Source organism: Caretta caretta, chromosome 26, assembly GCF_965140235.1.
Source record: "Caretta caretta isolate rCarCar2 chromosome 26, rCarCar1.hap1, whole genome shotgun sequence".
Lineage (NCBI taxonomy): Eukaryota > Metazoa > Chordata > Testudines > Cheloniidae > Caretta > Caretta caretta.
In genome coordinates, this window is record NC_134231.1 from 15,628,652 (window position 1) to 15,691,929 (window position 63,278).

At 50.2% G+C, this 63,278-nt stretch overlaps 1 protein-coding gene across 1 annotated transcript; it reads left to right on the forward strand.

The window, feature by feature from the left end:
• The first annotated feature begins 40,441 nt into the window (after positions 1 to 40,441).
• On the forward strand, positions 40,442 to 57,754 carry H2AZ2 (H2A.Z variant histone 2). The gene is made up of 5 exons (XM_048829597.1): positions 40,442 to 40,598; positions 52,560 to 52,637; positions 53,891 to 54,004; positions 55,537 to 55,666; positions 57,423 to 57,754. Exons 1-5 carry the CDS (start codon positions 40,596 to 40,598, stop codon positions 57,482 to 57,484), a joined length of 387 nt encoding a protein of 128 aa, XP_048685554.1. The 5' UTR covers positions 40,442 to 40,595; the 3' UTR covers positions 57,485 to 57,754.
• Positions 57,755 to 63,278: the final 5,524 nt, after the last annotated feature.

Here is a 63,278-nt window from a genome sequence, read left to right on the forward strand (position 1 = left end):
GCATGGACTCCGGACGGGAAGTCCAAGAGAAGAAGGGGACGCAGAAGGGCCTGGGATAACGAGGGGCTGTCTCTCCATGCTAGGCTGCCTCTAGGGCACTGGCAGGGAGGGGAAGGAAGACGGCAAGCCCTGGAGCTTGGGGGCGGCCTGGTTCATTTGGGTGAAGTGCCTGAACTGGGCTCACTGGAGCTGAGGAGAGGCGAGCTGGGTGGGAGATGGAGCCAGGGCAACCCTGGCGTAGGGGGCAGCAGGGGCGAAGGGGCAGAGGCTGGGCAGAGGAGGGGCCAGCGTCAGAGCGGCTGGCATGCGAAGGTCAGAGACAGGCCATCCTGGGGCTGCGAGAAGCAGGAGCGACGTGCCGGGACAGAGAGTGACTTGAGCAGTGGCATTTTGGATGCATGTGTGACGGGGCCAACGAGGCTGGGTGAGGAGGGCCCAGTGGTCAGGGCTGCAGCCTGGGACTTGAGGAATCCAGGTTCAATTCCCACCTCACCCACAGACTCCCTGCATGATCCTGGGCTTGTCACCCAGGGCCTGTTCCCCTCTGTACCACAGGGATCCCTGCCCTGCCCTGCTGCCCCAGGCTGCGTGACGGTAAATCAGCCAAAGCTCCCAAGGCGCCAGATACCAGCGTGATGGGCCAGAGAAGTAGCTCGGGCCAGGAACAAGGACTCTGGCTGAGGAAGAGGCAGACTGGGTGAGGATGAAGAGAGAAGGCCAGGAGGTGAGACAGAGGCAGGAGTGGAAGATGCTGCTGCGGGTGATGTGGGAGGAGCAATGGATGGGTTGGTCTGGGGGGGTCAGAGCAAGCAGAGGTGGGGGCGTGGAGACGTCTCCTCTTCCTGCAGAACAGCTGGAACTTTTGGGGTGAAAAATGCAGCTTTGGCAAAACCAAGCCGTCCGCGATCTCGGGCTCATTTCGCTGAATTGTTTCAGGCAAAAACATCCAAAGCCTGGAAACATTTCGAGGTTTCTACTCAAAATGATGTCGTGTCGACATTTCCTTGGGAGAGAACATTTAAAATTGCCCCAAACTGAAGCAGCGAACTGAAAAATCCCTTGTTTACCCAGCTTTGCTCCTACCTGCCTCCTCCTGTACCCGGCAAAACTTTGATCCGCCCTGAACGTTCAGTTCATCGGAGGCTCATTAATCGGTATTTGCCTGGGATCACTTAAATTCCTAGGGTCTCTTTCAGCCCAAAGCAGTTTTCGCCATCTCTGCCTCCAACCCCGACCACTGAATTGCAGCCAGCTCTGGGCGGGGGCGTGGCAGCGATTCAGCAGCGCACAGTAACGCTGCTCAGCGGGTCCAGGCAGGGAGCAAGGAACAGCAGCTCCTCTTTAGGGAGGCAGAGCTAGAACTGAGCCAAAACACAACGTTTCACGCCCTGCCTCCTGTTAACAAAAATGTCATGGGACTTTTAATAAGCACAAGGGACCGGGACCCTCAGCTATCTCTTCTGAAAATGCCATCTCCACAGCACAGTGTTCCCTCAGGCACGGGGGTCAGCCCTGACTTCTAGGGGAGAGCCCCTGCCCTTCAGCACCGGGCCCCAGGCAAGCCCTGACTCCCAGGGGAGAGCCCCCGCCCTGCAGCACCGGGCCCCAGGCAAGCCCTGACTCCCAGGGGAGAGCCCCCGCCCTGCAGCACCGGGCCCCAGGCAAGCCCTGACTCCCAGGGGAGAGCCCCCACCCTGCAGCACCGGGCCCCAGGCAAGCCCTGACTCCCAGGGGAGAGCCCCCACCCTGCAGCACCGGGCCCCAGGCAAGCCCTGACTCCCAGGGGAGACCCCCTGCCCTGCAGCACTGGGCCCCAGCATTGGGGCAAGCCCTGACTTCCAGGGGAGACCCCCCGCCCTGCAGCACCGGGCCCCAGGCAAGCCCTGACTCCCAGGGGAGAGCCCCCTATTACTCACCCCACATCCTGCAGTGCCTAGGTAATCCATGGGGGTCCTCCATCCAAGGACTGACCCAACCTGACCCTGCTTACCTGCGAGCTGACTGGGCCCTAGCCCAAGCTGGTGTAACTGCACCCCAGGACCTTTCCTAGCATGGCTAATGTCATCTCTTCCCTGTATGGTAGGGGCGCAAGACCTACCCAGCCCAGCACCTTCTGAACTCAGAAGCCACCCCCGTGGGCCCAGAGATCACATTTCCGACTCCCTAGAAATGCTGCCTCTATGAGCCACGCCTGGGGAAAGGGGGCCCCCTGGCGGTGAGTCGAAGAGGTTAATATCATGGTATGTGGAAGATATTTACATAATTAAAATAATACCATATTCTTCCCAAATGGGGGCATGTACTGTACTCCACCCTGCCCCCCATTAATCCAGTACAGTTCCCCGGAAGGGTAAAATCCCAACCAGGGTTTCACTGCATGTCCCATCGATTCCTTCCACTCTTTAGTCCTAATCCAGCCCATTTATTTTGACGCAGGACCCCTCTGTGTTGCTTTCACTATCCCAGTGCCACAGGCAGCCTTCCTCCCATCACACGGCAGATCCAGAGCAATCACCACCTCCTGCATGAAATCTCCAGCAGCCTTTTAGAAAGCAAAACTAAAACTGTCCGAAATAGGAACATTGAATATAGGACCTGCCCTCCTGGATCAAACCATCTAGCCCAGTGTCCCATCGCCACTAGGGCCAGACCCAGCAGCTTCAAAGGAAGATGTAGGAACCCACCAGTAAACAAATCTAGAATAACTTGCCCGCAAGGGATGTTCCTTCCTGACCCCTGACAGTCAGGGGTTGGCTCATGCCCTGGAGCATGAGGGTGTAAAAGAAACTGTTTCACTTTAATGTTTGAAAATCTCAGACATAATGTTGTCATGTCTGCAGTGGACTCAGCCACATGGGGGAGAAGGCATTTGCTTGGAGATGGGAGAATGGTGCTTACCGCCTTCGCAAAGCACCGTGAGATGAGAAGTGTGAAGCATTAATCATTCCTCCTCATTATTACTTCACAGAAGGTTCTCCTCCAGACCCTCCTGTGGAGCACAATTAGCCCTGAAGCCAGATGAGACATGGGTAGGGACTTGGTGACTCTCCTATCCAGCGGGACAGAACTCCTCCCGGGGAAGGTCGTAGGTGGAATGACGAGTCGCTCTGGAAACCATTCGGGAAGGCCTGGTCTACACACAGATTTGGTATCGGGGTGGCATGTTTAAGGCCCACACTGGCAGCCACAGAGCTAAGGGCAGCTGGAGAGACCAGTTAGCCCCTTCTGACGCTTGGAGGGCAGATAGGTAGTTAGCCCGGATTAGACCCAGCTGGGGGTGGCTCCTATAAAGGAGGTACCGCAGGCCCCAGGGGGAGCACTGGGAGAAGGGAGCGGGAGTTCGTACTGGGGACTGGCCCTGAAGGCAGCTTCCAGAAGGGCTGGGACCTGCCAAGCGGAGATGGGCTAGAAGGTGCCCAAGGAGTCAGGCTCCCTGGGATGAGCTGTCCTGGGACGGGGGCCTGGGGACAGCAAGTGAGGAGCAGGTCAGAGCTGGGCCCCTGGGCTGGAAGCCAGAGGAGAGGGCGGCCCTGGGCTCCCTACCAGCCCCAGAAAGCGGGGTAGGAAAGCGATCCTGAGGAAGAGGAGGGCAAGGATCAAAGAGCTGGGCTGACACCCTGCTACAGGGTCAGTGCCCTTGCAGGAGTGAGATTGTGAACGACTGGAGAAGAAACTGACTGTTCCAGCACCAAGCAGCTGACTGGTGGGGGAAACTGAGGCAGGGCCAGTGCAATGCCATGTGTCTGGCAATGGGGGGATGCTGGTGATTCTGGCGCAGCCCCTTCTGTGGACACAGACATGCTGGAAGAAAGGTGCTTTCTCAGTGTAGCTTATCCCCCTTCCCACCTGGGAACAGCTGTACTGGTCTGAGCACGCTGGACACCGACACCCACCCCAGCGGGGATCGTACCAGTACAATCCCTGCCTCTGCTAGCAGACTCTACGGCCGACTGGAGAACTAGTGAGATTGTGACATCCCAGATACCAAGGGAGGGACCCTGGATTCACTACAATGGACACGTGAAAGCTCTTGCGGGGGAGGGGTTGGAGGGGGAGGGGTGCGGGCAGCTGTTCATTGTTCTTAATCCCACCCTACTTAAATTCTGGTAGAAGGTTTCTCTTTGTGGGGGCTCAGCGCCCTGCTCCCCAAGTAAGGGCTGAGAAAGCTTCCAGTGCACCTTCTGGAGTGGGCCCCAGAGAGCTCCAGGAAAAGCCGGCAGACAAGATGGTTCTGTAACCCGCTCAGCACAGGGCTCTGGTCTCATCGAGTGGCCGCTGGGCCACGGTCACAGGCCGATGACTGCAGCATCTTGGGCCCCTCAGCTCAGGCCTTCAGCTCCAGCACTCCCAAGCTCCATGCTGGTGGCAACCCAGCTCTAAGGGAAACGCAAAACCTTGAACGAAACCTCCCCCGCCTCTACCATCTGTCAGAAGGCAGCAAAGAAAGGGCACAGGTGCCAGGGCCTGGGCCTGGCAGGTCACTGTGGCAGGGGGCAGTTTCCTTCTGCATCTTCGTTTTACTGAGCCCCATTTCTTAAGCTAACAGCACCGATTTGTTTTCCAGGATGATGCTCCTTGTTCTGGAAAAACGGACCCCGGGAGCCCCACTGAGTCAAGGGGAGTCTTGCCATTGACTTCAGTGGACCCAGGATTTCAGCCAGTACCTGGGGCTGGCTCAGAGCCTGGGTGCATCCAGAGAGCAGCAGGTGCTGCAGAGAACCCACGACAGGCAGCTGGGAACAGTCTGACCCCACAGGGTAGAGCCTGAAGCAGGGACTCTGAACTTCCCAAGGGTCGGTAGCATTAACTGTGAGAATGCTGGCCTGGCTATTCCCGCACCCCAGGTCAGGTGCGAACCTCTGGGGAGCTGGTGGGTGTGGGAGCTATTCCTCTCTCTAATCTCATCAGTCCCTTGCTCGCACCCCTGCCAAGGGGGCCCAGCCGCTTGTGGGCGGTGGAAGACAGCTCCTCTTCCTTCTTCCTATCAGTCACGGCAACGGAGGAAGGAAAAGCGAACCCCCTGCCCAGCCGCTGGTCACCGGTGCTGGGGAATTCCCCAGCACTGAGCCCCAGGAGTGTGCAGAGCGCCAGTGTGAGGGATTCTGACTTTTCGCCATCTCTTTCAAGCTGGGATTCAGGTAATGCAGAGCCTGGCTGCTGCCGCTGGGGACGCAGAGGAAGCAAAGTCCACCATCCAGACAGGAGCCTTCGCCAGTGAAGCAGCAGCCTGGGAGCTGGCCCTGCGGGCGTCTGTGCAAGGAGACAGCTGCGTGAGGATGGCAGAGCAGTGACCTTAGGTTTGTGTGCTCCCCTGGCTGGGTTAGTCCTTCTCGCTGCCTTTCATCGGGACGGGACCCGTCCCCCTCCCTTAAATCCTCTGGCTTCCCTGAGCCAAGGTGAAGTTCACTCCTAAACTCCCCTGTCCGGACAAGGCCAGATCTGTCTGCTGGCCAGCCTGGCAGGACGTGGGCATGGTGCTAGGGTGAGGGGCATGGGATGGCGAGAGCGACGCGGTTCTGGACTGGTCATTGGGGGGGGGATGCAAACCCATGAACCTCCCAGCCCTGGGCTCTCTGGGCTCAGTGGCTCCTGGTGAGTCTTCCCCCTCCAGGAGATCCATTGACTCCAACCCCAAAGCAGGCGCCACCCAGGGGCTCTGTAGAGGCCAGTGTGGGCTTGACGGGCCCCAGTCCAGCCACCAGTGGGCCTGTGCCCAAGTCCCAGGGAGCTGCCAACTGGAGTGGCCTTGCTCCAGGAGAGGAGACGGCAGACGGGATGCATGAGGCTTGTGCATGGCTGTCTGTGCCGTATGACAGCGACATCCGGCTCCGGGGCTGTCCCCCCAGCACCTGGCCTCACCCTCGGCCTCCCTGGTAGGTTCTGCCGGGAAGAGCTCCGACACGTGGGGAGCAGCGATGTGCAGAGAGAGGGGGCAGAGCGGAATGGATGGCGATAGGCCTGGGGAGGGATACGTGTGGGGCTGGGTGCCCCATGGACAGGTGGGTTGAGAGGTGGTGGGGTCTGTAGGCAGGGACGGCAGGGTTGATAGATGGTGGATGGAGAGAGGCTCTCTGCAGAGAAGAAAACACAAAGTGAAGGTTTGCCGTTTAACCCGTTGGTGCCTGGTGGATCATGGGAGCCTGCCAGAAAGGGGTGGGGGCGGGGCCACTGGGAGACAGCTCCAGGCTGGGACCCATGCCTAGGGTGAGTCTTGACTCCCGCGATGTCCTGCTGCCGGGAAGGGGAGAGGGGCCTGGGCCGAGCCCAGGGGAGCCGCACACACACGGGCAGGGAGCATGGGCTGGGGGCTGGCAGGTGCAATGGCTCTATCGGGTGAACGAGACGAGAGAGGCCAGAGCAACGGAGGGACGCGGGGCGGGGAGGGATCAGTCTGTAGCTCACTGACGAGGGCCTCGGGTCACTGAGACGTTCTCTGAGTTCACGTCCCAGGTGCGGCCGTGCAAAGCAGCAGTGTTCTGTGCCAGGGCTGGTGAACTGGGTCACCTCGGCCAGGCACCCAGCTGGTTTCAAAGTGCCAGGAGAGATGTAAAACCCTGTAATAATGCGTGCTGAGTGCTGCCCTCTACTGGACGGAGTCAGAATGCACAGCTGGGTGGCATAGGCCATATACCGCTCACAGTATGGCTGGAGATTCTCCTTTAGCCCGGGGGCAAGGCCGATCTGCTTTCTGACCTTGCTGTGGTGAGCCAGCTGGGTGCAGAGTGCATCAGGGAGACAACCGTGATGCGGCCATTCGTTACATTGTTCTTCAGCATTCTCCCAGGAAGCCTGGTCCGTTTCCTCGCTTATTCCCATCCCTCTTGCTGTTGTCCAGGCCTGGTGGCTGCTTTGCTATTGCTGATGTGCACTGGCGTGTCACTTTACCTGGCAGCTAGGCCCCTGGGCTGGCACGCTGGAGCCTGGGGTCTGCTCCCGACACAAAGTGCTTGGAGATCCATGGCTGAGGAGAGCTAGGCATGACTATTACGGGGCTCACCCACTGGGATGGCTGAATGGAGTGAGATTTCAGACACTCCTGAATGAGACTTTTAAATGTCTCATTGAGACACACACAGGGAGCAAAATTCTTCCTCCAAATAGTGAAATGCTTTAAAACCTGCCTGAAAAAACCAGTGGAAAATACAAGTCTTGCTCCAGCAGCGTCAGGCTTAGCAGGGCGGTTTGGTTGGTTGGGTTTATGTCAGGTTGCTTTGGCTCATTGTACGCAAACACCCAGGTGTGTTAGATCCATAGATCCCAAGGCCAGAAGAGGCGACTAGCTCATCCCATCTGACCGCCAGAGGGTTAGAGCCCCAGAGCTCGTTTGGCTAAAGCCCCCTTCATCCAGAGACAGAGAATTCACCGCTTGTCTTGGTGGTGTGTCCCACTGGTTAATCATCCTCAGGCTTGGCTATTTGTGGCTTATTTCTGGCTTGAGTTTGTCTGGCTTTAGCTTCCAGACACTGGTGTTTGCTCTGCCTTGCCCGGCTAGTTTGAAGACCCCGTTCGTACCCGGTGAGGGTGCTGACACACTCGAATCAAAGCACCCTCCGATTTCTTTCCGCTGAGCTCGACAGCTTGCTCCTTAAGTCTCTTTCTTAGTGGCTGGCACCAGTTTGTGCGGGCTGCTCTGGCTTGTTCTTAGAGGGTCAGTTCTCGTTGCACTGCAGCAGTTTGTTATTGGAGGGTTGTTCCTTAGCGCCAGGCCGCTGGCAGAAGAAACCCCTTGGGGGCACTTGTTTTGAGATGGCACCGGAAGACTCTGCCTGTGGCTATAAGGCAGACGCGGCCGGCTGAATGCTGAGCCCGGCAATCTTCCAGCACCGCGTCAGCAAGCTGCGAAATGGCATTTGCTCCTGGCAGCTGTACTGCCCAGGCCCTTTTCTCCCGTGCTGGGACGCCAGTCGACAGGCCCCAGCGACTCCCAAGGACGAGGTGTCTCCCCAGCTCACTCCCTCAGCGTGCACGGCTGAGCCCCAGGGCTCGCGCCGTCCCATGTCAGCGGACGGGGAGCCTTTCCAGCATGTCTGTTGCTGCAGCTGTCCCGAAGACGGCCGTGGTGTCCCCGCAGCGGACGCTGGGGATGAACTGCTCTGCCTGCTGTGTATTTCAGAGACACGGGGGGCGGGGGAGGTAATTGAAATGACCCCCGCCCAGTCACTGAGCACCCAGGTATTTAAACACGCTCCATTAGCTCACTGGGGTTCTCGCTGGCAGAGCTCAGGGCTGCCCAGAAAAAGAGGGAAGGGGGCACAAAAAGGACAGTTTGCCCCAGGCTCCCCGTTTGAGAAGGCCCCAAACTGGGGGGAAGGGCCCTGGCACGGAGGGTCGCAGCATTGCTCGGCTGCGGCCCTGCTGCCCCGCTGCCGTGGGAGCGCTGAGCGGCGCTGCGACCCCAAGCACCAGGTGGCCATGCCAGAGCATGGAGCTGGGCCCAGTCCCACGGGACAGGAGCCACCGCTGTGTGGGGGGGGGGGCCACAGGCCCACTCTGGAGCCCTCCCCACCCCCGCAGGCCTCTCTCGGTGATCACTTGTCGGAAGGGGGAAGCTCAGTTTCAGATTCTGCCCCAGGTCCCAAAACTTCGGTGCACACTGGTGCGCTGGCCTGTTAATGGAAGCTGGGGGCTCGGGCTGGCCGGGGCCAGAAGGCATGGACACCGGGGGTCGTGTGATGGGAGCATTCGTCTGGAACCCAGGCCGGCCGGGGCACAGAACGGCAGCCTGAGGGCGCTCCAGGAAGGGGGGAGCAGTGCTGTGAAGTCCCCAGATGCAGTGGGTGAAATGGAAGGTAAACCGAGGCAGCCCCTGGGCCTGAAGCAGCTGGGCGAGTTCCTGCTGCTTGTTTGGGGTGGGGAGGCTGTTCAGTGGGCGGGTGAAGTATTCCTGGAGGGAAAAGCACATTTTGCACCGAAACTAGTTTGGTGTGGAGAACTCCCCTCTCCTGTGGCAGTGAGTCCCACAGTCTAGGCCCTGCTCCTGGGGAAGGTCTGTCTCCCACTTGCGTGGGGTCCTCCTGCTGGCTGAGTTGTGGCTCTGGCGGCAGGTGGGGGGGATCCCCTGTGTGGAGAGAGGAGGGCTCTGAGTGGCAGCACCAAGATTTTGAGCTGGGCCTGTCCACGGGGGAGCAGCGCAGAGCGGGACATGGGCGATGCGGCCGGTGTGCTGAGCAGAGGGGATGCTGCGTTCTGTGCCCCCTGGACCCCTCTCAGGCCAGGAGCCTCCATTCCCCACGGACTGCTGCAGAAATGGTGCCTGCAGGCCACAGAACAGGGCCCGTGTTCGGGGCAGCCTGGATGCAAACGAGTGTTCGCTGGCAGCGGGGAGCTCTGCTGAGACTGACAGGACCCCGGTGGGGTGGGCTGACTTGCCCGCCTCCGTAGGGGTGCACTGGGAGTGGGGGATGTTGGAGGCAAGGTCTTACCGGCCTGGCCTCGGTCCTGCCTGGTTCGGCCCCCGCAGCTGCTCTCCAACCAGGTGCTGACCACAGCCCGGTGGGCCGGCCACGTTCAGTGCGAGCCAGCCCTCTGGCCTGCGTCTCGGCAGCTCTGCTAGTACCGGGGGCCCCAGCTGCGTGGGGCTCTGCGGGTGGAGGGACAGTTGCCCACACTGAGCCCTGGTTTTGAGGTTGAAGTGATCACACTAGGATGCAGGATGGTCTGAACTCTTGGCAATCCACATGGATTCTCATTCTCACAGCTACAGGGGGGCCGGGTTGCCTTCCAGGCCTAACGTGCCCATCACTCTGGCATCGGGGTGGGAGAGAATAATGGGAGACACATTTCATCTACAAACGACCCCGTCCTCCCACTGCCGTGCTGCCCATTCTCCTGCCTTCAGGTCCCTCCGACGTGCCTCACACTCGCCTCCAGACTCGACTAACCGCGATAACGACCCTCTGCAGACCACGCCACCTCCCCAAAGCAGGTCACACAACCCGGGTGAGCGTCCGGGCGTGGAGCTGTGCTGGAAAACGGACCTGACCTGCTTCCTCCAGGCCCTGGGACACCAGGTGTTGCTGCTGGGGCTCCCAGCAGCTCGCCGGTGCCTCTTGACGCCCCGCATAGCCCTTGCCTGGATGGTGATCAGAAGGCAGGATCGAGCCTTGAGTGGGGGCAGTGGCATCTGCCTGGAAACAGCTGCTTTCTCCTTCCAAAGGCCTCACTCCAACCCCACAGTCGGGCTCTTGTACTTGTTTTTCCTTCACGGCTCAAACAATTTTACACCCTTCAGAAACCAGAGGAGAAAATAGCCCCAAAGCTAAGCCGTTCTGACAGGTGCTGAAGACACCCCCGGGGCATGTGGTCTCCCCTCTCCTACACAGTATGGGGCTGGCACTCCACTTTGGGGGGGCCCTAGCAGCTGCCAGATCACCAGATGCTGCCCTGCAGCTGCTGGCCACTCCCCCGAAGGGGCAGGTGCGGCCCCAGCTCATGAATGCAGCCTATTGTCCACACACTGGCATGCAAGGCAGCCCAGGGAGCACGCACAGATGGAAAGAGCCAAGAGTTATGCAGACAGGCCCGGTGCCAGCTGCAGGAGAATCCAAGAGAAAGAGGGAGGGGAAGGGGGAATGTGGCTGTTATCTCCCAGCTTGCAGGCTTCCCCGGCATTGCTCCTCCTGCTCACCAGGCTGCAGGGATCCTGCCTCCCCGACCAGCACGGGTTGAACTGTGCGCAGTGCTGACTGCCAAGCTCAGCTTGTCTGGGGCACCTAAACCCAGCCTGCCTGAGCTGCTGCATGGGCACCATGCAAGGAGCTTCAGCAGGGTTTCAGCCATGTCTGTGAATGGAGCAGGATACAGCCCTTCCGTAAGGTGACCTCTACTCCCTGAATGCGACAGGACCCATCCACCGCCCTCGTGGGTGCAAGCACAGCTCCCTCTAGTGGCTAGTCCTCATGCAGCCACCTAATTTCTCATTGCTTGATCCCTAGCTCTTATTACTCCTGGGGGAATTCTGCGCCAAAAAATTAAAAATTCTGCACACAATATTTTACAATTCTGCAAATTTTATTTGTCAAATAAATGTGGAGGCTCGAGCACAGCACTAGGGAGCACAGGCCACTGGCTGTACAGAGGTGGGAGATCACTGTGCAACCCCCAGCCCCTGGGACACAGCCTGAGCGGTGAGGCTGCATCCAACCCTGCCCCAGAAACACCCCAGGGCCCTTCCCCTCTGCGTGGGCAGGCAGGCTCAGCAAGGCAGGATCCAAGTGTGGAGGGGATTAAGGTGGGGGGGATCCAGGTGAGAGGGTTCTGTATGGGGCAATCTAGGTGCGGGTGGCTCAGTGGGGGATCCGGGTGCGGGGGGGGATCTGGATGCACAGGGACGGGGGAGGGTTCTGGGTGCAACAGTAATGGGACTCTGCAGAGGGGTCCAGATGAAGGTGGTTGGGGCTCAGCGGGGTGGGGGGGTCAGGGTGTGGGAGGTGTAGAGCTTGGCAGAGGGATCTGGGTGTGGGGCTCAGTGGGGGGTCCAGATGCTGGGGGAGTGGGGCTCAGTGGAGTGGGGAATCCAGGTACAGCTGGTTTGAGCTTGGTGGGGTGGGGATCCAAGTGCGGGTGGCTCGTCAGGGTGGTCCAGGTGCAGGGAGATTGTGGCTCATCGTGGGGGGGGGTTCTGAGTGCGGGGGGGGGTGAGGCTCGGTGGGAGGGTCTGGGTATGAGGGGGTCTGGATGCACGGGTTTGGGTAGATGGGGCAGCAGCTCCCTGTACAGGAATCCCTCCCCCTGCAGCTGAGGAGTGATGGGTGCAGGAAGTGTGTGGGAGTCTGCAGAGATTCCTGCAGCTGGGGGAGAAATCTAGGGGTGGGTCTGACCCAGCCCCGGATGCCATGCAGGGGAAGAGGAAGTCCCCTCCTTGCCAGTGCAGCTGAGCCCAGTGCAGGGTAGGAGCCACCAGCCAGGTCTTCCCCAGTCCTGCCTCCTGCCACAAAGTGATGTATCTCTCTGCTGGCTTCTCTGGGCACCCAAAACATACTGCTGGGGAGGGTCGCATGACCACTCTTGTGGCTTCCCTTTGCTTCCCCATCAGAAAGTCATTTTTCTGGGGGGAAGCAAAGAAATTTGCGGGGGACATAAATTCTGTGCATGAGCAGAATTCCCCCAGGAGTATCTTATGTAGCATATTTCATCCATCCATCTCAAAGGGCTTTGCAAAGGAGGTCAGTATCATTATTCCCACTATGCAGATGGTGAAACTGAGGCACAGAGTGGGGAATTGACTTGCCCAAGGTCGCCCAGCAGAGGGAGTCGAAGCCAGGTCTCCTGAGTCCTAGTCCTGTGCCCTAGCTGCTCAGCCACAAGGGGTCTTCCTTCCCTTTGGTGGGGAGGGACTAGTCCTTCCACCCCCGCCGATGGCTGTGGGGTCCGTACACAGCCAGGGTTTGTTCCATGCTGGCTGCCCTGCTCAGCATGGAGCACTGCACGCACCGAGGTCCCCAGGGCTCAGCGAAAGGAGACAGCAGGCTCAGCTGACTTGCTTGAAAGGCTGAACTGCCTGGGGATGGTCAGCCCACAGCCTCACTCGGAGGGTCAAAGTCGGGCTTGTTGCCTAGGACCAGCAGCTGCTGGACTGGCGTTCGTGATGGTTCCTTCCACCCCTTTGTGAGAACAAGGGCTCCTCCTTTCCTGCCAATCCACAGAGCACGAGAACTCCCTGCATCGGATCCAGGGTCTAACTCCTATTGCGTGTACATTTACATCCCTCGCGGGGTTCAGGGCAAACCCCTGGTCTGCAGCCTCACAACGGGGAACCGTGCAGACGTGCTAAGCTCTGGGAAGCCTCTTCCATGACATCCCGCTGTGAGAGGCAAGGGAAGAGCTGGCTTCCCCCCTGAATTGCACAGAAGAGGCGTCACTGGTTGTGTGTCACTGCCCCCCCGCCCCGATGGCAGAGGAGGGTGACTCTCTGGAGATGGTTCTACCTCCAGCCTCCCAGCCAAGAGGCTGGTGTATGTGCATCCAGCTGCAAATGCTCTGGCTGGAAGGGCAGTGGGGAGGCTCCCTTTCTGTTCTGTTCTTACTCTGCCCCTCACTATGGTCTCTGGTGTCATTAAGCAGAGACTCCCCTTCCGAGGGGCGGGACAAAAGGAAAGGCAACCTTTGAGAGTGCGAAGTCCTCACTCACAGCCCCACTGATGGGACACTCCACACTGGGGAGAGGGGCAAGCACCTCCCAGGTGAGTCAGTGGGACGCGGCTGGGTGTTAGGAGGCCATCAAAGCAGACAGAATAGCAGCCACCACCGCCCCACGGTATCCTACCGTGTGGCCCATGCGCACCCTTATCTTTATATGGAAGGGGGGGGTGGCAGGTGGAGACAAGTCCCAGGATGCCGTGCTGCAGGTTGATCTGAGTAGCTTCCACTTTAGCTAAAAGTGGAGTGTTGTATCCGGGGACACAGGCTTGCAGGCCACCCCCTTGCTGTGTGTTAAGGATGTGGGCAGCTGCCATCAGGGCCAGTGAGATGCAGCCCTTAAGCTCCTGGCATGTTGATAAAATCTGGGCATCCTAACTTAACTGTTGCATTGTAAAGGTTGGTACAAGGAAGGAGGAGAATAATTATTCTCTTTAACCTCTGAGGATCGGACAAGAAGCAATGGGCTTAAATTGCAGCAAGGGCGGTTTAGGCCTTTAGGCCTCCAGACATTAGGAAAAACGTCCTTTCTGGGTGGTGAAGCCCTGGAATAAATTGCCCAGGGAGGTTGTGGAATCTCCATCATTGGGGACTTTTAGAGCAGGACAAACACCCGTCAGGGATGGTCTAGATAATACTTAGTCCTGGCACGAGTGCAGGGGACTGGACTAGATGACCTCAAGGTCCCTTCCAGTCCTAGGTTTCTATGATTGCTGCCTAATGTACTGGGGATATGGAGCAACAGGTGTCCATGGGAGGCACGTCCTGCCCCATGGGCACTGCAGCAGTGACGGGGTTAAGAGTGGCTGTTCTCCACTGCAGTCTGGTTTCTGTCTTGCAGGCTCTGTCAGTCTGAGATGCGTGAGGATTCCCAGAGCTGCTCTAAAGAGACGACTATCAGTCATCGCTGTGATTTCAGCACTAATGACTGGGGAAGCAGCAGTTTCTGGTCCATTAACGATTCTCCGTGAGCCCTGAGCGCAGCCGGCCTTGGCTCTTCTGGACATGCCACTGCCCGGGTAGAGTGATGGATGGGCACTGCTGTCGCCAGAGAACTTATCTCCCAGCACCCTCTGCCAGCCTGATTAGCACTAATAATAGCACAGCCGTGTGCATCAGGGCATCTCACAGAGCTTTACAAGGCAGGTGGGGAAAGTGAGGCAGAGGGTCAGTGACTTGCTCAAGGTCACTCAGTGAGTCAGTGGCAGAGTCAGACCCCAGAAATCCTGTCTGCCATATTGTGGCTCTAATCACCAGGCTGGAGGCCGTCTGGGTCAAAACTCCATTTTCAGTGTAATCATCCCAGGATATCTTGGAGCTCAGAGCTGTCACTTTCAGACGTGTGGGATACAAAACAGCTAGACATGTAGGGGCAGAATCCTCTCCCAGCTGCAGAGTAATACGTCAGAGGTGTCAAGTTGACAGCCCACAGTCTGGATCTGGCCCACAGGCCATCGACAGAATCTCAGCTTCCCTTAAATAGACGACATACATTGCTAGCCCTGGCTGCGGCAGAGAGAACTTGCCAAACCTGAACCACGCGTAAGCAAATGCAGCGATTGCGTCTGAGTCTGCAGCCAGCCTGAAACAATGGCCACAGGGATGAACCCCCTGTCCCCTGTGAATCTGTTTGTAGCACATCAGTGTCACCTTAACGAGCCTGTGGCTGATTGTTCTTAGCAGACAGGATGGGAAAAGGAGATGGAAACTCTGGGCTGCTGCAAGGCAGAAAATACAGAAGGAAGAACAGAGGAGAGTCATGGAGAAAGGTGCTTTCAAGGGGAAGGAAGAGGAACAAAGGGCAAGAGATTTTCCCACTGAATGATGTAACAACCTGGTACTGAACAAAGAGTTTTGTTACTGACTAACACGGCCATATCCTTCCTTTGATCTCTCCTATGGAGCCTCCCCTGTCTACTGAAGGCAGCATGAAGATCTCAATTTACAGCCCAGCCCATGGGCCACAATTAAACATGGAATGTAGCCCTCTCCCCTAGCCAAGTTTGACAGCCCTGCTGTCCATGGAGGGGGAATGGCTGTGGCTGGACACAGCTGAGCGGTCGGGGGTGCTGTAATCTTTGGGGGTTTCTGCACCATGTTGTCAAGACAGGCTCTTAGCTTACAGCTGTGGGTCCTGTGTAGGGAGACAGGTGAGATGCAAGTGCTCCAGCAGCCAGTATCTACCCCTCAATAACTCTCCAGGTGCCGTTCATCCCTTAGGAGCCAAGATCCAACTGAAATGAAGAAACTAAAGAGTCCAGCACCCCAGATTTCCTCCCTCTCCCCAGATCCCTGGGGCTGTGTGCATGCAACCCAGCAAGTGTTAGGCCAGGCGCTGGTGAGACTCGCCCTCTAGCGTCCAGAGCCAATATTCCTGCCAGGTCAGCTGCATCCAGTGAAGTGGAGAAAACTGCAGTAATTTCCTAGCACCTTTCATCAAGGATCTCCAAGCGTCTTGCCAAACGTCATCCTGGTTCTCTGGAGGAGGTATCATTCGCCCCCATTTTACAGAGGGACCTCAGGGATGTTAGAGGTGACGCTGCAAAGTGACAGGGTTCAGAGGAGCAGCCGTGTTCGTCTGTATCCACAAAAAGAACAGGAGGACTTGTGGCACCTTAGAGACTAACACATTTATTAGAGCATAAGTTTTCATGGGCTACAGCTCACTTCATCGGACGCATGCAGTGGAAAGTGGGAAGTCATTATCATTTCTATTGCTGTGGTGTCTAGGAATATCAATCAAGAATCTGGCACAGAGATAAGACAGCCCCTGCCTCAGTGAGCTCACCGTTCAGACTATGAGAGAGTCCACAGGTGGAGGAGAGAGAATAGTAAAGCAAGCAGGTTATACACACAGCAGATTGTGACCTGCCTAGCCCAGCAACTTTGTGCCCTTTCTGATGGTTAAAAGGCAGAGTATGTCTATGTTTTTACCATAGGGATATCAAGTCTTGTCTTCTGTTTTTTGATGGAGATCTCCTTGGAGGACCCAGAGATGTGGCTTGGGAGCTTTCTTAACCTTTCATTGAAGGGGTTCACATGTTGACACTTTACCAGAGAGAGCTCTTCTGCCAACTTTATCTTAGGTTTTACATTAACAAGAGTTTTAAATGGTGAGAATAAAATTTCTTCCCCTCTCAGTTAATCAGGTTTTACCTCCTTGGTCCTCATGATGCCAGTGTCTCACCGGTTCTCTAGTTCTCCATAGAATCTTCCAGGAGAAATGGGATAGACAAGACCTGAAACTGTGGTTGCTCCAAGTCACACAGTGACCCAGAGGCAGAGCCAGAAATAGAACTCCTGACTTCCAGACTTTTCGAGAGAGAAAGTGGGTGACGCAATATTTTTTACTGGATCAGCCTCCCAGACTTTTGTCTTGTCCCCTCGATGGCACGGCCTCCCAGCAGGGGTAAAAGGCACTGTAGAGGTGCAAAGAAATATTGCCAGATCAGAAGGAACCAGAGAAGGGAAACTGAACAGGAAGGACAGAGCTAATGAGACACTTTGATTGTTGAAATATAGACTAGATCCTTAGGCAAGCAAACCTCCCAAACTTAGCCCACACCAGATAAAGGTAGCATGTCTGTGATTATGTATAGAAAGGAAAGAGCTATTAATAAAGGAATATTAGACACAGCTGCAGGGGGCTGAGACATATAACACATGATCCACTCTGCTCTGTGTGGTCTAACAATCCCGTGGAACAATCCTTAAATGTCAGGATTTGGCAGAAAATCTGCTTCCATCTGCTAGTGTGCAGCATGCCGCGTGCTGGCTGCTGCTGTCCTCCCCAGAAGTGGCTGCATTTCAGGGGGGCTGGATGTATGTAGCACGTCATGTCTTTGGGAGCCAATATGCTAACAAAATGTCAAATATTTTATTCTGAGTCATTGCCCAGGAAACAACGGCTGTCAGACATTCAGCCTGGGGACAGCCAGGTAGGGAGAAGGGGAGAGCCGGTAACACAGGCGCCTTTTCGGAACACAAAGGGCTTTGCTAACCAGCGAAAATGGAAAGAACCATCATGACAAATGAGACAAAGTGTAAGTAGATTTAGGGAAGGTTTCATTCAAACACAATGTCCTTGATTGGGATTAAGCCAATCTAAACTGTACAAGAGGAGTCAAAACCAGTGTAACTGGACAGTCACCAGACCCAAGAGCACACCCAGGACTAGGGGTCAAATTCATCTAGTCAATGTCTGTCCTTCTCCTGTATGCTTCTGTGCTGGGGCAGATGACTATCCACCATGCCTTGTGCCCCAGGGGCTTCAACCCCACAGTCAGGCAGCCATGCAAGCCCCGGATGCCTGTTCTCTGGCTGCCAGCCTGCCTGGCTTGCAGGAGTTCCTTGAGGGGAATGTGAAGGAGCCTAGCTGTCACCGTACATCTGATTCCCACAGGGAGGTGTGAACCGGCAGTCACACAGACCCCAGAAGAAAGGGATGTGAAGGCTTGAGGCTCACTAGCTGCCAGAGAGGGCATCACTTTTGCTTCTGTCACGGAGTCCCCGGGCCATGCTCTGGAACTGCTCCCTACGAAGCCAGGCAGGACTCTGGGGGAGCCTCCTCTCTGGGAGCAGACTGTCTCCAGGGCAAGAAGCTCACACAGCTTCCATCTTCCTGGGTCTGACCTCGGAGCATTCAGCATCCCCTTCCACACCCGACACTTCCCGCAGCAAGTCTGCCCCCATGGGCTCCTGGGGAAGCCAGAGGGTCCTGCCCCCCAGCTCCGCAGTCAGATGTGACTCTCAGCCAGCCAGTAAAACAGAAGGTTTATTTGCCAACAGGAACAAGGTCTAAAACAGAGCTTGTAGGTACAGAGAACAGGAACCCTCAGTCAGGTCCGTCTTGGGGGGCAGGGAGGCCAGAGCCCCATCTGGACCTCCCTCAGTTTCCCCAGCCAGCTCCAAACTGAAACTCTCCAGCCCCTCCTCTGGCCTTTCTCCCTTTTACGGGCCAGGAGGCCACCTGGTCTCTTTGTTCTCCAACGCCTTCAGTTGGCACCTTTCGAGGGGAGGGGCCCAGGCCATCAGTGGCCAGGAGACAGGGTGTCGGCCATTCTCTGTGCAGACAGCATCACACCTGCCCTCTAGGGCTCTGCAACAATCGCACACCTTTATCCCACCACCTAGAGACTTAAGAAATGCCTAGGGGAAACTGAGGCACCCAGACAGTATTCAGAGAAAACATTAAGAACGTTCCCACTTTGTCACATCTCTCCCCCCTTTGAGACCGAACTGAGCGGGGTCACTTTAGCCGGTGACCTGGGGAAGTTCGAAGCCACCAACGTTCCCATGGATGCCCCAGCATCTCTCCTGTTCCTTGGTGGGAGTTGCACCAGAGCCTTCCAGTTTCACACCCTCCCTTAGGTCGGGTGTGCTTGATGGCACTCGCAGGCCACATGTGGGAAGGTTTATGTGGCCACAAGAGGGAAGGTTTTTGCCACCCCAAAACTCCTGGGGTTCAAACTGGGATCAGGACTTCTCTCAGCGTGCCAGTCTGGAGGGCTGTGATTCGGGCTCTCTTGGTTAAGAGCCCCCATCTTGACCTTGGCCACTGTCACGGTGCGAGACTCACCCAGCGGCGCCTCCTGCTTGTCTCTCGGGGAATTAGCTCTTCCAGCCTCCGGAGCGCCCTCTGCAGGCCGGTGTCCCGCTTGCCGCTGGCCCCTGTGTCCCTCCCAGACCCCAGTGCCCCTTTTACCCAGGGTGCTGCCCCCTGGCAGTACCCCCACAGTCTCTGAGTCTCCCCTCCCCAGGGAACCCCACCCACTATCCCCACCTCGCCTCAGTCTTTGGCTACTGCCAGTCCCCCGCACACTGGGGTGGACTGCAGTGTATAAGCCAATCATCACAGGCAACGGGGGGCTGGACCTACCCGTGGGCTGCCCCCTGCAACCCCAGTACCCTTTTTGGCCTTCCACTAGGCCTGCAGCCTGGGGGGTTTCCCGTCTGGAGCTCCCCAGCTCCCTTGGCCTTCCCCAGCCCTGCTCCACTCCAGGTACCTTCTCAAGCTCCCCAGCAGCCAGGCCCGTCTTCCTCCATAGCTAGAGGAGACTCTGTTTGCTCCTGGCCCGCTGCCCTCTGTGACGGGCCAGCTGAGCCCTGATTGGGGTGGCCCCAGCTGAGCCTGCTCCCCCCAATCAGCCTGGGAACTGCTGGCTCCCAGCCACAGCCCTCTGCTGGGCTAGTTTAAGCCCTTTAAGGCCGGAGTGGGTGACCCCCCTGCTACAGCCACCCTCTGACCAGGCGTCTCTGTCCCCCGCCGCTCGGCATCAGCCCCTTTCATTGGATGCAGCCGCGTCGGGGAAGAGGGGTCCGTGTACACAGCAAAGCGCAGCCCAACAGATCCGGCTGCAGCTTTTCAAGGGCCTGCCCCACGGCCGGGCATTTCTTCTCGATGGCCGCATAGTTCTGCTCCCAGGGCAGCAGCTTCTTGCTCCGGTACCCGATGGGGTGTCTCTCCCCCCCGTAGCATCGGCCTGCATCAGCACCACGCCCAGCCCTGTGTCTGAGGCGTCGGTGATCACTGTAAAGGCCTTGGCAAAGTCTGGGTTTACCAGATCTACCGGGCCCTGGATTAGAGCCTCCTTCAGCGCACAGAGAGCCCTCTGGCACTGCTCGGTCCCGACCACCTCGTCTGGCTTCCCCCTCTTACACAGCTCAGTGATGGGGCAGCTGGGGAGCTCAAGAGGGGTACAAACCTCCAGTAGTATCCCACCATCCCGATAATGGCCTGGACCTGTTTCTTGGTCTGGGGAACAGGCCACTCTCTGATTGTCTCCCACCTTGGCCGGCTCTGGGCTTGGGCATCCACTCTCCATCTTTTGGCCCAGGTGCGACACCTCTGACATCCCCACCTTACACTTTTCAGCTTTTACCATCAGTCCTGCCTCCTTGGGGCAGCCCAGCACCCTCTTCACCTGGGATACGTGTTCCTCCCAGGTCTGGCTAGAGACACCGATATTGTCAATGGACGCCAGGGCCAAGTTCTCCATCCCCCTCAGTAACCGATCCATCCGGCAGTGGGAGGTGGCCGACCCACCTTGAGGTCGAAAGGCAGGACCAGGAACTCAAAGAATCATAGAATCATAAAATATCAGGGTTGGAAGGGACCCCAGAAGGTCATCTAGTCCAACCCCCTGCTCGAAGCAGGACCAATTCCCAGTTAAATCATCCCAGCCAGGGCTTTGTCAAGCCTGACCTTAAAAACCTCTAAGGAAGGAGATTCTACCACCTCCCTAGGTAACACATTCCAGTGTTTCACCACCCTCTTAGTGAAAAAGTTTTTCCTAATATCCAACCTAAACCTCCCCCACTGCAACTTGAGACCATTACTCCTCGTTCTGTCATCTGCTACCACTGAGAACAGTCTAGAGCCATCCTATTTGGAACCCCCTTTCAGGTAGTTGAAAGCAGCTATCAAATCCCCCCTCATTCTTCTCTTCTGCAGACTAAACAATCCCAGCTCCCTCAGCCTCTCCTCATAAGTCATGTGTTCTAGACCCCTAATCATTTTTGTTGCCCTTCGCTGGACTCTCTCCAATTTATCCACATCCTTCTTGTAGTGTGGGGCCCAAAACTGGACACAGTACTCCAGATGAGGCCTCACCAATGTCGAATAGAGGGGGACGATCACGTCCCTCGATCTGCTCGCTATGCCCCTACTTATACATCCCAAAATGCCATTGGCCTTCTTGGCAACAAGGGCACACTGCTGACTCATATCCAGCTTCTCGTCCACTGTCACCCCTAGGTCCTTTTCCGCAGAACTGCTGCCTAGCCATTCAGCCCCTAGTCTGTAGCGGTGCATTGGATTCTTCCGTCCTAAGTGCAGGACCCTGCACTTATCCTTACTGAACCTCATCAGATTTCTTTTGGCCCAATCCTCCAATTTGTCTAGGTCCTTCTGTATCCTATCCCTCCCCTCCAGCGTATCTACCACTCCTCCCAGTTTAGTATCATCCGCAAATTTGCTGAGAGTGCAATCTACACCATCCTCCAGATCATTTATGAAGATATTGAACAAAACCGGCCCCAGGACTGACCCCTGGGGCACTCCACTTGACACCGGCTGCCAACTAGACATGGAGCCATTGATCACTACCCGTTGAGCCCGACAATCTAGCCAGCTTTCTACCCACCTTATAGTGCATTCATCCAGCCCATACTTCCTTAACTTGCTGACAAGAATACTGTGGGAGACCGTGTCAAAAGCTTTGCTAAAGTCAAGAAACAATACATCCACTGCTTTCCCTTCATCCACAGAACCAGTAATCTCATCATAAAAGGCAATTAGATTAGTCAGGCATGACCTTCCCTTGGTGAATCCATGCTGGCTGTTCCTGATCACTTTCCTCTCATGCAAGTGCTTCAGGATTGATTCTTTGAGGACCTGCTCCATGATTTTTCCAGGGACTGAAGTGAGGCTGACTGGCCTGTAGTTCCCAGGATCCTCCTTCTTCCCTTTTTTAAAGATTGGCACTACATTAGCCTTTTTCCAGTCATCCGGGACTTCCCCCGTTCGCCACGAGTTTTCAAAGATAATGGCCAATGGCTCTGCAATCACAGCCGCCAATTCCTTCAGCACTCTCGGATGCAACTCGTCCAGCCCCATGGACTTGTGCACGTCCAGCTTTTCTAAATAGTCCCTAACCACCTCTATCTCCACAGAGGGCTGGCCATCTATTCCCCATTTTGTGATGCCCTGCGCAGCAGTCTGGGAGCTGACCTTGTTAGTGAAGACAGAGGCAAAAAAAGCATTGAGTACATTAGCTTTTTCCACATCCTCTGTCACTAGGTTGCCTCCCTCATTCAGTAAGGGGCCCACACTTTCCTTGGCTTTCTTCTTGTTGGCAACATACCTGAAGAAACCCTTCTTGTTACTCTTGACATCTCTTGCTAACTGCAGCTCCAGGTGCGATTTGGCCGTCCTGATATCATTCCTACATGCCCGAGCAATATTTTTATACTCTTCCCTGGTCATATGTCCAACCTTCCACTTCTTGTAAGCTTCTTTTTTATGTTTAAGATCCGCTAGGATTTCACCATTAAGCCAAGCTGGTCGCCTGCCATATTTACTATTCTTTCGACTCATCGGGATGGTTTGTCCCTGTAACCTCAATAAGGATTCTTTAAAATACAGCCAGCTCTCCTGGACTCCTTTCCCCTTCATGTTAGTCCCCCAGGGGATCCTGGCCATCCGTTCCCTGAGGGAGTCGAAGTCAGCTTTCCTGAAGTCCAGGGTCCGTATCCTGCTGCTTACCTTTCTCCCCTGCGTCAGGATCCTGAACTCAACCAACTCATGGTCACTGCCTCCCAGATTCCCATCCACTTTTGCTTCCCCCACTAATTCTACCCGGTTTGTGAGCAGCAGGTCAAGAAAAGCGCCCCCCCTAGTTGGCTCCTCTAGCACTTGCGCCAGGAAATTGTCCCCTACGCTTTCCAAAAACTTCCTGGATGGTCTATGCACCGCTGTATTGCTCTCCCAGCAGATATCAGGAAAATTAAAGTCACCCATGAGAATCAGGGCATGCGATCTAGTAGCTTCCGTGAGATGCCGGAAGAAAGCCTCATCTACCTCATCCCCCTGGTCCGGTGGTCTATAGCAGACTCCCACCACTACATCACTCTTGTTGCACACACTTCTAAACTTAATCCAGAGACACTCAGGTTTTTCTACAGTTTCGTACCGGAGCTCTGAGCAGTCATACTGCTCCCTTACATACAGTGCTACTCCCCCACCTTTTCTGCCCTGCCTGTCCTTCCTGAACAGCTTATAACCATCCATGACCGTACTCCAGTCATGTGAGTTATCCCACCAAGTCTCTGTTATTCCAATCACGTCATAGTTCCTTGACATCACCAGGACCTCCAGTTCTCCCTGCTTGTTTCCAAGGCTTTGTGCATTCGTATATAAGCACTTGAGATAACCTGTTGATCGCCCCTCATTCCCAGTATGAGGCAGGAGCCCTCCCCTCACAGACATTCCTGCCTGTGCTTCCTCCCGGTATCCCGCTTTCCCACTTACCTCAGGGCTTTGGTCTCCTTCCCCCGGTGAACCTAGTTTAAAGCCCTCCTCACTAGGTTAGCCAGCCTGCTGGCAAAGATGCTCTTCCCTCTCTTTGTAAGATGGAGCCCGTCTCTGCCCAGCAGTCCTCCTTCATGGAACACCATCCCATGGTCAAAGAATCCAAAGCCTTCTCTCCAACACCACCTGCGTAGCCATTCGTTGACTTCGACGATTCGACGGTCCCTACCCAGGCCTTTTCCTTCCACGGGAAGGATGGACGAGAACACCACTTGCGCCTCCAACTCCTTTATCCTTCTTCCCAGAGCCACGTAGTCCGCAGTGATCCGCTCAAGGTCATTCTTGGCAGTATCATTGGTGCCCACGTGGAGAAGCAGGAAGGGGTAGCGATCCGAGGGCTTGATGAGTCTCGGCAGTCTCTCCGTCACATCGCGAATCCTAGCCCCTGGCAAGCAGCAGACCTCTCGGTTTTCCCGGTCAGGGCGGCAGATAGATGACTCAGTCCCCCAGAGGAGAGAGTCCCCGACCACCACCACCCGCCTTCTCCTCTTGGGAGTGGTGGTCGTGGAACCCCCAACCTCAGGACATTGCATCTCATGCCTTCCAACCAGCGGAGTCTCCTTCTGCTTTCTCGCCCCAGACATATCATCTGGTCCACTCTCCGCAACGATACCTGTGGAGAGAACATGAAAGCGGTTAGTTACCTGTGTCTGTGTTACTGGAACCCGGACATTCCGCTTACCTCTTCTGGAGGTCACATGTTGCCAAGCTTCTTCACTGGCCTCTTGGCTCCTCTGTGCAACCTGCTCTATATCTTTAGAGCTTTGTGCCCCTAGAAGCATATCCTGAGTTTTGTCCAGAAAATCCTCAGTTTCCCGTATGCAACGCAGGGTTGTTATCTGTTGCTCCAGACCTTGAACCTTCTCTTCCAGTATGGAGACCAGCTTGCACTTTGTACAGACAAAGTCGCTTCTGTCCTGTGGAAGAAAGACAAACATGGCACATCCAGTGCAGGTCACAACAGCTGAACCCCCCCCTTCCATATCATCTTCCTACTATGAGCTTCCTCAGAGCAGTTTGCAAGACGTAAGCCTCACTGGGCTCACTCCAGGCGAACTCCCAGGCAAACTCCTGCTGTGAGCTGCTCTGCTGTCCCCCGCCGCTCAGCTGGTTGGAGAAGCTCTGGCTATTTTTAAACAGCCAGGCTTCCCTGAAACATACAAACGGACACCCTAATGCCCCCCCCCCCCCCCCCCCCGCAGGCTAGCAGCCAATCAGACACTCACTCAGGCTCTCACACTGCCCTCCCAGCAAACACACGCTCGGATACTTCCTCAGCAAGCAAACACACACACACTCGGATACTTACCAGTCCCAGGCAAACTCCTGCTGTGAGCTGCTCTGCTGTCCCCCACTGCTCAGCTGGTTCGCGAAGCTCTGGCTATTTTTAAACAGCCAGGCTTCCCTGACACAAACAAACGGACCCAAAAGAGCCCCAAAGGGATGGTCAAGGCAGATTTCAACCTGGCATCTGGGTTCAAAGGCATCTGCCAGTCGCTTTTGGGGCGATCCGTAGTAGAGAGGTAATGAGCCCCCCCCACAGCCTGTCTAGAATCTCACCAGGCCTAGGCATGGGGTAGGCCTCGGACACGGTGATGGCATTAAGCTTCCGATAGTCCACACAGAATCGGATCGACCCGTCTTTCTTGGGGACCAGCCCCACGGGTGAGGCCCATGAGCTATTGAACGGCTGGATCACCTCTAAAGCCAGCATGTCCTTGACCTCTCTCTCCAGGTTCTGGGCTGTTTTCCCAGTGACTCTGAACGGGGGACACCTGATGGGAGGATTGGCCCCCACCTCAGGGAAGAGATCCACCAGGGGGTCTTCCCCGTTCTCCTCCCGACTGTCCCTTACCAAGTCCAGGGTCCCCTCACTCTCCTCCCATACAGCAGCTCGAAAGGGAAGAACCCTGTAGATTCCTGGGGCACTTCCCCGTACCGCAGGTGGGGCAGGTCCTTGTCCCCTTCCTGCGGATGCTGATTCATAAAAGTTCTCAGCATCATCCTCAGGTCCCCATAAACTCTCTCCACCAGCCCGTTGGAATGAGGGTGACCTGCAGAGGCCCAGGTGGGCCAGACCCTATATTTCTCCCACCAGCCCCGGAGCAGGGCTGACAGGACATTGGACCCCTGGTCTGTAAGGACCTCGCTGGGGACCCCCACTCTGCTGAAGTGAGTCTGCCACGGTGTCTGCCTCGGTGGAGGACAGAGCCACTGCCTCTGGGTAGCGGGTGGCGAAATCCATCAGCACCAGGATGTATTTCTTCCCCGACCGGGTCGCCTTGCTGAGGGGCCCCACTATGTCCAGAGCCACCTTCCGGAAAGGTTCCTCTATGATGGGCAGGGGTCTCAAGGGAGGTTCACCCTTATCCCGGGCCTTCCCCATGGGGGTTTGCAGCGCTGTGGCCAGCAAGTTCCCTCAGTTCCTCCAAGGAGGGATCCTTCTGCAGCTCGGTCTGGAATTCAGTTGAAGGGAGTGGGACCCGTTCTCTCTCGCGGGCTGGGCCTGGGGTCACAGCCCTGCTGAGCCCAGCCCCTGGTAGCTCCCTCCCTGCCATGGACTCACTTCCCAGCAGCGCCTCTGGACCAGGCAAACCTGGCTGGCAGCCGACCTGCCCTGCCTGTGGGTCCCCCCACTCAGCTGGGGTCTCAGCTCCCACCTTGTTCAGCGCTGCCCTTGCTGTCCCAGTGGGGGCAGGTAGCGAGCTCTCTGCTTTCCTCACTGCATCAGAGCCAGTGTGAGCCCCCTCTCCACTGTGCAGGGGGGCAGGGAATATCTCTCTGTCCCACCCAGCCCCAGGGGGCTGGTTACAGGCAGGCAGGTATCCTGAGCCTAGCCGATCCTCCCCCCTGCCAGCCAGGTCATCTGCATTTTCACTGACCATTTTCATCTTAGCCAATTGTTTCCCTGGATTCAAATTCAAACCCTTGGCTGTTACAGGAGCAGGGCCTGGATCCTGTCCTGAATAGACACAATCGTCCCCCAACAGGGTCTCACAGCCGATATTCTGGCGAACCCCAACGATCAGCCAGCCCCACCCCTCCTGTGTCTGCACAGGGATCTGGGCCATAGGCAGGGCGAGGGGCTTCATCCCTGGGACCTTCACCCAAGTCACACACCCCTGCAGCATCTGGTGGGGCTGCACCACCCGGGGCCTGTCAACAGTTTTCTTTGTCCCAGGGTCTTGCCGCTCCAGGAATGTCTCCCCGTTGACCGTCACCTTCCGCTCCCGCTGGGGGTCCAAGGGGCCTGAGCCCAGGAGTTGCAGACATATAGGCCGGGGCCAGGAGTGGACGCCTGTCCACCTCCTCACCCATCTGGCTGACGGAGTCTATGGCCTTGGGACCCAGCAAGGGAGCTAGACACCGAGGCTTTTCCGCAGAGTCCTCCTGGTTCAAGTCGCCAGCCTGCTCAAAGGCAGTGAGGTGGGCATCCACATCCCCCCCTCCTTAACCAGGGGCAGCAATTTAGTATCGAATTTCCCTGCAGAACTGGCTCCCCGGGGTCTATCCCCACTCACCCCGGGAAGGTCCCCTAGGCCTCTCCACCCCACCACCGCCAGTTCATGCTGCTGCTGCTTCTGCAGCTCTTTCTTGGGCTCTCACTGTCTCTCACGGTCCCCTCGCTCCTTTGGTCTCAGCTCCAATCCCGTCCATCTCCGATCCCCCGATGGGGAACCCAATCGTGAAGACCCCCATCTGGTTGGGGACAGGAGTCTTGGGAATGCCTGGCTACCACTTCAGCTGCTCCCAGATCCTCTTGTCGCCCCATCTGGGTCAGGAATCTGCTCCTTAGAATCACAGAATCATAGAATATCAGGGTTGGAAGGGACCCCGGAAGGTCATCTAGTCCAACCCCCCGCTCAAAGCAGGACCAATTCCCAGTTAAATCATCCCAGCCAGGGCTTTGTCAAGCCTGACCTTAAAAACCTCTAAGGAAGGAGATTCTACCACCACCCTAGGTAACACATTCCAGTCTTTCACCACCCTCACAGTGAAAAAGTTTTTCCTAATATCCAATCTAAACCTCCCCCACTGCAACTTGAGACCATTACTCCTCGTTCTGTCATCTGCTACCATTGAGAACAGTCTAGAGCCATCCTCTTTGGAACCCCCTTTCAGGTAGTTGAATGCAGCTATCAAATCCCCCCTCATTCTTCTCTTCTGCAGGCTAAACAATCCCAGCTCCCTCAGCCTCTCCTCATAACTCATGTGTTCCAGTCCCCTAATCATTTTTGTTGCCCTTCGCTGGACTCTCTCCAATTTATCCACATCCTTCTTGAAGTGTGGGGCCCAAAACTGGACACAGTACTCCAGATGAGGCCTCACCAATGTCGAATAGAGGGGGACGATCACGTCCCTCGATCTGCTCGCTATGCCCCTACTTATACATCCCAAAATGCCATTGGCCTTCTTGGCAACAAGGGCACACTGCTGACTCATATCCAGCTTCTCGTCCACTGTCACCCCTAGGTCCTTTTCCGCAGAACTGCTGCCTAGCCATTCGGTCCCTAGTCTGTAGCTGTGCATTGGGTTCTTCCGTCCTAAGTGCAGGACCCTGCACTTATCCTTATTGAACCTCATCAGATTTCTTTTGGCCCAATCCTCCAATTTGTCTAGGTCTTTCTGTATCCTATCCCTCCCCTCCAGCGTATCTACCACTCCTCCCAGTTTAGTATCATCCGCAAATTTGCTGAGAGTGCAATCCACACCATCCTCCAGATCATTTATGAAGATATTGAACAAAACCGGCCCCAGGACTGACCCTTGGGGTACTCCACTTGATACCGGCTGCCAACTAGATATGGAGCCATTGATCACTACCCGTTGAGCCCGACAATCTAGCCAGCTTTCTACCCACCTTGTAGTGCATTCATCCAGCCCATACTTCCTTAACTTGCTGACAAGAATACTGTGGGAGACCGTGTCAAAAGCTTTGCTAAAGTCAAGAAACAATACATCCACTGCTTTCCCTTCATCCACAGAACCAGTAATCTCATCATAAAAGGCGATTAGATTAGTCAGGCATGACCTTCCCTTGGTGAATCCATGCTGGCTGTTCCTGATCACTTTCCTCTCATGCAAGTGCTTCAGGATTGATTCTTTGAGGACCTGCTCCATGATTTTTCCAGGGACTGAAGTGAGGCTGACTGGCCTGTAGTTCCCAGGATCCTCCTTCTTCCCTTTTTTAAAGATTGGCACTACATTAGCCTTTTTCCAGTCATCCGGGACTTCCCCGGTTCGCCACGAGTTTTCAAAGATAATGGCCAATGGCTCTGCAATCACAGCCGCCAATTCCTTCAGCACTCTCGGATGCAACTCATCCGGCCCCATGGACTTGTGCACGTCCAGCTTTTCTAAATAGTCCCTAACCACCTCTATCTCCACAGAGGGCTGGCCATCTCTTCCCCATTTTGTGATGCCCAGCGTAGCAGTCTGGGAGCTGACCTTGTTAGTGAAAACAGAGGCATAAAAAGCATTGAGTACATTAGCTTTTTCCACATCCTCTGTCACTAGTTTGCCTCCCTCATTCAGTAAGGGGCCCACACATTCCTTGGCTTTCTTCTTGTTGCCAACATACCTGAAGAAACCCTTCTTGTTACTCTTGACATCTCTGGCTAGCTGCAGCTCCAGGTGCGATTTGGCCCTCCTGATTTCATTCCTACATGCCCGAGCAATATTTTTATACTCTTCCCTGGTCATATGTCCAACCTTCCACTTCTTGTAAGCTTCTTTTTTATGTTTAAGATCCGCTAAGATTTCACCATTAAGCCAAGCTGGTCGCCTGCCATATTTACTATTCTTTCGACTCATCGGGATGGTTTGTCCCTGTAACTCAACAGGGATTCCTTGAAATACAGCCAGCTCTCCTGGACTCCTTTCCCCTTCATGTTAGTCCCCCAGGGGATCCTGGCCATCCGTTCCCTGAGGGAGTCGAAGTCTGCTTTCCTGAAGTCCAGGGTCCGTATCGTGCTGCTTACCTTTCTCCCCTGCGTCAGGATCCTGAACTCAACCAACTCATGGTCACTGCCTCCCAGATTCCCATCCACTTTTGCTTCCCCCACTAATTCTACCCGGTTTGTGAGCAGCAGGTCAAGAAAAGCGCCCCCCCTAGTTGGCTCCTCTAGCACTTGCGCCAGGAAATTGTCCCCTACGCTTTCCAAAAACTTCCTGGATTGTCTATGCACCGCTGTATTGCTCTCCCAGCAGATATCAGGAAAATTAAAGTCACCCATGAGAATCAGGGCATGCGATCTAGTAGCTTCCGTGAGCTGCCGGAAGAAAGCCTCATCTACCTCATCCCCCTGGTCCGGTGGTCTATAGCAGACTCCCACCACTACATCACTCTTGTTGCACACACTTCTAAACTTAATCCAGAGACACTCAGGTTTTTCTGCAGTTTCGTACCGGAGCTCTGAGCAGTCATACTGCTCCCTTACATACAGTGCTACTCCCCCACCTTTTCTGCCCTGCCTATCCTTCCTGAACAGTTTATAACCATCCATGACAGTACTCCAGTCATGTGAGTTATCCCACCAAGTCTCTGTTATTCCGATCACGTCATAGTTCCTTGACATCACCAGGACCTCCAGTTCTCCCTGCTTGTTTCCAAGGCTTTGTGCATTTGTATATAAGCACTTGAGATAACCTGTTGATCGCCCCTCATTCCCAGTATGAGGCAGGAGCCCTCCCCTCACAGACATGCAGTGGTCATCATCCTTAGAGTGGTCATCCTCCTCCAGCTGCACGATGAACTGTGCTTTGGTGACCTTTCCAATGCTCAACCCTCTCTTTTTGCACAGGGTTACAATGTCCTTCTTCCGGGGACGGTGACAGGCCATCACTCCGCTCTTCCCAAGTTGCTGTGGACTCACAGGCCTGTGTGCTCTCAGCTCCCCACGGTTTCCAGGAAGAACCCCTAGTGTGCCAGCCCTTCTCCAGGTCACCACTTCTCTCCCAGGGTCGAACCACAGACTCCTCCGCCCCTGAGACTGCTCGCCGCATTACTCAGGGGGACCCCATTACTGCAGCAGTCCTTCTCGCTGGTCACACACACCCAGGGGTTAAGCATAGCTCCTTCGCCCCCCAGAAACCGCCCCTCTCTGAGCCTTCAGCATGCCTGGTCCTCGTTAATCCCCCTTCGTTTTACTGCTCCCCAGTTGCTTACTGCCGGGTGCTCAGTCCACGGGTGCAGTAGATCCCACCACTGCCACCAGTTGTCATGTAGTCACCGGGCCATGCTCTGGAACTAATCCATACGAAGCCAGTCGGGACTCTGGGGGAGCCTCCTCTCTATGAGCAGACCGTCTCCAGGGCAAGAAGCTTACACAGTTTTGATCTTCCTGAGTCTGACCTCGCAGCATTCAGCATCCTCTGCCCCACCGTGCACTTCCCACAGCGAGTCCACACAGGCGAGGCTCCTGGGGAAGCCAGTGGGTCCTGCCCCCAATTCCTCAGTCAGACATGACTCTCAGCCAGCCAGTAAAGCAAAAGGCTTATTAGACGACAGGAACACAGTCTAAAACAGAGCTTGTAGGTATAGGAAACAGGACCCCTCAGTCAGATCCGTCTTGGGGAGCAGGGAGGCCAGAGCCCCATCTGGACCTCCCTCAATTTCCCCAGCCAGCTCCAAACTGAAACTCTCCAGCCCCTCCTCTGGCCTTTCGCCCTTTCCCGGGCCAGGAGGCCACCTGATCTCTTTGTTCTCCAACCCCTTCAGTTGGCACCTTTGCAGGGGAGGGGCCCAGGCCATCAGTTGCCAGAAGACAGGGTGTCGGCCATTCTCTGTGCTGACACGCTGGCCCTCTAGGGCTCTGTAACAATCACATACCCTTATCCCACCACCTAGATACTTAAGAAATGCCTAGGGGAAACTGAGGCACCCACACAGTATTCAGAGAAAACATTAAGAACATTCCCACTTCATCACAGCTTCTGAGACCCATTGTCTGAGAGACCCCTTACTTTTAAGCTGATGGAAGCCTGGACATTACCGAATTGGACAGACGACACTCCATGCTGCTTCAGCATTTGACCTAAACTAGGTAGCCCCAGTTCCCTTCCTGCTGTGAACAGCCACCAGCTCATCACAGTGCACCAACTTCTTGAATCTTCTGTGAAGCATCCGGTGCTGGCCATTGTCGGAGACAGGATCCTGGACTAGCTGGACCACAGGTCTGATCCAGTCTGGCAGTGCCTACAGGGGAATACAGGCTATGCCACGGGGAAAAGGCCAGAGGGACACTAGGCTGCATAAGAAGAGGCATCACATTGGAAAGCAAGGCAGCACCAGGTGAGACTGCAGCTGAAAGAGAGCGTCCCGTTCTGGGTAACTCGTTACCAGGATGACACTGACAACTGGAGAAGGCTCAGAGAAGAGCAAAAGGAAAAAAAAAGATCATGGGAATGAGTTATAAGGAAATTCTTAAGCACTGAATGTGTCCAGTGTGGCGAAGTGATGAGTTGGATGGGGGTTCACTACAGCTACCCATATAGGCAGAGCTCTGCTTATAAACTTTGGAACCCCCCTTCAGGTAGTGGAAGGCTGCTATCAAATCCCCCCTCACTCTTCTCTTCCGCAGACTAAATAACCCCAGTTCCCTCAGCCTCTCCTCGTAAGTCATGTGTCCCAGCCCCCTAATCATTTTCATTGCCTTCTGCTGGACTCTCTCCAATTCGTCCACATCCTTTCTGTAGTGGGGGGCCCAAAACTGGACGCAATACTCCAGATGTGGCCTCGCCAGTGCCGAATAGAGGGGAATAATCACGTCCCTCGATCTGCTGCCAATGCTCCTACTAATGCAGCCCAATGTGCCATTGGCCTTCTTGGCAACAAGGGCACACTGCTGACTACTATCCAGCTTCTCATCCACTGTAATCTCCAGGTCCTTTTCTGCAGAACTGCTGCCAAGCCATTCGGTCTCCAGCCTGTAGCAGTGCATGGGATTCTTCCATCCTAAGTGCAGGACTCTGCACTTGTCCTTGTTGAACCTCATCGGATTTCTTTTGGCCCAACCCTCTAATTTGTCTAGGTCCCTCTGTATCCCATCTCTACCCTCCAGCGTATCTACCTCTCCTCCCAGTTTAGTGTCATCTGCAAACTTGCTGAGGGTGCAGTCTACACCATCCTCCAGATCATTAATGAAGATATTGAACAAAACCAGCCCCAGGACCAACCCTTGGGGCACTCCGCTTGATACCGACTGCCGACTAGACATAGAGCCATTGATCACTACCCTGGCACCTAGGAGAAAGAGCAGCAGCCTCGGGTGAATGCAGAGGGGACAAGAACAAACTGGGAGGGGGCAAGAGAGGGAACAGATTGGGACAATAAGCCTTGTGGGGGTGGGAAAAGACTGGTGCTGGGGGGAAGCAGGGACTGAGACTGGCTGGGCATGGAAACTAGGACTGGGAGCCAGGAATGGGTGAAGACTGAGATTGGAGGGACTGGGTGAGCAAGGGGTCTGGGATGAGAAAGCAGGAACCAAGTACAAGGTGTGGAAACAGGCCCAGGAACCAGGCCAGGAGGCAGGAACTTGCTCTCCGGGGTCTGGTCAGCACAGCAGGCCCAGCAACTAGGTGCTCAGACAAAGGGTGCGGTAGGAAAGGAAAGCTTTATGCTGAGCTGGCCAATCAAGAGTCTGTTGCTAGTCCAATGATCCCACTTCAGTGTCCTGGTCTGGCCTTGCTGTATGGTGGCATAGAGGTTAAGGCTCTTACATGCAGCAACCTCCTGGCCTGGGTTTGAGACTTGCCGTAACTGACACAGGGCAGGTGCAAAAGGGGTCATGGAAGGGAGGCAGGGACAGAAAGGGCTGTGCCCCCTGGAGAAACTCCCTTGCAGAACCTGGTGTAGAACCCATGAGTCTGAACGTTCCTCTGCTGTTAGCAAATCCCTGGGAAATCCCTGGGCAAGGTGTGTGCCTCGCTCCCTCGAGTCAGTGGCTCCTTCACAGAGAGGATGACACCTCACACTACAGCTGTCAGTTACTCCCTTGCTTCAAATGGCAGAGGTCTGTGCTGTGGATCTAAAGGCTCCAACCCTGCTGATGATCCGTGGGGGTCTCCGTTTGGTTTTTGTGCTGGTATTTGCAGCAACATAGGGACTTAGCCACTAAAAACTGAGTTAAAAGACCATTAAGGTTACAAACTCAAACATTCAAAAACTAGGAGATGCCAGAATTAAGGTTGCCAGTGCACCGTCATTCAGCACCCTCGTGTCCATGCATTAGGGCTGTCTTTAATCACCTGACCAGCCATTACTTTTTCCAGAGGACCCCTGCCTCGTACTCTGCACAGGATGGATTGTGTTCCAGCAAGGAATCAAGGCTGTGTAGTGAAGAGGCTGTTATCTCTAGGGCCCCTGGCTTGATTGTTGGAGGAGATGGAAAGTGTGTACCTATATGTGAGCCTGGAAAAAGTGGGAACTAAGCTCGCTGAGGGGGTGGAGCCAAAGGACCCAGGATAAGTAATTGCAGGGGACAACAAATGAAAACTCAGGGATGGCAGTGAGGGTCATAGGGTAAAAATCAGGCAACCGGAAGGGGACACTGAGGTGGGAAGTGTGTAGTAAATGAGGCGGGGGATTGCAAGAAGAGAAAGGTTTCAGAGTAACAGCCATGTTAGTCTGTATTCGCAAAAAGAAAAGGAGTACTTGTGGCACCTTAGAGACTAACCACTTTATTTGAACATAAGCTTTCATGAGCTACAGCTCACTTCATCGGATGCATACTGTGGAAACTGCAGAAGACATTATATATACACAGAGACCATGAAACAATACCTCCTCCCACCCCACTCTCCTGCTGGTAATAGCTTATCTAAAGTGATCACTCTCCTTACAATGTGTACAGAGAGTGATCACTTTAGATAAGCTATTACCAGCAGGAAAGTGGGGTGGGGGCAGGTATTTTTTCATGCTTTGTGTGTATAAAAAGATCTTCTACACTTTCCACAGTATGCGTCCGATGAAGTGAGCTGTAGCTCACGAAAGCTTATGCTCAAATAAATTGGTTAGTCTCTAAGTACTCCTTTTCTTTTTAAGAAGAGAAAGGATGGTCTCACGGTAAAAGGATGGTCTCATGCCACCCTAGAGAACAGGCTTCTATCCCTGCCTCTGCCACAGCATTCCTACATGATGCTGGGCAAGTCATATAAACCAGACTTTTCACATATGGTCCCTAATTGTATACCTAATTTCTAGGCACCTAACTTGAGACCCTGGGGTCTGATTAGCAGAAGTGCTGAGCATTCACACTGCAACTGGAGTCTCCGGGAGCTGTGCTCTGAGCATATAAAGTGTTATAAAAAGCTAAATATTCTGAAAACTCAGGCATCTAAGATTGGGCACCCTAAATCAGTGGATACTTGTGACCTCTATCACTCTCTGCCTCAATTCTCTCAGTGTAAAATGGGGATAATATCACCCGTCACCTCATGGGGCATTGTAAAAACGAATTAATTAATGTTTGTGAAGCCCTCAGATACTATAGTGACAAGCGCCATTGAAATGCCTAGGAGGAAACTAATAATTTTGCATTCAGAGTAGGGTGTGAATTGACTGCAGTAAATAAGGCCAATGCAAACATATTGAACAAAACAAAATATGATCTAGCTGCTCATTCAGTGAGCACCGTCTGTCCTGTGCACTGAATAAAGCAAGGGTCTGTGAAGGAACAAGTATTTGATCACATAATTAAAGATGATCAGAATGCATATGCAGGGGGAGGAGAGAAATTAAGGTTGCATGGGCAACCTTAGCTCTGGCACTTCCTAATTTTTGAATGTTTGACTTCACACACACGAACTAAGCACAGGTTATAATTAGACAGCACATTATTGGGGATGGGACTTCACAAACAGCAGAATGGGGAAGACATAACTTAATGAGCAATGATAACAAAGAGTGAGGGAGGCATTCGTAAATTTATCAAGCTCCATCTTAAAATTAGTTAGGTTGCTGGCCCCCATTGCTTTTATTGGGCAGCTGTATCTGAACTTCCCTCCTCTGCTGGTTAGAAACCTTCTCATTTCCAACCTGAATGTATTCTTGGGCACATGAGGGGGCACGAATTTGCCAGGAGTAAATATCATGGAAGGAGTAGAGTTCTTTAGTGTGATGCAGTCAAGAAACATAAAACTTAGGCCAAACTATCAGGAAACTTTCCTGTCATTGGCTGTGGAATAATTGCTCCATAGGGATGTGGTGGAAATCCAATTGCCTGCCAGTTCTCAAACAAAAGTGGATAAAACAGTAAAAGTATCGGACCGATGCTGCATTTGCAGGGTGACGGACTAGACCAGGGGTGGGCAAACTTTTTTCCTGAGGGCCACATCAGGGTTCCAAAACCGTATGGAGGGCTGGGTAGGGAAGGCTGTGCCTCCCCAAACAGCCTGGCTCCTGCCCCCTATCTGCCGCCTCCCACTTCCCATCCCCTGACTGCCCCCCCCTCAGAATCCCCCACCCATCCAACCCCCCCCGCTCCTTGTCCCCTGACCACCCCCACCCGGACCCCCTACCCCTAACCACCCCCCCAGGACCCCACCTCCTATCGAACCACCCCTGCTCCCTGCCCCTGACTGCCCTGACCCCTATCCGCACCACCGCCCCCTGACAGGCCCCCTGGGACTCCCACGCCTATCCAACCCCTCCGTTCCCCATCCCCTGACCACCCCCGCCAGAACCTTTGCCCCATCCAACTACCCCCTGCTCCCTGTCCCCTGACTGCCACCCCAGGACCCCTGCCCCTTATCCAACCCCCCCGCTTCCTGCCCCCTTACCATGGTGCTTAGAGCAGCATGTCTGGCAGCCACGCCGCTGCGCTGCCTGGCAGGAGCTCGCAGTCCCGCCGCCCAGAGTGCTCATGGCACAGCGAGCTGAGGCTGCAGAGGAGGGGGGACAGCAGGGGAGGGGCCGGGGTCGAGCCTCCCAGCCCGGGAGCTCAAAGGCCAGGCAGGACGGTCCCATGAACCGGATGTGGCCCGCAGGCCATAGTTTGCCCACCTCTGGACTAGATGATTTAACAGACCTTTCCCAGTCCTAACCTCCGTGATTATTTGCGATTTATCTGGATTGGATCTACCTCTCTATTCCTGACCCAGTTTATCTGTCACTTTGAAGAGTGCAGTGATGCCAAAAATACGGACACTTTTGTGACAGGCCTGAGAGTCTGAAAATGCCACTCTCCCACACAAAAAGGTCCTGTAAGAGAGGCAAAATGTCTGACTCTGGGAAGTTAGGGCATGGGGTCAGTCGTGTGGGGTTTTTGTTTGCAACTGACTAGAGCTTTTTTTTTTAAATACTATCTTTAGATACATTCTAGTGCATTTCACGGGCTGGACTGATCTGGTACCACGTGGGAATCCTGGACAACATCCACAAGCGTGGGAAAAGTACACACTTTAACCCTTACTTACTGAGGTGCCAGCTGGAAAGGTGTTCTCATATAAAAGGTTCTCATCAACAGAAGTTAAAAACAAATTCTTCCCTCCTCCAAGCCCAAGTTAAAAAGGGGGGTGGCTGTAATTCGCTCCATTCGATAGAAGTTAGGTGTGGCCTATGTGCAATTCTAAACTTTGCCCAGCCAAGGTGCTGTGTTGGCAGCTTTCCTGGCGCCTGCGGGACAGAGGTGAGGGAACCGGAACCATACCTACATGGCGTCAGCTGGAGTACACTGCAGCCAGCCACCCCCATCGTTAGTACCGAAGGCGTGGCCCACCTCGTGCTACAAGCCCCAGCATGCAGCAGTCCTTTTTGAGCAGTGTGATCTATCTCATGGAGTTTTAGCATTTACCACATACCATGTCCACCTCCATGACACCTGAGAGAATTACACGCAGTTTATCATCTTAACACTAATAATAGGTAATGCCGAAAGACCCAAGTCAGTGACCAATGGTGCATTGAGCTAGTCACTGTACAGATACTAATCCCTTGCCCCAAAGAGCTTACAAGCTAGTTGCAATAGAACATAGCAGGTGGACAAAGAAAACAAAGCGGTGGGGAGAGCTTGATGGGCAAAGAAATGGTACCACAACCTTACCTCAGCCCAGCGAAACAGTCTGGGTGGCTCAACACCTCTAGCTGTTGTCAGCTGGGCACATTGTGGGCATCATGGCAGAAGTGAATTTACTATATGGTCTTTGGTTCTCTCTTCCCCAGACAGAAGGAGAGGGTGCACAGCGCAGACAGGAATTTATTATTGTGGGGAAAGCCCTGCCTTACATTTTGTTCTGAAGGGCGTGAGATTTGCAGTCATGCTGATTTCTTGTAATAGAGAAGTTGGGCCATTTGCTGAGACAGTCCCATCACCTGTTCTCACAAGGGTCACCCTTGGCATTAACAGCTCTTGGTGTTACACACCACTCAGTCAAGCTTGCCAAGGCCCAGACAGTGCAGACTACGTGTTCCAGGGCAGATCACTTTGCAGTAGGACTTTAGCCTTTGTGGGTTGTGTATCTGAGTTAGGTGGGACTTCGTAACAGACCCCTATAAGTCAGGCAAATTGGAATATTGCACACTCAGACCTAAAGTCTCTTTCCAGAGAGCTTTGTCTACACTAGCACTTTTGTCGTAAAACTTTTGTTGGTCAGGGGTGTGAAAAAACACTGGATGAGGCTGAAGCCTCTTTATTGGTGGTTCATGAGTGGCTGGGAGACCATTCATGTAACTCAGTTGGGTGTGGCCCTGCCTGTGGGTGGTAAGTGCAGTGCCTGTCAGAGGTTGTAGCTTGACATCAGCATCACACTGTGAGGGACAGCCCAGGCTGGTGTGTTTGGAGGGCACAGTAGTCCCACAGTCCAGGTTGCATCCCAGGAACCCCCGTCACAGTGGGGTTCGGGGAAGAGGCACATAGTAGAAAGCTTTCCATTTTAAGGTGACCAGGTGTCTGGTTTTCAACTGGAACACCCGGTCGAAAAGGAACCCGGGCAGTTCCGGTCAGCACTGCCAACCGGGTCATCAAATGACCGGTTGGCGGTGTTGCAGAGCTAAGGCAGGCTAGTCCCTGCCTGTCCTAGCTCCACACTGTGCCCTGGAAGCAGCCACCAAGTCCAGCTCCTAGGCCGGGGGGCACGGGGCCCCATGTGCTGCCCCCACCCCAAACACCAGCTTCACACTCCCGTTGGCCGGGAACTGTGGCCAATGGGAGCGGTGCCTGCAGGCGAGAGCAGTGCGCAAAGCCCCATGGCCCCCCCGCCTAGGAGCTGGACCTGCTGGCCGCTTCCGGGGTGCAGCGTGGAGCCAGGCCAGGCAGGGAGCCTGCCTTAGCCCTGCTGTTCCGCTGATTGGGAGCTGCCGGAGGTAAGCCTGTGCCCCAACCCGAGCCCCAACCCCCTGCTCCAGCCCTGAGCCCCCCCAAACCCAGAGCCCCCTCGTAAACCCCAAACCCCTCATCCCCAGCCACACCCCAGAGCCTGCATCCCCAGATGAACCCCTTCCCCCCTGCACCCCAGCCTAGAGCCCCCTCCCACACCCTGAATCCACCCCTCTGCCCCACCCCCTAGCCTGAAGCTCCCTCGTGCACCCCAAACCCCTCACCATCAGCCTCACCCCAGAGCCTGCACCCCCAGCCAGAGCCCTCACCCCCTCCCGCACCCCAACCCCCTGCCCCAGCCCAGTGAAAGTGAGTGAGGGTGGGGGAGAGTGAGCCACTGAGGGAGGGGGAATGTAGTGAGCGGAGGGCAGGGCCTCGGGGAAGGGGCGGGGAAGGGGCTAAAGTGTTCAGTTTTGTGCAATTAGAAAGTTGGCAACCCTATTCCATTTATGTGTGATGGAGGGATACATATTGGGCAGACCCACCTGTGTGTGAGTTTGGGCACCCTCCATCAAGAGTGGGACATATTAGGGGAGAGGGTACATACTAGAAGATGCGCGCCCCCTTCTGGGTGAGGGTGGCACAGCTAATGAAAAGAAACTTGGTGACAGTGTGATCCAGTGAGTAGAGCAACAAACTAGGCACTAGGAGATCTGTGTTCTACTCCTGACTGGGCCATTAACCTTGGACAAGTCCTGTCTCCTCCCACCCAGTCTTATTTATTTATTGTCAGCTCCCTGGGTCAGAAACTCTCTCTTACCATGTTTGTACAGCACCTGGCACAGTGGGAGCCTGATTCCAGCTGCGGCCTCTAGATGGTGCTACCATGATGTATATAATAATAGTAAACAGAAATGTGCAAATGTCATTGTATTGCTCTGCCCCCACCCTTCCTATGGCACTTGTCTGTCCCAAGGAGAAGCGCAGTGAGGGCACGGACCAGGTGTGTATTCTTCAGACATGTACAGAGCCCAGCACTGTGAGCCCAGAGCCTGAGAGAGGCCTGAGTGCGCAGGTAATGCAAATATGTAATAATTGTGCTGGGGTGGGGAACCTACCTGTGTAGATGGAAAGGCATCTTGGGGGCTGCTTCACATATGAGGTGATAGGGGCGGGGCCTCTGCCTGGGGGTGGGGCGGGCACCTCTTAGGGGGCGGGGCCTCTGCCTGGGGGTGGGGCGGGCACCTCTTGGGGGCGGGGCCTCTGCCTGGGGGTGGGGCCGGCACCCCTTAGGGGCGGAAGGTCACATCCGTTGAGGCTGCAGGTTCCCCACCCTGTAGACGATGGGGGAGAATATTGGAGCTGCGGGTGTATGGGGGGCTGGGTGGATGCCCCACTGAAGGGGGGTGGAGGGGGGGTTCGGGGCTGCCCCCCAGGTGGCAGTGGAGGGGATGTGAGGGGGGAGATGGCAGGGTGGGAGGGGGTGGCCCAGCCCGTGGCGGGGAGTTGGGGGGTGCCCCATCCCGCGCAGCGGAGGGCGGAGATTGGGTTCGGTCCCCGCTGCCGGGAGGAGGGGTGTATGCGGGGGGTAAGTAGTGCTCTTCTACGTGGGCGGCCGGGGAGGAGACTCCGCCCGGAACTTCAGTCTCCATTTTTTCCGAGCGCAAACAAACAAGTTGGGGGAAGGGGAGAGAATGGGCGGGAAACTTTCTGTTCTTTCCATTGGCTGCGAGAGCAGTCATTCGTGTAGCCCCGCCTTCCGACGACCGTTTTGCTGCTATTATTGGCCACTGGTCACGTCACTCTCCCATTCCTCCCTCCCACGCCGAGCCTCCTCGGCCTCACTTCCCTCGCCCCTGCGTGCCGTGTGCAAAGGAAAAACAGCCGTTAAACGGGCCGCGGGGCGGGGCTAGCTAGCCGAGGAGGCAAGAAGCGATGGCGGGATTGGTCGGAGCGGGAGGTTCAAACTAGCATGGGGCGGCCTGATTGGCTTGGAGCGGCCGCGGCAGGCCAGGCTCCCTCCTCGCGCTCAGGCGGTTTATTGTCTCGCGGCTCCTGAGGCGGCTCCAGCGCGGCGGAATCGGGACCGGACCTCACACGGCAGCGGCGAAACCATGGTGAGGGATGGGGCCGGCGGCCGACCCGGACGGGCTCCTGTTGGCGGGAAGTGCCGGGTGCCTGCGCCCGGTTCCAAAGCAGCAGCGCTGAGAGAGGGCACCTGGCTCCGCGGGGTCCCTTAGGCGGGGAGCGCCCCTGCCCTCGCTCCCGTGGCGGGGTCGCGCGGGGCGGCCGAGCCGCCCCCCTCCGGCTGCTCCGGCCGCGCTCGCGCCCGGCGCCTCGGGACTCCTAGGCAGGCGAGTGGGGCCCGCGGAAGCGTCTCCAAAGCAGCCGGGCCGCCCGCGGGGAGCGGGTGCAAGTCCAGCCGGCGGGGGCGAGCGCGCACCTGGCGCTGGGGAGCCGGCCCGGGGCGGCGGGCTGGTGACCCCCCCCGGGCAGCGGCCCTGCCCTCGGCTGTCAGACCGCGCGGCCGGGCTGCGGTGCCCCCGTCGAGCCCTGCGACCGTCACCTCGTGTTTCAGCGGCTCCCGGCCGTGCAACCCCAGCGGGCAGGGGGCTGTGACCGCTTTTCCCCGCTGCGGAAGCGGTAGCTGCCCCAAGGACTCCAGGCTCGAAGGAGGTTGTAGGAAGTAATCTGAAGATTTTCAAAACTGCACGTGATACACAGGGAACTTAAGGTAGAAAAGAACCTTCGGACAAGCTTATTTTTGTATCCTCTCCCTTGAGATAGTAGCGATGCCTGCTCTCTTTGCAAATATCTCTGGCTGCAAAGCTGTATGTGATCGCTAATTAATAACTGCACGGCCCTCTCTGATCAGGCTTCCAGGAGCCAACTCAAGAGGGAGATTGCGTAAATAAAGTTTATTTGATTCTCATATACATGAATTATGCTTTTTCAAAAAGTTTGCTTTCTACCACATGTGGCTTTGAAATTGCGTTGGTTGTAAATAGTCTTAAGGTAACTTCCTTGAAACTTTTTGTGGATTGAGGGTCTTGGAAGAAACTAACCATTTTTAACTGTCTTCTGCAGTTAAACATTGTCTTCCTTTAATGGAGTAGGTAATGCTAGAAAAGTCTGAGTTATATTTTTGCCTAAGGTAGTGAAACCCATGGGTCCGGGACCATGATAGCACGAGCAGGATGTCATTGCTCAAAGTTATTAGACCACAGTATTCAAGTTTAATTTCTAGACATGAGTTAATATCTATTCTGTACTCCACTGATGATCTTCTCACTGTCAAATTACAGTTCAGTGATGGCTCTTAAAGAAAGCTGTAACCCCATTAAGTCGTACAGAATCTGGACAAATGAGCACAGGATGATGAGGGAAGACTGTTCTGTTGCGAACTTGTGACCTTGAATTTCAAACTCATGGAAACTACAACCATTTTCACATCCGTAAAATGGGGATAGTACTTACCAGCCTCATGGGAGTGTTGACATTAATGTTTATACAGGGTTGTGCACACTTATGGCAGGAATAACTTTGAACAAGATCACATTGGGAACGTGCAGAAGCTTGAGAACTGCACCTAGATTGTATAGACTTATTTAAATAAAAATGCACATCGCCATATTTGCTTCTGTCTTAAGAACTGAAAATTCATTTTTTAATTGCAGATTTCATTATTAATCAAAATAGTCTCAAGGAGCTCTCTACAGGCTGTATTTTATGGGCATTTTCCCTTTTGTGCGTATGGCCTTTCCTGACCCAAAGCAAAGGGATGTAATAGTAAGGGTTAAAGTAGGAGTGCTTTGCAAGGTTTAAGAAATTGTCCTTGCATTTAATTTTGTATGATGATCTCATCTCCTAGCTTTTGGCAAATGATTAACAAATTGTATTATTAAATGCAGTGTCAAATTAAGTGAGGCACTGCTACTATGTTGTAAACAAGCAATATTATAAACACAACATCAGGTTAAATGTAGTAGCATATTCTAGGAATATCTTCTAGTAGCATAATCATGATGGTTAGTAGAATACAGGGATTTACCAGATTTTAAATGCTGTTTTCCTTGGGGTGGCCATTGATCTGCAAAGATTCACCGGTTCCCAGAGAAGTGCTGATATTTATTTGCCTAGTCCTTATCTTGGACTTAATACGTAATATCAATAGGGTAAGAGAGCCCCATAGTGTCACAAGACACTAAAATATTTATTGCACATCAAACTTCACCCATGGCAGTGCCTAAATAACCCGAGGAAGTTTAGAATGGTGGTTAGAAAAGACTGAATATCTAGATTTATTGCTTAAGAAAATAACACTTAGTACTGAGACTCTTCCTCTTTCTTCAAAATATATAAAAGCAGAAATAAAACACGCTCAAATGACTCACTCTGAGACTTAAAGTAATTGTCACATAAGATTAGGGCTAAAGTTTGATCGTTTTGCAGGGGGGTTGTTTTTTTTCCTCTTTAAATGCTAGAATGTGGCTGTGCAGGTAAGGAGTTATGTGGAATCTACTAAGGCAACACATAATAGTTGAAAATTCTTTTAAACCAAACAACTTTCTTGAACTGAAAGGGGGGGGGGGGAACCACTGTGTTCTGTCTCTGCTGGAACATCAGCTTCACTCAGCAAACATTGTTTCCAGAGTTGTGCTGAACAGTGATCCTGCACAGGAGATGTTTAAATTAAACAATAAAACATCTTAATTACAACTCCATTAAGATTGCAAGAAAAATGTAAATTTCTAAATCCAAAAGCGAAAGTCTTTTTTTGCTCTCCTGAATAGGAAAATATCATTAGTCCTCTTTAATTCCACCATCTAAGTACTTTAAATTAGCCTAATGATAGTAATTGTCACTTATGCTTAGTACTGAGGTTACTTTCCAAGTCATTGCTCCTGGGCTGTGGGTATGGTAACGGCAAGCTTGGCTTGCAACCTGTACTAAAGGAAAACGCCAGTACAAAGAACTATTTTAATTACAAAGTGTAAATTACTAAGGTAGGCAAATCCTGCTCAAGCATTTGTTTACCTGTGGCTTATAGTGAGATTCCCTTGAGAGGTATTTTGTTGTTTCTGTAGAAATTAGATTTCAAAAAAGTAAAGTCTCACTATGATAGTGAAGAAAACTTGGTCCAATGTTATAGTCATCTTGATTCTGCAGACAACCTTGAGTGATGGAGGTGTGACTTAACTGCCTAAGATTCAAATCCTGGTGAACAACCTCAGCAACCCGGTGGTGTACTCATTCTGATAGAACAGCTCTATGGCTATTACATGTTCTCTGCACACTTAAATAGAGGTGGAACTATCAGCTATGCTCCTGAATCTTTGCTGTGGATTGGCACTCAGAAACCAAGCAGAGCAAAGACAGTTTGCTTACTCATTGGTTGGGCTCCTTAAATGCAGCTTCACTGATGAAAACAAGAGACTTTTTTAGACAAATCATTGCTCTTCTGCTCAGAAACTGCAAGACCCAAGTGGAAGTATTATATCTGAAACCTTGCTGTATTCTATTTTCGTCTTATTCCTCAAAGCTATTGTATCTCTTGAACTTCTGCAAAGTTTCAACCCTCTCTGGCCAACCCATGTCCGTTCCAAATCACGTGTGCCGTTTGAGCACCTATGGTGAGTAGGATAAATCTTGTAGGTAAAGGAGCCAACTGAAAGACTCCCTCTGGATGCTACTTAGAGAGAGAACTTATGGAACTTAGCATAGCAGTCATGCAAAGTGCAGCCAAGATAGATGGGTGGTGGAGCCTTATTTGTGCCCTAAAAAATGTCAGATGTCAGGGGATGTATTCAGAATGACCTAGTGGATTTTTTTTGAGTTGATTTCACATGCCAAATATAGTACACACTAATGAGCAGACAAGAACCTGCCATTTTGACAATTTTATGAAAACTAGAATAGAGGTTGAGCTTCTCTGCTAGAAAGCAACAGAAATTGGTTTCAAAGGATTAACTAAAAAGTCTTACAACAAACTTTGAAATTTTGATTTCTGGTCCTTTCTAATGGTAAAGCTGACTCAGTGCTATTTGATATTAAACCGAAAACAGCCACCTTCACAGGCATGTAAATGGCAAATCTATGACAGGTAAACTGTTTTGAAAATGTTATAGTTTGGATAGCTAATTTAGACAATTTATAATCAGTGGCCTTTTTCTTTAAGGGATAGAACTGACTGTTTTGGAACAAAGTCTCATTTAGTCATTCTTTGCCAGAAGAATGATTAGTGGTCAGGATTAGAGAGCACTGACGCTCTGAAAACTTTACTGATTTTTATATACATTTGTCCTCTTCTGCAATAAAATAGGTCAGGACTATACTACGCTCTTGCTGGAACAGCTAAATTGGTCAGGGGTATGAAGAGTTGTGATCTCTTACTGACATAGATGTCCTGGCAGAATTGCACCTTTGTTGGTATAACTTATTTTGCTCTTGTGTGGAGTCTGGAATAAGTTGTACAGGCAAAAGCAGCCTTTCCACTATAAGCTGAAGGAGCACTCAAGGAAGACAAGGCTGTTGCGGAGAAGCTAAATAAATTCTTTGCACCAGTCTTCACAGCAGAGGATGTCTGGGAGATTCCCACATCTGAGCCATTCTTTTTAGGTGACAGTTCTGAGGAAATGTCACAGACTGAGCTGTCAGTAGAAGAAGTTTAGGAATAAATTGATAAATTAAACAATAAGAAGTCACCAGTATTGGATGGTATTCACCCTAAGAGTTCTGAAAGACCTCAATATGAAATTGCAGGACTATTACTTGCGTTGTGTAAGCTATCACTTAAATCAGCCTCTGTACCAGGAGACTGGAGGATAGCTACTGTAATACTGATTTCTCTTTTTTAAAGAGGCTCCAAAGATGATCCTGACAATTACAGGTTGGTAAGCCTAACTTCAATACCAAGCTAATCGGTTGAAACTATAGTAAAGAACAGAATGATCAGACACATAGATGAACATGGTATGTTGGAAGAGTCAATGTGGTATTTGTCAAGGGAAATCATATCTCCCCAATCTGTTGGAATGGTTTGAGAGTGTCAGCAAGTATATGGACATGAGTGATCCAGCAGATATAGTGTACTTGGACTTTCAGAAAGCCTTTGACAAGGTCCCTCACCAAAGGCTCTTAAACAAAGTAAGCAGTCATGGGCTAAGAGGGAAGGTCCTCTCATGGATCTGGTTACAACAAAGGATAGGAATAAATGGTCTGTTTTCACAGTGGAGAGATAAATAGCAGGGTCCCTCCAAGATCTCTACTGGGACAAGTGCTGTTCAGCTTATTCATAAATTATCTGAAATAAGGGGTTGGCAAAGCTTGCAGAGGATACAAAATTACTCAAGGTAGTAAAGTCCAAAGCTGACTGTAAAGACTTACAAAGGGATCTCACAAAACTGGGTGACTAGGAAACAAACTGGCAATGAATTTTTTATGTTGATAAATGCAAAATGATGTACATTGGAAAACATCCAGACTGTACATACAAAGTGATGGGGTCTAAATGAGCTGTTAGCATTCAAGAAAGAGATCTTGGAGTCATCGTGAATAGTTCTCTGAAAACACCTGCTCAGTGTGCAGCAGTCAAAAAAGCTAACAATATTAGCAACCATTAGGAAAGGGATAGAAAAATATCATGCCACCATATGAATCCATGGTCCATTCATACCTTGAATACTGTGTGCATATCTGGGCCCCCATCTCATAAAAAGATCCATTAGCATTCAAAAAGGTACAGAGAGGTCAACAAAAATGACTAGGGGTATGGAATAGCATACATATGAGGAGAGTTAAGAGAAACTGGGACTGTTCAGCTTAGAAAAGAGATGACTAAGGTGGGGAGGGGATACAATAGAGGTCTATGAGTAATAGCCGTGTTAGTCTGTATTCGCAAAAAGAAAAGGAGTACTTGTGGCACCTTAGAGACTAACCAATTTATTTGAGCATAAGCTTTCGTGAGCTACAGCTCACTTCATCGGACGCATACTGTGGAAAGTGTAGAAGATCTTTTTATACACACAAATCATGAAAAAATGGGTGTTTATCACTACAAAAGGTTTTCTCTCCCCCCACCCCTCTCTCCTGCTGGCAATAGCTTAACTAAAGTGACCACTCTCCTTACAATGTGTATGATGATCAAGGTGGGCCATTTCCAGCACAAATTCAGGGTTTAACAAGAACGGCGGGGGGGGGGGGGGAGGAAAAAACAAGGGGAAATAGGGTACCTTGCATAATGACTTAGCCACTCCCAGTCTCTATTCAAGCCTCAGTTAATTGTATCCAATTTGCAAATGAATTCCAATTCAACAGTTTCTCGCTGGAGTCTGGATTTGAAGTTTTTTTGTTGTAATATCGCAACTTTCATGTCTGTAATCGCGTGACCAGAGAGTTTGAAGTATTCTCCGACTGGTTTATGAATGTTATAGTTCTTGACATCTGATTTGTGTCCATTTTATTCTTTTACGTAAACCAGTGATGGCCAGAAGCTGGGAGTGGATGACAGGATGGATTGCTCGATAGTGCCAGTGCTTCAGAGAGCAATTGACCACTGTCGGAAGACAGGATACCAGGCTTGATGGGCCACTGGTCTGACCCATTATGGCCATTCTTATGTTCTTAAGCAGCATAAACACTAGGAGTGCTTTGGTGTTATGGGTATGTTGCCAAAGTGCTGGTAGCATAGATCTGGCCTAACATACAATGCATGTGTGTGGCAACAGTTGCTCAAATATGAGTTTCCAAACACAGCTTCTCTTCTTAACCTTTTCAGTCTTTAAACTAGCTTAACTTGCCTAACACTGTAACATCTGGAGCAGGTACAGTATTTGTTAAACTACCAAATTACTATACACAGGTGTGAAGACTTTGCACTTGCTTAAACAGTGGTGCTTCTCACATGTTAATCACCAAAATACTATGCATGTTTAATGTAAGCCATTGTTGTGTTGATTGTGTTTTGTCTCCAAGAGATCTCTGCTTGAGCAGGATACATTTTTTTTTTTTTAAGGGGTAGAGAAAGACTGGCCCACGAGTTAGGACACTAGCTTAGGTCTCTGGAGACCATGGTTCAGTTCCCAGCTCTACCAGAGGCTTCCTGTGTGACCTCTGACAGTCATTTAGTGCCATCATTCCCAATCTGTGAAATGGAGAGACTAGTACTTTGCTACCTCATAAATACATTAAAGATTGTGAAGCTCACAGATATGATAGAGTGGGCCATATAAGTACCCAAGATATCTAGATAACGTCAGTTTAAAAAAAAAAAAAAAACAAACCTCAGATTTTGTCTGAGTTTTGTGCTCTGATCACTTTTTACCGTTTTCTTTGTATAGTCCTTTTCCCTTGTTTATGCAGGTTTTGTTTTTTGTCTTTCCTGATCCTTTGTGTGTGTAAAAATATTTAAGTATCAAAAATTAGTGGGGGGACTTCTAGTAATTTCTTAAATAGGCTAGATTTCAAGCTGGTAATGACCCTTTTATGTAGTCTGCATAGACATTAGCTATATAAACTTTAAGCTCTATCTTGGTCAGGGAGTTCTCTTTCCCTCTGTGCATGTGGAATGGAAAATGTCGCCATCCAGTTTTTTAACTCCATCTGTATTCCTTAGTCCTCTTTGACAAGTAGTCTAAACAGAACCTTCAAGGCATACGGTGAAGTGGAGGGTGCTCTGACCTGAGTGCCACTTTCAGATAGCTACTATTACACCCTACTTGTAATAGTAGCTATCTGAAAGTGGCACTCAGGTCAGAGCACCCTCCACTTCACAGTATGGCTTGAAGGTTCTGGTTAGACTACTATAATATGTTTCATAATGTCCCTGTTCTCTTTACTTCATTGTGAAGCTGTTTCCCCACTATGGTACAATGTAATATGGTATAATGCCAGTGGAAATTCTGGGCCAGCTGCAATCTTCCCAATTTTAGCAGAACTTAATATTTCTGAATGTTTTAGTTTTTGGCCAGTTAGTCCTTAGCAATTCCTAGTCAAGAAACATTCTATCCAGTCCTATCTACAGTTATTAACTGACTCCACAATTACTTCCATTGTCACTTGAGTCTATGTGTGTGGAAGACTTGACTTAGTTTTCTTTAGGAGTTTGTGGGGAAACTTGTAAATCCCCTCTTTGTTGTGCAGCTCACAGAAAAGTGGAGTTCAGATTTTTTTTATATGTAATGAAATGTAATGTGTACATATATGAAGAGATGAGATCAAAGGGAAATTACGCCAATTATGGGGCAGTGGCAGTCATTGCATGGTAAGTTTCAGGGATGTTTCTATTAAAAGCCTGGTTTAGGGGGATTCCCCAGTTTCCCTAACCCTAACTTTACTACATTAGGGTGAGGAGAGGGTAATCCTTGAAATCAGTAGTCCCAAATAGCAAATTTACTCGTACCTTTCCTATAAATCTCTCTGAAAGAACTTTCTGTTCTGTTTTTACTCATTTTTCTGACAGTAGCAATTGGGACTCAAAGATTAATAAATCAATATACAAAGTCATCTGTGATTTTTTTTCTCCCCCCTCCCCCACCTTGAGTAGATAAAGCTGATCTAGTCTAAACTGTAGCTGTGCAAGTAGTTTATTATATACAAACCCTGCCCTGCATTTTTTAAATGTTTCCACCTCCTGAAAAATAATGGAACTGTTGGGTGGCAACAGGAAATAAAAATTTATCATGCCTTTTATAAGGAAATAAAAGTAGGAGGACTAGTCTTAAAGGGACACAACTTAAAAATCATACTTCTGTTAGAAAACTTTTTACCTACAAATGTTACAAGTAGTAGTGGAAGAAAAATAGGGGGACAGGGACACGCAAGGGGAAGAGACCCTTTTTCAATCCATTTACCTGTATGGATTTGACAACACTTTGTGAAGACTGTGATGCAATGATTTTTTTAATGTAAATTGGCAAGGATAGTTGGGGTAGATATAGGGTTCAGATATTTACAGCTTGCTTAGATTTCTGGTTGGTGATGTCTCATTTAAATAAATTGATAAACTGCCCAAATATATTAAAGGGTAGTGGGAAAGAAATGTTGCACCCCGTACATCATAACTGGGTCTGGGAGAGGTGGGACTATGTCAAGACAGTAGTTTTCCCTGGCAGGTAATAAGTACTATTGTATTTTGTAATTCAGTGTTGGGAGTGAAAGAAGTGGTTGAGATTTTACAGTTATTAGGCAGTCTGCCAGGCATGTGCAAGTTGTTGAGATGACACTTTACACTTATAGACCTGTCTAGTTTTGGGAGTATTACACTAAATTTAAGGATATATGTTGTTCAACACTTTCGTTTATCTTAGCTGCTGTTGAAAGCTAAAGATGGTTAGGTAGTGGGTTTCCTTAGTGTGGAGGTAGATATTTTTCTTTAAGCGGGAACAATGTTCCTGTTTTGAAAAGTGGCTTAATGGAGGAGGAGGGAAATCGTAGGTGAATCAAAAGTTGCATGTTCATTGCTTTCCAAAAGAGCCAGGAATATCAAAACTACTCTTTCAACCCAATAATGCATATCTTCATCAGTCGATCTCAGTGCACTCTATAAAGGAGGTAAACATCATTATCTCCATTTTGAAGATGGTGAAACTCAGGCATAGAGGTGAAGTGACTTGCCCATAGTCGCCCACTAGGCCAGTGGCAGAGCAGAAATAGAACCTTGTCTCCTGTCTGGAGTCCCAGTTCAGTTCTCTATCCAGTAGGCCACACTGCATCCACATTACAAGTGAATCTAGTTCGCAACATTGGCAGAAGAAAGCATTATTTTAGTAGGGTTGGATGACTTTGCTAAAAAGGTTAACATCTGGCTACATGTGTGTGCAGGGGTGGGAGATGCACCTTCTCTCAAATGGGTATTCATCACTGAACTGGTGTGTTTCTAGTGGGATCCTGCAGGTATCAGTTCTTGGCCCTATGCTATTAACATTTTTTATTAATGGCATGGAAGAAAACATAAAATCATCCCTGATAAAGCTTGCAGATGACACAGTTTGGGAGAGTGGCAAACAATGAAGATACCAAGCAATCCAGACAGTTCTATGAGATGGGCACAAGCAAACAATGGGTGTTTTAATGTCTAAATGTAAATGTATACATCTAGGAACAAAGATGTAGGCTATACTTATAAGTGGGGGGACTCTACCATAGGAAGCAGTATCTGTGAAAAAGATGTAGGGCTTGTGGTGGATAATCTGCTTCCAGTCCAGTGCTGTGACCAGAAGGACTAATCGGGAATCTCAAGTAGGAGTAGAGAGGTCATTTCACCTCTGTATTGGTCACTAATGTGACCGCTGCTGGTATACTTTATTCAGCTTTGATGTGCACAATTCAATGAGATAAATTGGAGAGCGATCAGAGAAGAGCCAGGAGAATGATTAAAGGATTAGAAAACATGCTTCATAGTGATAGACTCGAGGATCTCAATCTATTTAGTTTAACAAAGAGAAGGTTAAGGGGTGACTTGATTAATCTGTTAAGTACCTACATGGGGAACACATACTTGATAACAGGCTCATCAGTGTAGCAGAGAAAGGTCTAACACAATCCAATGGCTGGAAGTTGAAGCTAGACAAATACAGATTGAAAATAAGGTGTAAATGTTCAACTGAGAGCAATTAATCATTGGAATAACTTATCAAGAGTTGTGATGGATTGTCCATCACAGACTATTTTTAAATCAAGATATGCTCTAGAAATTTTGAGGAAGTTCTATGGCCTGTTAATAGGAGCTCAGACTAGATGATCCTTGGAATCAACTTGGAATCTGTGAATTTTCACCACCACCACCCCAGTTCTACACCTCTGGTAATTTATCAACATAATTGCACGGTGAGCAGTTTGGTATCACAAAAACTGGAGGGGGTTGGGTTAGTCTCTAGATTTCTTGGGATTGTCAGATAAAATCACCTATTCAGCCAAATAAAATAGTTCAGGTAAGAATATCCATTAGGTGATCAGCTAATTCATGAAAATTCATTGTGAAAAATTACACCTGAAATAGAAAAGGAGTACTAGTGGCACCTTAGAGACTAACCAATTTATATGAGCTACAGCTATTATACAGCTGTACATGATACATATTATACAACTATTATGTGCAGATTTTTGAAATATGAGCTATTATACTTCATCGGATGCATTCAGTGGAAAATACAGTGAGGAGATTTATATACACACAGAACATGAAAAAATGGGTGTTACCATGCACACTGCTTACATGTTCATGTTCTGTGTGTATATAAATCTCCTCACTGTATTTTCCACTGAATGCATCCGATGAAGTATAATAGCTCATATTTCAAAAATCTGCACATAATAGTTGTATAATATGTATCATGTACAGCTGTATAATAGCTGTAGCTCATGAAAGCTTATGCTCATAAACACCCATTTTTTCATGTTCTGTGTGTATATAAATCTCCTCACTGTATTTTCCACGAAAGGCATCGGATGAAGTGAGCTGTAGCTCAAGAAAGCTTATGCTCAAATAAATTGGTTAGTCTCTAAGGTGCCACGAGTACTCCTTTTCTTTTTGCGAATACAGACTAACACAGCTGCTACTCTGAAAGCTGAAATGGAATAGAATTGAAATAGAATTGCTTAAGATTCTTGTCTGCTAACAAGCTGTTATATCAGAATAAGTACTTACTTTTGAAATAGCATGTCTGTGTTCTCAAATTTTTCTGGCTCTAGGAATAAATGTATTGAGTGGGTTTGGTTACAGCTTCTTATGTAAATATTTTTAAGCAGCAGCAGACCTGGAAAGTTAGGTGCAACTAAATAGTCACGCCTTCATGCTCATGTATTTTAATATAGAGAACTCTTGATGCTTGAGGAAAGTTTGCAGTGAAGCATATTTGGGAGTTTTTCTCTCAAGACATTGCATATCCAACTGTTGTATACAAAAGTGACTTGTTTTAAAGGGATGTTCCTCAATCTTTTTTGGGATAAATTTTCCAAGTTTGAGCAGAAGAGGTAAGACTCTTGGATTCTCAAGTGCGATGGTGAGGTGAAGCAGTGCAGATTTTTGTCCTCTGTGCACGCACTTGCTTTCTTAATTCTAATATTGCTCTTTTATTCAGGCTGGTGGCAAGGCTGGAAAGGACAGTGGAAAGGCCAAGGCAAAGGCAGTTTCTCGCTCACAAAGAGCAGGACTGCAGGTAAAGTGGTGCTAAATCATGTATTACTTTAGTGTTTACAATTTGAATACAATATTTAATCTTGTTAAGTAAAATTTTCATTTTTGTGGAGCAGGTTTGGGGGAGGGAAGGTGGAAGGAAAATGGAAATGCACTTCTAGCTTTATTGTGAAATTTTGCGTGAATACTTATAACTACAAAATCAAATGCTAAGGTTTCAGTCATGCTTTTTCCTGCTACTCTGACCCTCTAACATGAGTTAAATTTTACAATTCCCAATACTCTGAATTTTTTGGTCTTTATCACACGTTTGTAACTAAATATAATGATCAGACTTCTTTAAAAGCCTTGAATGTATTATTTGCCCCCAAGTAGTACTTGTGTCAATTTTTGTCTGTCATATTAATATTTGTTGTTACTTACCAGCCTTATAGGGTTGTTGTTGGGATTAACTTGGATACTTCCAGAGTACTTTGGAAACACAGCGCTATATAATGGGGGAGGGATAGCTCTGTGGTTTGAGCATTGGCCTGCTAAACCCAGGGTTGTGAGCTCAATCCTTGAGGGGGCCATTTAGGGATTTGGGGCAAAAATTGGGGATTGGCCCTGCTTTGAGCAGGGGGTTGGACTAGATGACCTCCTGAGGTCCCTTCCAACCCTGATATTCTATGATAAGTACAAACAGTCTGCTGTGCCTAGTCAATAAGTTCCTATGCCTGCTTAGTACCGTTTAAAGTTCACTCCCACCCATGTGACCAAAAACTTAATTGTAAAATGTAACGTTCTGTATTGGAACTTCCTTGGTTGTAGAGTGAATTCAGACAGTTCTGGCAGTAGTCAGTAAAAACTCTTCTGTTGCATGGTTTATGTAAATTATTCTGCTGATTTGACAGTGTAATCTCTTTAGTGCTACAGATCTGCTTCTTAAAAAGTTTTGGCTTCTTACAACACAAACCCTGTATGTGATTTGACACTTGACTGACTAGTATGTAAAGGCCGTGTAACTTAATCCTGACTTTAAACTAACATACTTTTCAGAGGTGTCCCTCTTGAGGAAAATTTAGAGATGTAAAACTCGCCAGTCCCATTGAAAATAAGCTCGCCATTTATTTGTATTCACTGTGGGGGTTAATCCAGTATTCTACTTCAGTAAGTTTTTACTCCATTTACATTTCTTACACCAGATTATTATAGACATTAATCAACATTAGGCAAGAATTTAGTGCTTCAGCGTAGACTTTGATCTCAAGTGCCTAACAAATGTTTCTACTTCAGTTCCCGGTGGGTCGTATCCACAGACACTTGAAGACTCGCACTACGAGTCATGGGCGAGTTGGTGCTACTGCTGCAGTGTACAGTGCTGCAATTCTTGAGTATCTCACTGCTGAGGTAGGTTTTGAAGTAACCACTGTCAAAACTACGTTGCACGTGACAGAGTAGAGGGATAGGTAGGTGGATATAATTCTGTTGATGTAATTTGTTAGGATAAATCAAGTTAAACAAATAGCAACAAACAGTTTCTCTCTCAAATTTTCTTCCAAATGTATGTGGTAGAAACTAAGCAGCATTCATTTAGATTTTAATATTGCCAATAGTTGGGGTTTTTTTCCTCCCGTTGGTTAAGCTGGGTGATATCTAATGCATTACTCTGTAAATGCAAAGAGTTGATTAAACTATTGGAAAATCTGTTTAGGCCCACGAAGTTTGGCTTCTTATTTTGTAAAAACCTAATAAACTTCATTTTAACACAAAGGATTTTTTTAACTTGATTGTGACCTGTTTGTGCAGATTTGTGATGTTGCATAGGAGCTTAAAAGTGAAACTGACTAAGTAGATCAGTCTAGTTCTCCATAAGCTATGTCAACTGCAAAAAATACACTGGATAATTGGTTAAAAGACAATTGGACCTTTAAATCTATAACTAATGGATGAAGGCCACTTATATTAAAGGCAAGCCATCCTAGGTATATCTTGTTTGTCCAGAACAGGTTTTTTTATTGTAACTAAACAGTGAGTGGGGGCCATGAACAAAGCATGTGTAGGCTATATTTGCAAGATGGGGGGCTGTATCCTGGGAAGTAATGACGCTGGAAGAAAATTGGAGGTCATGCTGGATAATCACTTGAACATGAGCTCCCAGTGTAACACTGGCCAAAAGGGCTAAAGCAGTTCAGAGACCAGGGACTCTCAAGGAGGGGTAGAGGTGGTTTTACCTCCGTACTTGGCACTGTGCTACTGCTGCTGGAATACTGTGTCCAGATCTGGCGTCCACAATTCAAGGAGTATGTTGATAAATGAGAGTTCCGATAAGACCTATGAGAATGATTAAAGGATTAGAAAACATGCTTTATAGTGACACACTTAAGGAGCTCAAACTATTTTAGTTTAACAAAGACGGTGAAGGGTTGAATTGATTACAGCCTGTAAGTACCTACGTGGGGAACAGATTTCATAATGGGCTCCTCCGTCTAGCAGACAACACAATCCAATGGCCGGAAGTTGAAGCTAGACAAATTCAGACTGGCAATAAGGCGTAAAATTTTAAGTAATCGCATTGGTCCCTTTTGGCCTTGGAATCAATGAATGGTTAGAGGAAGGAAGGTCCAGTGGCTACGGTGCTAGCTTAGGACTTGGGAGACCTGGATTCGATTCCCTGCTGTGCCACAAACTCCCTTTGTGATGTTGGTCAAATTGGTTAGTGTCTCTGTGCCTCAATTTCCCATCTGTAAAATGGGGATAGTAGCACTGCCCTACTGCACAGGGGTGTTGTAAGCATAATGAGGTACTCTCATACTGCAGTAATGGGCGTCATGTAAGTACCTAAGAGATTCATGATTTCATGTTCCAGTTGACCCCACATTTTGCTTTCTGTAAACTTTAACAGGTCTAACTCTTACTAAAATAGCCTCCTAATTTGTCAGGTGCTGGAGCTGGCAGGTAATGCCTCCAAGGATCTCAAAGTAAAGCGTATCACTCCTCGTCACTTGCAGCTTGCTATTCGTGGGGATGAAGAGTTGGATTCCCTTATTAAAGCTACCATTGCTGGTGGAGGTATGTATAGTTGGGCTTTGTAACTGATTGGGTTGATACAAAAGTGGACAGCCAACTGCAAGGAAGGTAACAGACAATAAGTTAAAGTCACTTTAATTTCTTCTGTCACACTACTTCACATAGATCAATAATGGCAGACATTCCGGCCAGATTTGTATCTGTTTCCATTTAAACATCATAGCAACTGAAATTTGGCAGTTTCCGAGAGAGAGGACTGGATGGGTCACTGAATTACTCTCTCCTTGTAGTGCATATTCTGAGGATAATCCACTCAGCACCTTCCATGAGCATTAAACTTAAAGTAGCTATAAATTGAGGGAAATCTGGGTGTTTCACTTTTATTAAAGATCCTGGGATTGCACCTTCTCTCTCCACCCTCCCTCTTTATAACCCTGACTACTGGAACTTTCCTTACAGATAGAACTGGGCTCTATGAGGTAGGTAGGAAGAGGACTAAGCTTCACAGAAGTGCTCTTCATATATTGTGTAATAACGATATTGAGTTCATTGTAATTCTATACTGGACAAAATAGCCTGCAGTAATTTGTGAGACTTAAATGAATGGTCTTACTTAACTCTTCTGTTGCTGCATCCATACCTTTGTGTTTTCCTTATGTGGATGTTCTGTTGAGATAAGTGGAATATTGGGATATACCTGGTGGCGTGCAGGGTACACATAGCTACGTGCTGCAGTGAAAAACAAGCTGCATCCACACTATACTGTGTAGCTACACACAGCCGTAAAAGGCTCTGCTTGGGAGAGGCAGTGAGGAGAGGCTTTGGCAGTGCAGAGCTTGCCAGAGCCTTTCGCTGCAGCAAGTAAAGGCAGTGGGGAGATGCCAGAGCCTTTCCTTGCTGCCTGAACTTTTCACTGCGATGGGGAAAGGCTCTGGCGGCAGGACAGTATGCTGCAGGAAAATAGCAGTGCAGATGTGGGAGGTACCACTTATGCACGTAGAGAGCCGTGTTGGATACGTCCTCTAGGGTTCTGGCGTACCTGTTCTCCCCATCTGCACTGCTGTTCTGCCTGTGCTAGCTGGGCGTGCAGTGTCTGCACTGCTCAAGCTGCAGACCTAGCCATAGTCAGCCTTAGCAGTAAGAAGAGGGCTACTTAATTATGTCTGTTTTATGTACCCTTACAACTTCCATTTTAGCTTTTACAGCTTAGAAATGGGCTGTTGGATCAACAAACCTACGATTGAAATGATAAGGTGGGATCCATTGGGGTGGGATGAAATTACAACTGGAGAATGTGCATTATTACCGGTTTCAGAGTAACAGCCCTGTTAGTCTGTATTCGCAAAAAGAAGAGGAGGACTTGTGGCATCTTAGAGACTAACCAATTTATTTGAGCATAAGTTTTCGTGAGCTACAGCTCACTTCATCGGATGCATACCGTGGAAACTGCAGAAGACATCATATACACACAGAGACCATGAAACAATACCTCCTCCCAACCCACTCTCCTGCTGGTAATAGCTTATCTAAAGTGATCACTCTCCTTACAATATGTATGATAATCAAGTTGGGCTATTTCCAGCACAAATCCAGGTTTTCTCACCCTCCGCCCCCGGAGGGTATTCTAGTATAGGGGAATTCTAGTATAGTCAAAGAACAAGAAAATGTGGAAAACTTAGAGAACAGAACATTGAAAGCTTTCTAGCTATTCAGATAATGAACAAATCTTTGAACTAACAGAACTTACTCTGAAAAATGTCCTGTGCACCACTATTCTAATCCATTGTTCTCTTTGCAGGTGTAATCCCTCACATCCATAAGTCTCTGATTGGAAAGAAGGGACAGCAGAAAACTGCATAGAGAGGAGTTTTAACCAACCCTCTTCCTCCCTGTCATTGTACTGTAACTGGGACAGAAGAAATATGGGGATATGTGGAATTTTTTAAGAAATAGTTAAATGGAAGAGCATAGACAATTGACTGTAGACATGAGAAAACATTTGTATGTTCTTTAGATTCAAAGTTTGACAAAAAGTATCTTGTCATGTGGCAGCAATTCGTGTGTTGATTGGCTAGGTTTCTCCCGTGTGTTTTATACAAAAATGGAACTGATAAACCATTTTTTACAAAATTTGCTCTCATGTGGTGTTCAGGTGCAAAAATCATGTAGTAGAGACTTCACAACTTCTCTGAAGCTGGTTCCCTCAGACTCTACTGGACTAGGTGTACAGGCAGAAGTTCTTTCCCTCTTTCGATCAGCCACGTCCATGACTCCTTCACTTGGATGGTTTGTAATATAATTGGTTGAATGGCATGGGCAATTTTGGTAGCAAATGGGTAAACTTTTAATGGTGCAAAAAAAACGGAATTGGCCTATAGTGTAGGAATCATAGAATCATAGAATATCAGGGTTGGAAGGGACCCCAGAAGGTCATCTAGTCCAACCCCCTGCTCAAAGCAGGACCAATTCCCAGTTAAATCATCCCAGCCAGGGCTTTGTCAAGCCTGACCTTAAAAACCTCTAAGGAAGGAGATTCTACCACCTCCCTAGGTAACGCATTCCAGTGTTTCACCACCCTCTTAGTGAAAAGGTTTTTCCTAATATCCAATCTAAACCTCCCCCACTGCAACTTGAATCTATTTAATGGGAAATGCTATCGCTGTTAAAGTAGTGACAAAATAGATTTGCTACTTTAAATTTTAATTTACTTAATGTCGCTGAAAAATCATTCTCTCACTTACCTGCCAATATCTGAATTCAGGGTTCCAGGTGCCTTGCAAGAGCTGAGGACACCATAAGTTATCTAAAGGAAGAAACTATTTGACTTTGTTTCTGACAGCAGCTTTGCTATCGCTGCTGCTGACAGGTAAATGGAGGGGCTGACCTCAAAGCTAGAATGCATTTTCCATTTTTAAATATGCCTGTTGTCACTAGTAAGGATCACAGATACGTTTTCTATTCATTTAAAATGTCCAGTATGTGTGTGGATTAACACAATGCCCTAGAGACCTGTGATAACTCTTCATTTTTTATTTTTTTACAAAAGCTTACTTATTTTCTTAGCCATGAAGAACAGCTTATCATGGTAGTGGTGATTCTGCCCTGACCCACAAGTGATTTCAGCTGTCAGAATAGAAAGAGTAGAGTGGCAGCATCGCAAGCTACTTTCCAGTGTGCTGTGGATAAATCAGATGGGTGTCTGCCTCACTTCCCTTCTAAGCCTCAAAGCTGTTCCAGAGTAAAATCTTCATTTTGGTATTTGAATGTCCAGAGTTAAACAAATGTAGATTTAGATGTTGAAACACAATGCCTTAATTTTCACAAGTGTATCTAGAGCTCCCATTTTCTTTAGCCAAAAGTGCAGGTTGATCAGCCCCTGTTCAGAAGGGGTGTGGGGTGGGAGAGAATGTGGCCAGATTTCTCCTCCAGCCAAGGTGTTGATCATCTGCAGTTCTCACACAAGGCAATGGGAGTGAGATGTGCTCAGCACCTTTGAAATAAGTGATGTAGTTCAAGTGCTCAACTCTTGGTGCTCAACTTAATTTTGGCTAAAATGTTAGTTTCAAGCTGGGTCTTCTGAGCATCATTTCAGACCCTTCACCTGCAATCATTAGCTCTGGTAAGAGTACTGTAGGTCAGGAGACACTTGCCGTTAACAAAAGCTTCTGGTTAGGGAGACCGTTTTAAGATGTTCTTCCAACAGCCGGTACGATCTTTCCTTAAACCGTTTCTGAGCAAATGGTGAGGTGAAAACGGGACTGAAATCTGTTGCTGCTGCCTACTGCTTCAGAAATTAAATGAGCAAATTTTTTTGATAGTGTAAACTGTCATTTAACTAGTTTCTCATTTCCATCTCCTTATGGCTGCTTGAAAGCATCTGAGTCAGTCTTTCAGATTTCGTAGATTTTTTTTTTTTTTTTATAGCACAAATCCAACCTGGTGGTTGGTGATGATGTTGGCACAATTCTGAGTCCACTTTTTGTAACTGCAGCAAAAATATTACGGATCTGGGCATTCATAAATGAGTCTCAATTCAGAAAGAGGTGGTTTTTTTTTTTTTTTTTTTTTTTACCCCACCAACTTATTTAGCAGTCATTCCCCAGGAGAATGAGTTTCAGTTATGAGAACTATCAGTGCACTGTCAGATCTGAGGAGAGACTTAATTTTGTGTTTGAATATGAAAGCAGCCAGGACTGTGGCAGAACAGCTTGGTGTGGTGAAATGTGCAGACTAGTGTTTCTTGTAACGCTGATCAGGCTGGTTTAACTATTTTCAGCCGGCTCTAGAATTGGCCTCTTTTCAAAGCTTTGAATCTGAAGAACTCTAAAGGTCCTATGTCTGCCATGCTTGTATAAACAGAAAATGCTATGTCAGGGTTCCCTCCCCACTCTGAACTTTAGGGTACAGATGTGGGGACCCACGTGAAAGACTCCCTAAGCTTAGGTTAAAAACTTCCCCAAGGCACAAATCCTTCCTTCTCCTTGGATGAGTACTGCTGCCACCACCAAGTGAGTTAGACAAAGTTTCAGGAAAAGGACCACTTGGAATTCCTGTTTCCCCAAAATATTCCCCCAAGCCTCTTCACCCCCGTTCCGGGGGAGGCTTGAGAATAACCTACCAACCAGATAGGTAAACAAGGTGAGCACAGACCAGACCCTTGGGTTTTTTGGACACTAAAACCCAATCAGATTCTTAAAAAACAGAACTTTATAATAAAGAAAAAAGGAAAAGAAGCACCTCTGTAAAATCAGGATGGAAGGTAGTTTTACAGGGTAGTAAGACTTAAAACACCGAGGATTCCCCCTAGGCAAAACTTTAAAATTATAAAAAACAGGGATAAACCTCCCTCTTAGCACAGGGAAAATTCACAAGCTAACGCATTCCTTGCTATTACATCTAATATTACAGCAATAGTAAGTATCATTTCAGTAGGAGCTGCTGGATTACTTGCTTGGTCTCTCTCTCTGTCTCAGAGAGAACACACACAGCACAAAAACAAAGCCTTTCTTCTCTCTTTCTTCCCCCCCCCCCCCCTTCCTTGGTCCTTTTGGTCAGGTGCCAACTAGGTTAATAGAACTGATTAACCCCTTACAGGTAAGGGGATTCTGTACCTCTGGCCAAGAGGGATTTTATATTACTGCATACAGAAAGGTTGTTACCCTTCCCTTTATACTTATGCCATGCCCCACAAATCATAGATGGTGTGGGACAGCCTGTTCCAAACTGGCTGTGATTTCTTCCTGGAGCTCTAGGAGAAAACAGAGTTAATAAGACACATGCACCTTTAGATATACTACTGACTATATAAAAACTAACCGTATTTTCCACATTTCAAGGTCAATTTTAAACAGTTGATTCTGGGAAACTTCCACGGGAGAGTGCATCAGCCAGTTTGTTAGGCGCTCCTGAAATGTGTTGTATTTCAAAATCAAAATCTTGCAGAGCTAAACTCCACTGAAGAAGTTTTTTGTTAGCATCCTTGATGGTCTGAAGCCACTGTAGCGCAGCATGGTCAGTTTGCAGGTGGAAATGCTGCCCCCAAACATATGGGCGGTGATTGACCAGTGGCTTTCTCTCGGACAGTTTTTTGCTGAGAAACTCAACAGGACGGAATTCTTGATGCAGTCCTTCCTGCATTAAAACTGCTCCCATACCATGCTTGGATACATCTGTGCTTACTAGGAAAGGTTTGTCAAAGTCTGGGGCCCTTAGCACAGGGTCAGACATGAGTGTTGCTTGAAGCTGGTTAAAGGCCTTCTGACACTCTTCAGTCCACTAAACTGCATTTGGCTGTTTCTTTTTGGTTAGGTCTGTCAGTGGGGTGGTGATTTGGCTGTATTGCGGTACAAATCGCCTGTAGTATCCGGCCAAGCCTAAGAAGGATTGGACCTGTTTCTTTGACTTTGGGACAGGCCACTTTTGGATAGCATCCACTTTGGCCTGTAGGGGGTTGATAGTTCCTTGACCCACCTGGTGTCCAAGGTAAGTCACTCTGTTTAGGCCTATATGACAATTCTTAGCATTAACAGTTAATCCTGCCTCCTTTATGCGCTTGAAGACTTTTTGCAGATGCTTCAGGTGTTCTGCCCATGAATCAGAAAAGATGGCCACATCATCAAGGTAGGCAACTGCAGATTCTCCCAATCCTGCTAGGAGACTATCTACCAGTTTTTTTGGAAAGTGGTGGGTGCATTTCTCAGTCTGAAAGGGAGCACATTAAATTCATACAGCCCTACATGGGTGATGAGGGCTGACCTTTCCTTGGTGGATTCATCCAGTGGTATTTGCCAGTACCCCTTGGTTAAGTCTAAGGTAGAGATGAACTGGGCCTGTCCCTGTTTCTCCAATAGCTCATCTGTGCGTGGCATGGGATAGTTGTCTGGGCGAGCTAAAGCATTTAGCTTATGCTTTTGCATGGACTACCGTATCTCCCCGTCTGGTTTGGGAACTGTAACAACTGGAGATGCCCATGCACTGTTAAGAGGGGCAGATTACACCCATCTGTAGCATGTCCTGGATCTCCTGTTCAATAGCAGTTTTGGCTTGAGGAGACACCCGGTAAGGTTGGGCTCTAATTGGGCAAGCATTACCTAAGTCAATGGAGTGGTATGCCCATTCAGTCCGTCTTGGGGTGGCTGAGAACATCAGCGTGAAGCTAGTGCACAGCTCCTTGATCTGCTGTCGCTGCATACGTTCGAGGGTCATTGAGAGGTTCACCTCTTCCAAGCCACCGTCACTTTTTCCTTCATAGTGGACACCTTCAGGCCACTCAGCATCCTCTCCTCCCTGGGCTGTAAACTGACACACCTTTAATTCTCTGGAATAAAAGGGCTTTAGAGATTATCATGGTATACTTTCGGCTTTAGGGTTTGTTAGGGGGCTTTTTCCTTCACCCACTTACTTCCCTGGTCCTTCTCGAATGAACAGAGAGCAACAATACCCGAAGTCCAAAGGTGCAAACAATTTGATGTTTATTGGGGTGAACTTCCAGCAAGCATAATTCTAGTTTCCTTCCTTAGTGTCCCCCTTCCCAGCTCTGACACCACAGAGGCTTACCTGTGACCCTGTTCCCATTTTCCCCCTTTAGCTAAACATGATTCCAGTTTCCCCACCCCCATTCCCTGTTCCCATTTCCCTCGCTCGCACACACACACCCACTTCCTGATTGACTGCAGGCTATATAGTAAAAGTTGAGTTCTGCTTAGCTCTACCTTAACCAATCATTTTCCTGAAATTTAACTAACCAATCCTAACATATTGTAACATGATTATGTAACCAATTATATCCCACCACCTTAATTAGTTTACACCCAGCAAAATTAATTATACAGCAGACAGGAACAATCTTAGAACCAGACAGAGATTATACAGACAAACAATAGCAAAGTGGGAACTATAATGACAAAACAATACAGAAGTGAGGATTTCACATCCCAGTATTGATAAGTGAGTTCTTGCCAGACAGGATGCTATCAAACTAAGTTCCCTTTTACATTTTCTAGGTACTTCCCTTTCTCTAGAGGCAATAGGCATTATCAGGACAGGATTGTATTCCTTACAGCCCAGTAGCACCTTCTTGCAATGTGACTAGTTTGGAATGTGAGGAGGTGACCAGTCGCTTCCCAGCTTATGGCTGCCTCTGTTGCTTAGCCAA

What these genes read in the sequence shown, in the direction of transcription:
- H2AZ2 (XM_048829597.1), top strand. An exon ending in CACAAAGAGCAGGACTGCAG is followed by an intron (nt 52,638 to 53,890) that starts GTAAAGTGGTGC and finishes TTTCTACTTCAG; the next exon opens with TTCCCGGTGGGTCGTATCCA. An exon ending in AGCTACCATTGCTGGTGGAG is followed by an intron (nt 55,667 to 57,422) that starts GTATGTATAGTT and finishes TTCTCTTTGCAG; the next exon opens with GTGTAATCCCTCACATCCAT.